This window comes from Dufourea novaeangliae, unplaced genomic scaffold (genome assembly GCF_001272555.1).
Source record: "Dufourea novaeangliae isolate 0120121106 unplaced genomic scaffold, ASM127255v1 scaffold69, whole genome shotgun sequence".
Lineage (NCBI taxonomy): Eukaryota > Metazoa > Arthropoda > Insecta > Hymenoptera > Halictidae > Dufourea > Dufourea novaeangliae.
This window is the reverse complement of record NW_015373949.1, coordinates 826,035-898,123: the sequence shown is the minus strand read 5'-3', so window position 1 is coordinate 898,123 and position 72,089 is coordinate 826,035. Positions and strand designations below refer to the sequence as shown.

The 72,089-nt window shown below is 40.5% G+C and overlaps 1 protein-coding gene across 1 annotated transcript; it reads left to right on the top strand.

Moving 5' to 3' along the window:
* Positions 1-12,430: 12,430 nt before the first annotated feature.
* On the top strand, positions 12,431-66,187 carry LOC107186136 (discoidin domain-containing receptor 2-like). Its single transcript, XM_015573948.1, has 8 exons — positions 12,431-12,506; positions 31,904-32,009; positions 41,182-41,413; positions 54,958-55,413; positions 62,262-62,469; positions 63,105-63,653; positions 63,972-64,069; positions 66,020-66,187. Exons 1-8 carry the CDS (start codon positions 12,431-12,433, stop codon positions 66,185-66,187), a joined length of 1,893 nt encoding a protein of 630 aa, XP_015429434.1.
* Positions 66,188-72,089: the final 5,902 nt, after the last annotated feature.

Genomic DNA, 72,089 nt, shown 5'->3' with positions numbered 1-72,089 from the left:
AATTTATATAATTGAAATTTTGGAAGTTAGCAGTCTAATATAGAATATAGAAATCAGTGGAAAGCACGCGGAAAGTGGTATAAAAAGAGTTATCCCCACCCCGTCAGTCAACGTTTAATTGCTCGGCGAATTTAATTAGCTGCTAAAAGAGCAATCGGCCTATCCCCAGAGTCGTTGATTAATTGAGCAAAGAACGAGAAGAAGCTGTTAATCGATATTTAATTTGCGTCAAACGCTAATGCGATGGTATTCGGTGCCTCCGGGGGGATACGGGGAAATAAAACGTCGTTCTCTATCGCGCAGGTAGGATATCACTTCGATGCCGCCTTGTCAGCAATACGCATTGTTCTGCGATATCCATTCCCAATGGAGTGTCGAGGGCTCCATCCAATTCCTGAGGCCCTCCTATTCCCGTCTGGGCCACTCACCGCCTCGACGCTGGTGGATTCACTCGGCCAATCAAGTTCTCGTTAATGCACACCGTCTCTGGAGCAGCGGCCGTTACTGAAATCTGCATGGGAAGCCTGTGTCGAGGGAAACTGCTTTCGTGCGGATCCGTTGCTCATATTTCGTGCGCGAAAGAGTAATTAGAAGTCGAATGAGGTACGGGAGAACCTTGATTTCTGAACGAGGAAGAGGAAACGGGTCGAAGTTCTTTTTAATTTTCTTACATAGGTTCACTTTAACATTCGACACTTGTAAAACGTTTCTTGACATGTGTATAATATACAGAATCAAGTTTCTAGTACGTATAATCTGTTGAGTTACGAAAAATATTATATTGACAATTTCAGAAAACTGATTATTATTTATTTCTACATCATCAACTTTGGTTAAATAGAAGTGTAAAAGACAACTTCTCAGCACGATCAACGTGAAACGTGTCATTTTCTTAGTAATGAACCTTTTCTAGTAGCATTATTTCAATTCTAGGGTTTCTAATTTAATAGATGTACATATCTTAGAGGGTCAAGTCAATCTGAACGAGATCTGAATAAAGGGTGAATATTTTTTAAGTCTCACAAGACTGACGTGAAACGCGATGGTTGAGTCATACGTGACCCATACTAGACTATATATAATATTTTATAAAAATGTTACCCTCACTTACAAGGGTTTGTAAAAAAAATAGTACATGGTATCCAATCATTCGTCAGGCATATCATCATTCCTCAAAACATCCAGGTATACTGAACGAAGTGACTCAGCTATCGTTATGCGAGGGTTAAGTATCCTTCGTAAAAACTTGGTTCCTAAAATTTATACTGTTAAGAAGGTAACTGTAAATTGTAATGATAACGATATCTATTTAGTATAATCGAGTGAAACCAATGTTTCGAAATAGGCCTTCTTAGTTATCTTCGGTTAACACGTTCCGTGCCACAGTGAAAAAGGCCGTACGTAACCAGACAATCTTTATGTCGTTCTTCAAGTCATAAATTACCGAAAATGTGTCTTTTGTTAATAGAAGTTGTTGGTCTTGTTTTAAACTACAGTTCAACATTAAGACGTTCCGTGCCATATGTACCACCGATGGTGCACGTTAAATTTTCCATTCAGGCTGCGTGTACCACCGGTGTTACATGTGGCACGGAACATGTTAAATTAGCCGTATAGCAGAAGTCAATAAGGAAAGTTGTGTACATTTGTACAAACTACTTTGTAAAACAAACACTGCGCATAATTAATCTAAAAATAAACATTTAACGTGCCTGTAACAAAATCCTGCAATGCATCTTCTATCGCCGCAAAAAAAGTTCCAAAAAATAGATGTTTAATCCTCCAACCTGGTGTTCTCCCGTGACGCTATCAGGTTGCACAAAACGCGCACGACAAAACAGCCCGATGCTCGAAATTTACGGCCGAGCCACGGAACGTCGATATCAATCCTCTCGAGCTGCCTCAGCACCAATCACGCCCTCCTCGTGCCTCGTTCACCCGGTAGGAACCACCGCGGGCAATCTGCATGAAAAGGTTGGAAACCGAAACGCTCTCGGGGAATGTCGACACGCATCCGTCGTTCGGTTATACCTCCTTCGGTTCGTCTGCGTGCAAGTAGGTACGCCTGCAAAGAAACGGCAAATCATCGATCCCCCTCTACTACCCTAAAATCAGAAATAAACGAGACGGCAAGACGAAACTGTCGGCGAGTCGGCTCTAAGGACCGAACCCACGAGAGACGTGGAAAGAAGGTAGTAGACGGGGGAAAGAGGAATAAAAAGTAGCCAAAGACGAAAAAAAGGAGGATCGTAGTAGGGGAAGGGAGCGTTTCACTTGTTCCGAACATAAACTGGAACGGTAGACATGTCGGTATGAAAATTTCAATCGGCCGGGGCCAAAGTGTCGGCATAGCCGACTGTCGAGGAGGCGGCTAGGCTGAAGGTGGAGACGTCGGAGAAATTCAGGTGGCGGTGGAGGGAACACGCCGGTGAACGTTGGGGGAAGGGTAAAGTGGCTCTGAACCGGGGCATAGGTGTGCGCCTCATCTTTCTCACTCCGACCCGTGTTACCGCCATCGAGTAACGCCGTTTCCACCGTCTCTCCTTCTCGCGGTATTCTCCTCTTCCATCGTGCGCGAGGCCCTAGCCTCCGGCGAACTGCATAATTCATGGCCCTGCTACACACCGACCGCCTCTCCCCCAACGGACCGTGTTCCAGAGGGCCGACGCCAGCGTCCCAACCCCATCTCCTGCCGGCACCTTCTCTCTGCCCCCAGCCCTCCTCCACCTGACTTTCCAGGGTCAACCTCGCGTGGTCGCGTTATTATACGTCACCCAGTCGTGTGGCGACCCATGAACGTGCAAGCGTTTGCGGAGAGTGGCTGGCTGGTCTAACTAGCCTGCGAAGAGGGCGGGTACGCCCCGGATAAAGTTGGACCACGCGTTCTATACGCGACGCCCAGAATGTAGGCGAATATTTCGGCTGAGTTATGAACGCCGCCACACCGCCCCCCCGTAGAGGTAGCGGGCGACCTAACGAGAGGAACGCCACGGGCGCTTTGACCGTTCTCGATCGTCCCAGAATACCTTGGCTGACAGCGAACAAGAGTCGAACGCCGGGGTAATGGATTTTTACGAGTCGTCTGGCGAACACGGTTCTACACGCGGGGATTCCTCTAAGCGGGAACCATTGTAACGTGCCTGTCCCCCCCTCTCGCCACTTTTTATTCGGCATTGTATTCCACGGATGCTATTTCAGCCTGTCCAGGCGGACGAATATCTTGCGAGGACACGTCTTGTTACCACTGGGGAGACAGTTACGCCCCACGAGTTATTACTCATCCCACTGTCGTCGACCCGCAAAACTTTCCAAATTTCCGTCTCTTCACCCAGAAAAGTACAAATTGCCACACTTTATCATCGCAAGTCCTAGTCTCTTAATCGCATCTGGCGTCGCCGCTTATCGCTAACTTCCGTCGCGCGATGATTTCGCGGAGTGGAGTTATTGCTGGGAGCAATCGCGAAACGTAGAAGGCGTAGCCAAGATGGTAGTACGATGGATGATCGCGGAACGTTCATGAAGAGGATAGCCGCCTGGTGGCCGTTTCGAATACGAATCTGATTTAGATACATGGATGTGTCGCCGTTAAAATCGTCGATCCTCGAAGCGAAATCGCACTCATGGCGTGATATAGGTTCTGCCTCCGCGAGTACGCGCCTCCATCGATGGAAGACAAAGTGGCACCACCCGGAGCTACGGAGAGACCGTTCGAAATTAATACGGAACCGGCTCGCGGAACGAGACACGGTGATCCTAGAGGATTTAAACCCAGCGTTTTCTCTCCGGTTCCATCAGCCGGGTGAAAGAAGCGTACCGGTTCTCGCTCTGAATAAATGGCGAAGATGCACTGCCATCTTGGGCTCACATCGGTCGCGGCACGAAGATAAATATCAGTGCCAGGAGCGGTCGAGTCACGCTAACAGCACACGGTAGTCAAAGGGAACCCTCGTAATTAGCCATGCTCGCGGCGATCTCCTCTTTTTCGCGCGCACGCTGGTAACGCCGATGCCCAGGAGAATGCTCGATTGCCGCCATTTGTGAACTGTCCGGTGAACCGATCAAAGTGCTGCGGCGCGTCGCGGAAAAACAGAGGAATTCTGTGCTCCGGAGGTATCCAACAAGCTACTGGCCAGACTTCCTGATCTCCATAGGATCTTTGCACGGTCTTTACGGTGGAAGTATACGATGGGCTGTTTTTTAAATTTCAACGTTTATGGTTCGAGAGGTCAAAGATGCCTTTCCTCCGCCTCTCGTGTGTATGCGTTGCATCGAGAACGGTTTTCATTGGCTATTTTCGATACGAAAATCGCCGGATGCGAGGAACGCCGAACCGGGACAGACTAGCGCATTGGGTTTCTGTGCAATTTTATAGATCCTGTTCGAAGGGAAACGGCATACGTTCGAGAACGGGCGATGCTGCTTCTGATTTCGCGGAAAGACCGGCCGTAAAACCTGTTTGTACGTCTCTCCGTTGGCGACATCCGCCCAACGTTCTGTGCACGCGGGGATAACGCTCGTTGCATTTCCGGCAAGATACTGTAAAGCGTAAGTGACTCGGTTGACCGCCGTCGATGCCCCTCCCCCCGTCGGTGGAAATTCTATTTGCGTTCTCGTAGGAAAATCCTGAGCAAGACAAGTCCACTTTGGCCCTAGCTCTCGTGCCGGCCAATCTGAATTTTGACGACGTCGTCAAAGGAACCGGGCGCTTCGAGAGGCACTCGCATTCGAAACGATACGCGACGGCCAATGAAATTAACAAATTGAATTGGCGCACGGGTCGAGGGCCCAGGAGGTTTTGAGCGGAGGGGTTTTCGAATGGGACATAATTTAACTTATGGATGCTGGCGAATGTAAACAAACCCTGATGTATTGAAATAGGGTGATAGTAAAATTATGTTTTAGATGTACCAATGAGTAATCTACAATTTTTTGTTTTAATTATAAGGCGATATATTTTATGTTAAACATGTCTTTGTGATTTCCATTGTGGAAAGATAGCGTATGATGGTGGAATATCTTTATAAATGTAAATTAAGTAGTATAGGTCTTTTAGTAAAATTAAGTAGTATTGGTAGACCATCAAATATTAGGAAAAAATAGCATGTTCTGAGTCGTCATTCTGCCTTCGTCTAATAATTTTTAAAGTAGGAATTTACGTCCAACTTTTGACACAATCTGAGTACGGGAAACATTGAGACCGCGTGGTCTAGGTATACGTCTATGCTTTGAAGTCTGTCTTGGGAAACACAAACAAAATTTTCACGGTTGTTGAGCAACCGGGGCACCCTGGTGCCTCAAGCGACCTATTCCGACAGACTACATGAACATAGAGAAATTTACTTTCATACTTTCCCGATACCTTTAGTTTTCCCATCCTTTAATATGTATGTAAAGAAATGGTATTTCTTCAATTTGAATTTTTTCAAAAATTTTGCACGATTCTAATAGAAGCGATAAAAGAGATCGGTTAAATATATAGTGAAGGAGTACTTGGAGAGCAATTAGAGAGGAGTGAGAGAATTGACTTTAATTGTCGTTTCTCCTTTTACAGGTGAGACATTGTTTATAAATAGTGTAAATAATACGTATACAATAAAGAAACTATAAACTCTTTTTACAGAGAAACAAATTTAGTTCTTTCTTCGGAAAATCCTTATCCATTTGGAGTAAGAGAAAAGGCTTCTTATATGTATAGGTACCAAGTACTGTTTCGAACAAATTGAGTGCAAAAGTTACTCGAAACTACAATACAATTCGATGTCTAGGATCCGTCTAATTTCCGATGTATGCGTACTATTCATGATACCCTACGACGATGATTGTTAATAATAATAATTTCGATTACTCATGTTAATATATAGAACAGTATAATTTTTTTGTAGAACTTTCATTCATAATTCATCCAATTACAACCTGTCTTATACGTATAGTTACCCATGTACCCCAGTTATCCAACAAGCATATAAATAAGTTTGAAATTCAATTTGTCAAATTTTTTGCACAAACTTCCATTTGGTAAAAGTGTCCAAAGAATGGGAGATCCGGTGAGGTTCTGCGATATCTTCGTAGGAACATACCAAATATAGAAGAAAATTTGTGTGTATAGAAACGTTTACCCAAGTACCTGATTGTACACTTAGGAGCAAACTCAGCTTCCACTAGAGGAACAAGTGACGTAGGGAAAAACCTCCTGTTATTTGGTATCGAGAATTATTGAAATATATGTCAAATTAACATTTGATTTAACATTTATTTTGGTAATTGGAATCAATTTACCAAGTGGTAGGGTGCCCTTCTTTTACGCCAATTTTTCCCCTAGCGGAAGCCGAGTTTGCTCGCGAGGGTACATACAAGGCTTAAACATGGAAATTTCAATAATTTTTGTAATTAAAGGATACTTCATTCTAATCATACTAATTCTAATCAAAGTAATTCATTCTTCTTGAGAAAGTACACATTTGGCGACGAATTATTTAGTCTCGCTGACTGTTTCAAAGCTCAGGATGGCGCTTTTAGATCCTGCTGCGGCAGATCCGTAAGTCAGATAGTGCCCACACAAGGGTTACGAGAGTCTATATCCTAGGAAAGAGTCATAGGTCTTCCAGAAACGTTTCCATCGCGAGAAGCCCCGGAATTAGTTGAAGGAGTTATTACTCGTCGGCTGGCCGAGTGCCGGATGGTAAAATCAAAGAGGTCGGTCTCGCGTGCACACGTGTTTCCACCTTCCGTGGCGTTCGAGTATTAAAGCGATGGCGGGCGCGGCAGACCCACCCGCGTCGCGAATTCCCTCCCAACCCCAGTGTCGCCATGCTAGAGAGAGAAGAGAGAGAGAAAGAGTAGGAGAGTCTACGAAAATAAGTCGCGGCGCGCCCCGGCAATTACCAGCGAGGACGACTTCGTCGAGTTTTAATTCGCCTGGGTCCCTGAAGGGGCCGCGGGTCCGCCCTCGCGCGCGTCTTTCCGCGAACCCGCGGCAGAAATTTATGCGCTCACACGATGGAAACGGCCGCTCAAAGAGCGCCACGCGCGACTAATTCTTTCCAGCGGAGTGTCGTAAATCCCTCCGGCTGGAAACCGCGCGATTTCCCGCCCGCGGATATAGGGAAACGCGAGCCGCCAACGCCGCCACCCGACGTGTGTTTTCTCGACCGAAATCAAGTATTTCGTTCCGCGGGGCGAACTTAACGATCCAGGGACCATTAGCCGCGCGAAAACTTTCGCCGTGGGATAATACATCGCTTCTCTTGCTGCCGCTTGTTTAAAGATTTCTTGATTTTCTGGCTGGTTTGGCGGGGGACGCTTTTCAATCGGGAAATTGCACGGTTCGCGGAACTCTATGAGCAATTTTGTACGAAAGCTTGAGCGCAAGTTTTGGTGACTTTATATGTGGATACTGTAATAATTACAGGCGGATGTAAAGGTGGAGGGGACTTCCATGTACAGTGATTTCTCGATGAATGCGATACGAACAACGGCGTTATTCCCACCACTAGGAGGGGGGGGGGGTGGACTCCCCTTCTGGAACATGTTACATTTTTTGTAGTAAATCCTTACATGTTTTGTAAATGATGTAGTGTTTCCATATACTTATATTAGCTGTATTCATGCGACTTGTATAAGATGGAACGTATCCCCCGTGTAATAGGTATGTCTACTGTATGTAGTTTTAGTTATCTTAATGTATGATTAGAAAATAAAATCTTTGAAGTTCTATATCGTGTTGAAAATGAGGAGTTCAAAATTTTAGATAAAACTGTGGAATTTAGTTGATTGGGTTGTTAGGGAAATAGTGGTTTGGTTAATTAAGTCAAGGACCGTAAAGTGCGGGTGTAGAAAACAGAGACCCCAACTGTTATATTCATAATTTAAAAAGTATCGGTATAGGAGTTAATATCTTTGTATGAATCATTGTGGTTACCAATAACCATTATAAATGATTAAAATTTTGTTTGGTTGTCAATAATAATTATCGATGACATTTTGTTTTGGTTGCAAATAACCATTATCAATGACCGGAATTGCTTTTGGTTGCACGTAACCATTATTGACGACGAGCATTTTCTTTTGTTAATGATGACTGGAATTTTTTTGGTAATCAATATACATGACAAAGTTTTATTTTTGTTACTTTTGACTATCGTCAATTTTTATTAATGTTATTTGTATGAACGTATCTATATTTTAATTTACAATATTATCAATTATGTTTATTGGTAACAAAAATAAAATTCTCGTCATCGATAATGGTTACATATTTCCGTGATTGTTAATGGTTATTCGCAACCAAAACGAATTTCCGTGATCGATAATTGTTATTGCTAACCAAAAATATTTTGATTATTTATAATAATTATTTGTAACCAGGATAGTTGAAAATCCATATTTTTTATTCACGTCATTCTTGGAAAAATTTATTAATATTTGATTCCCATTTAAATAAAAATTACTTTTTGCCGAATGACTTTTTTCCAAAGTATATCTAATATAACTATTATTTTTTATCTCTGGTAGAAAATCATTTGACCAGTAGAACCTGTCCGTGAACTCTCTTCTTATATGACCATACTGTGTACAATAAATCAACGATGAGTGTTCGAAGGCTCCTTGGCACAGACAATGAGAGGTCCCCAGGTGTAATGCTGACTTTTTAATGAGGTTCAGCACAGTGATAGGGCTGGGAATTCTGAAATCAATATTTGTTTCAACCGCATATGGCCATTAGTTTATGAAATATTTAGCGTTCAGTGCCGAGGAGCCTTCGAACATTCATCGATGATTTACTGTATTACTTTTATTCGTTGAAGCAGGCATACACCAGTATGGTAATGTTTAATAAAATTTTTCTTCGATAAATGTTTCTTCTCCCAAATTTCATTAGTTACACACTTATTAATATTTTCTCCTTAGTTTCGTTCCGGTAAAGTCTATGTATTAGATGTACCAATAAGTAATCCACTATTTCTTTTTAACAAACCAGTAATTTAGTTTAAATGTAAAACATTTTCCTGCCTCTTGAGGACAAATATCACTGAAACGATGTTAGCTCTTGTTTCTAAGAAAATAGAAATTAATGTCAAATTGTCTTCGAAAAAGTAATATTCATGTCAAATTGTCTTCGGAAAAGTGTCATTCATTAGAAGATTACACGTTGAGATAATGATATTTAAAAAATGTTTTCCATAAAGATTCATGAAAACAAGTATTTTCAGTTTAAAACCATCCCTCGTTTTTGAATTCGACACGAAAAATCATTGTACGGCGGATTGCCGTACTCGGTGGAAATTACGTATTGAAAAAACTTGCGGTCCCTGATTCGACGGCGCCTGGATTTATCGACGGCGAGCAGGGCTATATTTTTCACGGGAGCGAAGCTACTTGAGGGTGGAGGGAAAACTAGTTTGGATACAAATTTTTCGCCTGCGCTCGGGAGTTTCTCGACGAGCCCCCGGTTAACGATCCAGAAACGTCGGCGGTGTGGGTGGCTCGGAACGGTGTACGCTCGTTTATATGCCTGTACGCAAGTACTGTGCTTTCCAACCCCCACGGGCCTCTATTACCGGAGCGTGTCTTTTCAAGAAAATCGCGGCTCTTCTATAAAACGGCCGTGCGAACGTTCCCGAGCTCAGAAGAACTTGTTTAATTTTAATTGCATTTAAATTAGCGGGGAGCCTAGACTTATATACATTGAACCGGGCTGCCTGAAAACTTACTTAGGCTACCGGCGTCTGAATATCTTAACATGATTAAATTTGTTAACTTTCTTCGTCTGCATTGATTTTTTCTGGCGGTTGTGTCTCCGTTCGACCCTTTCAGGTAATATTCCAGTAACTGAAGAACTTCACAATCTACTTCTCAAAAGTATTAGTATTTTCTGTATATTTGACGAATTAATGAAGTAACTCAAATTAACCCCTTACGTGTGCAGTCTGTAACTATCACATGTAGGCAACAGTACGTTCACGCAGGGACATATGACCTGGTAGACGGAGCATAACATTTATTACACTTGTATTTGTTTATCTAAGTATTTATTGCTTGCTTAAAAATATATCACACACAATTAAATGTTTAGATATGTTGTAATCGAATATAACGCATATAACTCTGTTCATCTTCTCGATTTTTTCCAATGAAATATTACTGTTCACTTCTCATTATAACTTCTTTTACTCTAGAACGAACCGCCCAACTAATGTATGAAAAAGTAGGCATTCTCTGGTCAATTTTAAATATTTTTATTGGTCATGTAAGTGGTTAATCGACTCTCTAGAAATGTTCAATGTCATATTTTCTGAGACCGAAAATGCACTGAGAAAGGATTTTTCGCACGCTGCTGCGCCACTGTTCCATCACTAGGGATTATTCCAAGCAAGTTACTTATCTCGAACGATCTTCCACGTCCTGTAAGACGGTTGGAAGGACGTCAGAGGGAAGCGTCGGCCGAAGGATGAGTTATTTAAAGGGAAAGAAAAAGCGAATACCCGTGGAAATCGAGCGTCCAGAGGCCACAGCACAACGGCACATTATGTAGCCCAGGTCTCGTGGTAAATGTCGGTGGTGTGTTTCATCGGATGAAAGATGGCGGTGTGCGTATCGTGCAAGAGCTAAGAAACAAACGGGCCACTAAATCCACGTGATTTCTTCGTTCCCAGGCCGTATCGCGGGGGAGATTTACAGGAGACGTTACTTCGGCGCCAATGCTGGAAATAGCGCGAACCGTGGCCCGTTTCAACTAGCAACTATAAACTCCACCCACCCCCCGAGCAGACTCTATCGGTCTAGATATAGATCCAAGATCGAAATTTATATAGAGACGGCTCTCGGTACCCAGAGGAATTCCCCAGCCATCGTGTTACCCTCCAACCCCTCTGCGCTAAATTACGAGAAACGAAAGGAGCAACGAGAGAAATATCTCGGGGAAAAGAGAAAGTACTCTTTCCGATCGAACGTCTCGACCTAATGACTGTAAATCTAGACTCGAATGTTGGTGATCAGACATGGTTGTTATTACATGGAAATCCAACACGATCCCGAGACTAAATGATTAATCGCGCGTCAACGATGAATTCTAGTCGGTCAATGAACAACTGTACCCAGGATCTAGCCGACAACGGTCCCGTCTCTCTCCGACTCGAGTAACTCCATCCCTGGATGAACCCTATGACCTTAATTACTGTGTCGACTAATCGATCCACGGGTATTGTGATCGTGCTATGCCAGACGCCCGGCACCGACGTAACCGCTTTATGCTGAATGGTATCTTAATTGCAGCTCGGATAATCCGATTCAGCCACTTAATCGATTACGCGGTTCTATGGACCTGTCGCGCAGGCTCATTACACCGGATATCTCGATGGAATTTCCCATTTGCTGTTTAAGTAGAATGCCGTTCCTGGTAGCTGGCCGATCGCGCGATCAGGAATCCTACAGACGATCTTGCTAAAGATCCTCTCCTCGATCCTTGGACAACTTCATTAAATTACGTCCTCTTTCTTCTATCTTGGGATGGCACCGAAAAGAATCGCCCCGCGATGGTATGGAATTCCTATCAGTTCGATGGGTTTAGTTATTCGCGATAGTTCGATATAATGTACAAACACACACACACACACACGAGAAATAACGCGTCATCGAGCCACAGGTTTTTTTTCATGGCCCCGGTTGAATAACGAGCCAAGCGCAGGGGCCTAAACTTGTCAGATCCCCCCCCCCCCCCCCAGTGAACGCGCCCAGGCCTTCTTGTTTTTTTCACCGTTGTACGGGCAGCCAGGACGGCACCACCGTGAATAAAGTACAGTCCTCTTTCTCTACCAGCGGCTCTACCCTACCATCCTGCGCACATCAGCATCCGCCTGCACCAGGAAAGAGTTCGCCCCCTCGTTCGAAGAGAAGAACACAACCCAGCCTAAAAGTCCCCGCGGCGTTCTCCGTTCCTTCTTCGTCTAGCTATCTGCGCCCCGTTCTTTATCTCCCTCGCTCTTTAACTCCCGCCATACCGACCGAACTCCCGATCCTAATCTCGATAATGACGCGTAATGGCTGCTGGCGTGAATGTAGCTCTTTGTCCGTGGCTGGTGTACCGGTCGTATATCTGTCCGGCAGGAGAGCCGCGCCATTTCACCCCGGCGAAAAGCACGGGGAGGCTGAAACGGCCGTTTTTCTACCGTTCATCGTCGGCCCCCTCCCACTCCCTGTTCCCCCGTTCTTCGTATCCTCGAACCATTGCTTCCCTGGAACTTACGTTTAATTGCTTATCCCCTCCCCCTATACAGTGAACTTTGATGTTCACAGGACTTTACTATATCACTTGTACATTGTTTAAATATATCGTTTTTTATAGTCGTATGTTTGGTTACATTTTTGCAGAAGCGGTTATGAACGTTCGATGACCACTGGCTAGCGGATCCATCCCATCCATCGACGCGACACCATGGACTACCTGCAGACGTGCCTCATCTTCTGCCTTCTGATCCTCTATTCCTACGGAGGACTGTCTATAGACATATGTGAGTACCCTCGACCAGTCCCTTCAACGACCCCTCGACGTTCCCCTGTTCAAATATTCAAATGGTTCTTCACCTCGGGGAACGTCATTCTACCCTCAATTAACCGTAATTTGCCGTCAGACGGTGTTTCAAGAAAAATGAACGAGTACCGATCGGCGGGACGCTGTCGATCTCAATCTAACTGGTCCGTAAATCCCTGCGTCGCGATAAAACCCTGATTTCGAACTTCTGTTATTCCGGTGCTCGACCTTTCCGGACAGATAATCGATTCTCCGCTGTTTTCCTCGTCGAACACGCTCAGCCACAGAACGAAACCTCGTGCGTTTGTACGTACAAGGCAAAGAGGGTAGGGATACGTGTTTACAACCGAGACCATAATTCTCGCCAGCGGTAACAGGCTCTCTCCCTGTTTGGGGCTGCCCGATAAAAACAGAGAGGGGCAGAGAGGAATCCCAGTTATCCTCTGCGTTTCTTGTAGTACGTTCCCCACGCATTAAACTACGGAACGTTCTACACACGGGTTCTACTCCCCGGTCGCTTTCCATCCCATTGACTTCGGGGATACCCAAGGCAGCCCAAGGAAAGTCACCCACGTGTCAGGTAAACAGCCCCGGGAAACTTGCAAAGTATCCAAGGCAAGAGTTCTCCCCGGGCCCGGAAAGGCTTTCAGGTACTCGTTCGTGAAATCGAGCTCGAACCGACACGTCTGCGAAACGTATTTCGCACCCCGTCCCCCTCCACGCATGCAAACTCTCGCGGAACCACCCCACCCTCCCTCCCAAAAAAAAGGAAAGATGGATCGGGGTTGCGCTGTTCCGGGCTGGTTACATGTTTCGGGGTCTATGTGCCGAGCGTTATACATAACAGTTTTAGAAAGAAATAAATCTGTCCGGCGAGACGGCGCGGCGGAATGTTTAATGGACCGGGGCGGCGGGGAGGAGACTTGGAAACGTTTTTGCTTGGACGCTGATGGAGCAAGCGGCGGGAAACCGAAGCTTGAATTCAGGATTTATTGTCTTGGTTGGGTTACTGATAATTAGGCTGGGCGATAATCGGTCTGCGAGCACTAGGGTAGGAAGAGGATTGTGCGATTCTGTTCTAAAATCGATCGTGTTTTGATTTGTGCTGTTTCGATTGTTTGTATGTATTTTGTGGTTAAACCTGCTACGGTCCAGCTGTATGTTAGAAATAATGACGAGAAAGGAAACACAGGCAGATCAGTAACAATTTCTAAACCTAAGAACACTTCTGAAGAGACTATATTAACTCTGCTACCGGTCCTCAGTCGAACTATACATTCGAAATAATGACGAAGGAGAAGCACGCAGGTCAATAACAATTTATTTGCACTTTTTGCAAGCCTGAGAACATTTCTGAAGAGACAGTATTAAGATTTATTGGAAAAAGTGTATCACGTTCTAAGAGCGTTAAAGAAGCGAGAACATGATCGGGCCAAAATAGATCCGAAGATCGTAGCAGGGTTAAGATTAAGGCCAGGACTACACAGGCGTTTTATACGCCGCGTTTTCTTCGTCGAAATAGAAACCGTATGTTGTAATGCAACTGACTACACGAGCATGGAATACGCTCTGACACACCCGTGTAATCAGTTGCATTAAAACATACGGTTTCTATTTCTATTTAAAACGCCCTTCCTTGTAGTCTTGGCCTAAGTCGAAACAGTGTGTAAAGTCGTGACAACGTTAAAGAAACGAAACAATAATTGGAACGAAATAGACTCGATAACCTTACGAAGGTTAAGAAGACAGTTCAACTTGCATTTGTTGTGGTATACCAAATTGCTTTGAGGTAATTTCAATTTAGAAGAATTGTTTTGGCGGAAGGAAATGTAGGTACTTAGTATTTTAATACGAAGGTTCAACCGCAGACGATACGCTACACAATTGAAGATTACAAACACTTGTAAAAGTATGAAGATGCTCAGAAAGTATATACAAAAAACATATAGTTCTAAGTGACCAGCATGCAATGTGTAAGTATTATATATTTGACTAAGCTTCTATAAATGAAAATTAATTGCTCTATTTTAAATCTAGTAAATTCGGAAGTATTAAACTAAATAATGGTGACGAAAATCGCAACATGAATTACAATGTTCAAACCATTCCTTGAATTGGTGGTCAGAAGAATTTATTTAGTAATTCGACTTTTAAAACAACGTAATTTGATGTTTCACCAAACACACTGTCACTACATGTTTAGAACTGGTATCCAAATGAAACCCTCAATTTTATATCTTTTCAACCTTCATAGCCCCATATACATACAGTGAGTGTAAAAAGTATTCGTAGACCCTTTAAAACGGAACAACTCTTTTAAAATTGGTCCAAATGACTTAAGTTTTTTTATGAAGTTAGAGACATTAATTTACTAAATGATGTGAAAAACAAAATTTGAGAAAGTTGCAATTGGTCCGAATCGCGAAGAAAATATTAAAGGTCGTGTTTTACAACTTTTTAATCCGAGGCTATAATGAAAATTTAATAAATACATATCGAAGATTTATGTTAGTTATGTACATACTGAAACTTTCATTGAAATCGGTGAATACAGAAACGAGCGACAGACATCAAAAGATGTGAGAATTGTTAGATTTACTACAGTTGTAGATCGAAAGTCGGGAAAAACTGCGATTTTCAACATATTTAATCGTTTGTATCTCGTAGCAACGTTAACCGATTTTGATGAAATTTTCTATATCTATATAACTAACATAAATCTTCGATATGTATTTATTAAATTTTCATTATAGCCTCGGATTAAAAAGTTGTAAAACACGACCTTTAATATTTTCTTCGCGATTCGGATCAATTGCAACTTTTTCAAATTTTCTTTCACATCATTTAGTAAATTAACGTCTCTAACTTCACAAAACAATTCGAGTCATTTGGACCAATTTTAAAAAACTTGTTCCGTTTTAAAGGGTGTACGAATACTTTTTACACCCACTGTATAGGGGAAGGTTATCGAATTTGGATCATTGTCTATGTTGGATTATTACTATAACTGGTCTATGATATACAACATGTGTTGTTTATATACTAAATTCCCTAATGCAATCAACACTATCATACGCATATTGTCAATCATACGACGTAAACTGCTTACGCATGATAAGTCACAGTAGCGGTCCAACCTAGACGATGGTCCAAATTCGACAACATTCCTCTATACCGTACATCCTCCATTCTTCCTCGAAAAATCAGTCAATCTAAAGAAAAAATATTCAAGATCTCACCACTACTACAAACATTACGTTCTAAATCAAAAACAGATCGAAAACACAAGCACTTCCGATCCCAAGAGGGGTCAAAGCAAGCAACAGATTCCATCGCAGCCAGAAATCTGCAATGTCCCCTCCCCTCCCCCCCTCAACCTGTTCACCCTTAAGCCCGACCATCTCTACAAATGCATATTCAAACCCTCCAAATCCGCCCATCAACGTATCCGGACCCAACACTGCAAAAAGGCACCCTATAGCGCTATACTCCACCTAAAATCTACACAATCCCCTTTCGTTTCACAAAAACAATCTTCGATAGTCCTTACAGATCGTAAAATCGTGGCGGTCTGCGGCAAAACCGGAAACAATAATTAACATTCGACGAAAATATAAATACTGCCGAGCCGACGATAGCCTATAGAGCGATGAGGAGGGAAGGCATCAGCCCTCCTGCGGTGACTGAACTTGTGCGTCGAACCGCGTTGGTAAATTCGCGGTCGTGTTAAGCAGGCCAGCCCGGCTGTTGGCGAGAACGAGGAGCCCGGGCTGGAAGGGCTTGCGGGGCAGTTAAAGCGCGCATAAATTGCAATGTTAATGTTGCCTGCGATACATAAACATGTTGTACGTCGGTTGGATTGCGGTCTGCTCGCTCTCTGCACCGGCTCTAGGCCTCTGCTGCAGGCGTAACGCCCGGTTTGCTCGCACATACACCCGCTCCCGGAGTGCACGCACCGTTGGAGAGGGGACACGCGCGCGGGCTCAGTTTTCGCGCATCCCCCGTGTGCATACCTGTATACGTACCTATACGATATGCACCCGATGCAACGCCACGCGACCGCCTCGCGTGCACGCGCGCTACGACACGGCCGAGTCGCGATATCGTCCGGGAAAAGGAACGACATGCTCCGGATTCTTGGGCCTGGTTAGTAGTTACTACCGTGCGTGAGGATATTGAGCTCTCTTTTTTTTTGCCTTGGTGGGACTCGGTGGTAACGTTTGCGATGGGAATTCACTGGAGGGACTCCTGGAATGGGGGTATTGGAGGAATTCAGCTGTGTTACAGGCGGCACGAGACTCGATGAGATGTTCCCTTATCTTAATACCTTTCTTGCGTAAGAGTACGAGATAAGGGGGAATATATTATTGTATCACCTGTGCTAATGAGTAATCGACTATTTTTTAAATTATAAGGCGATACAGTTTGCATTGAAAATGTCTTTAGGAACTTTCGTTTAGTAAATGTGGAGTAAGATGGTGGAAAATCGATGTGAAAATAAATTAACCCTCTAACGACCGTACTCTTGTGCGTACTAGTACGCCATTTTTGGCATTATCATTTGAAATACACATTCTTTTTCGCACTTGTATAAGTTGTTTAGGAAAAACAATAATTTGACATCGATAGGTTAAAATTTTCCGTTATTACGTTTAGAAATAATCTATTTACAACTGTTTTATAGAAACACGGCGATACCAACGTGAGAAGTTTAAAATGTACGAGGTTTTAATTGTTTTGTGATTCATAGAAACGAATAGTGATTTTGTCAAGAAATAGAGGGATACTTAGTGGCACACTTAATATGATACTTTGCATTAAACTTTGTCGAAAATATGTGATATTGGCGGAAGAAGAATGAAATTAGGGCAGATAAATATGGGAGCCATAAAGGCAGGGGACAGAAGAAATCAATGTGACTGCCCCACACAATGTTCCCTACCACTTTTTTGCTCCTTCACTTAGACTGGAGCTATGGCCCGTCCTGGGTTTATGAATCACCTAGTACAGTCCGTGGGAACGAGGGAAAAAAGAGCGCGGCTATATTTTAAGAATGATGTGCTCGATACAACACTTGATTCGCTTATTTCCTCTTTGCTTCGGTGATTGATATTTAGTAACTTGAGTCGGCAGGTTCTCACGACTAAACGTTCTTAGTGACACTGCCTAAATGACAAATTTCGATTAAGGATCCTTCAAAATAATGAAGATTGAATTATTTTCTATAGTAGTATTAACTTTCTTGTAGTTTTAAGAAACTTGATATTTCTGTGAAAGGTTAGCATCTTGAAACAACAAATACACGGCGAGTCATTTAAATAGATCCCATCAAATATTTTCGAAACCATTGATGATACCGAAAAAGATTTCAGATAAAACTTGAATTTCGAGGAGTAAATTTACTCGATCTAAGTAATATCATCATAGTTCAAGCTTTTCTTTGTTAAAGGGCATCTTATATTTTGCAACGAATCATTTATTTTTCGAATTTTATTTATCATCAACAGTTCCGAATATATTACATGGGATCGATTCAAATGAGTCACCCTATACATGACATACCAGAAACAAAGTTACATTATTTTCTAGACTATTACTCGTATTCTTATAGTTGGAAGAAACTTGTGTTAAGATACTTTTACAATGGGTTAATATCTTGGCATAAAAAAAGGCACTACAGAGACGAAGTTTGGGGCAGTGGATTGGAGGTCTCCCTTTTCCTTTCGAATCCATTGTAATGAATAAGCTTAATAGTAAGTTCCAACATACATTCACATTCGAACTGATTCACAGATACGTGGTAATATTCAACTCGACGTAGATGCGCAGGCATATGCTCCATGTAATATAAAGGGACTACCGTGTATGTTGGCAAGGACGCGTCCAACTGAGGGAGAGCTAGTCCAGGGTGGAGGGCCGTTACGCGAAAACCCTCTTGCATTATGGCATTGTCATCGGTCCGTTACCTCCCTGGAACCCAGGCGACCCCTCCTTTCCAATTATCCGCAGATCCATTAGGTACGCGCATGCTGCTGATGAAATTGTCGACGTATTAACATAACCGTGGGACAATTAAAGCGTTATAGCGCGACTCGTGGCCGGCATACCTTGCTGATTTCGGGCTGCCGCGACGGAATTTCACGGTGGATGGCATCTTAGGAATGTACGGAATTCGGAGTAATTTTTAAATTGCAATGAGTCAGTGGTATTGAAACGCGCGACGAAAGCGCGTCACACGCATGGACCCGTGGCCCTCCATCAGAATTTCCTTTAAAATTCGATGCATTCCACGTAAGGGAGAACTTTTTCTGAATTCGATCATAACCATGGGATTTTATGATGAGATTCAAGAAGTCGATTATAACTTTAATGAAATCGTTTACACGAGATATCTGATGGTCATTTTTATTGTAGAGCGTTTTTGATAACTAGACTTATAATCTATACAAATTTCGAGTCTTCAGGAATATTCTATAACACTGGGAATTATTAAGAAATTTACTTGTTTTTTTTTTTAGGAATTGTAAGAGTTAACGATAAAGTAAGACAATGAAGTTCGTGAAATATTTTATTCTTCTGTATTTTGCAGAGTCGCATATGCTGCAAGTGAATGAAACCCTCAGTCTATTGATACAGTAATTTCTCGATAACTGCGACGAACTTGGGACCGCTTTGGAGCATTCGTAGGAAGGTGGAAAAGTTTTTGGTCCCTCATAAATTTGTTTTTTGCACGAAACCGAACCTCTGCTTAGCTTTTGTTTACTTTGTTTTGATTGGTTCCAGAGCGCCCTACCCCCCTCCCCAACCCCAATGGTGGGAATAACACCGTTGTTCGTGTCATATTCTTCCAGAAATCACTGTAACATGTTTGGTAATCAGTTTGAGTAAATTTTAATGTTACCTTCATCGTAATAAAACCCTTAGGAAAAAAGATAATTTGCAATATCAATGAAAGCATCGATTTACATAAATGTCTGACTACAAATCTATACTACTTACTGATCTTCATGTATGCATATGTATACAGGGTGTAAAAAAAATGTTGGAGGACCCGAAAATGGGAGACTTGTGAGGTGATTTACAAGTTTTTTCTTAGCAACAATGTTATCCGAGGCTTTGTTAACGAGATACTAACGAAAAACCCCGACCAATCAGAGCGCGAGTCTGTCAGCTAAGTGCTCGCGGTAACGTTGGCTACCAATCGGAACCCTGTATATTCTGCTAGGCTTATTTGCTATGACAGTGATTTCTCGAAGATTGGGACATGAGCAACGGCGTTATTCCCACCACTGGGGGGGGGGGGGGTCCATCTCTGGCACCAATCAAAGCAGAGTAAAAAGAAGTTAGGCAGAGGTTCGGTTTCGGGAAAAAAAAACAAATTTATGAGGGGCTGAAAACATTTCCGCCTGGCCATGAATGTTCCGAAGCGAACTCGAATACGTTGCATTCATCGAGACATTACTGTACCACCATTATTTGTTTATTCATTCAAGTCAACCTTAAAAGCTTCCAAGCAGTATCTTTCTTCGTTTATTTTACATACATCGTGCTTCTTTGTGTAATAAAAACATGTATTAACCCTCATCCGTGATTCATTTTCCCAACTTAATTTTGGAAAATCGATATAATGAAGAGATAAGTACTTAAATTTCCAAATTATTTAAAGTAAAGGTCACGGAGCATGAGCTAAATTCGCATAACAGAATCATCATGACAGAAACATCATTTCTTAGGAGCTAAAATGTGTCAAATTGCCACTAGGGACGGATGAGTAATACTACAGAATTATGAAAATAGAACTTCCAAATAAATTCATAAGATACAATCATTACCCGTTAAATAATAAAATCGGCAAATATTCATCGATCATATGTCAAAAAATTCCTTCTCTTAACAAACACCTATCCCTTTATCAAAGTCCCAAATGATCATTCCAATCATACTCGTGTACCTCGTTTAATAATTTACGCCACATTTCGCCAAAGCCTCGTTGCCCGTTCGCGACAGCCCCGTGAACAGGAATCACCCGCCATGCTAATCATCACGATTTCTCATCCCTTTGTACGTTCCCGCGGCTTCATTAACACTGGCAGCTTTACTTTCGCGGAGTTTGTTTAAACGTCGAATCACTGGCACGACAAAAGGGGGTATACCGGCGTGTGTACACGTGCGCCTCGTATGTCTCTCGTATATAAAATCCTCGCCGCGTAAACATTCCCAAGCGAGTGTCCCGACATCTGTTTCTTCCTCCGTTTACGCCTCGATCTCTCGTCTTGATCACGTGCCAGAAGGCGACGGTTTACAGACACGGGGGCCCCAGCGTCGGCGAGACGGCCGACTGTTCTCCGATCTCCCCTCACCGCCTTCTAATGATTCCGGCTAAATCGTCTCAAGTGGCGTGCAATCGACTTAACCCCTGACGCCGTTGCAGTCCGATGTATCGAGACGGAAGGGTGAATCAGGCGGGATGAGGCTTCGAGACGCGCGTCAGGCCTGACGCGCCGAAAGGACGTCAGACTGTCAGACGTCGACGTCGAGCGTAATAATCCTCGACTTTCGGGTTCGAAGGGCGGGGGGCCCGTCAATCCGTCCCGTGGATCTGTATTTTCATAAGTCTGGCCGCGAAAGCAAACACCATATCCTGGAGTCGAGTGCACCCTCCAAGGGTTGAAACCTCACTCCCTTTTGATATTCCGCTCGATCGCGATTGACGAGGAACTCGAATATCGTGGAAATCCTTTCTTAAGGGGCGGTGACGAGCTTCATTCTCGAGACGATATTAATTTTCCGTTGTTGGGAAAATGGTAGAATTATAGGACTCGGTGTACAGGGTGGTTTTAAAAGAATGTGTTTATACAGGTGAATGTTGTGCAGGATGATCCTCAATGTGTGTACTTGTAATATTTCAATTTTCTTAGGTAAACTGAAATGTATAGAATGACATTAAAATAATGAGGGAAGATTTTAGGTATTTGAATTACACTAGATACGTAGTAAAATACGACTCTTTGTGTAAAATCAGGAACGGAACGGAAGCTTATTTTCTTTAGTTAAAGGTTTTAAAGTGGCTAAAAATGAAATAAAAATCTGGTTGAATCACCATCGATACATACACTACCGTTCATAAGTATTAAGAGACCTATTCCTGTATGAAGAGAATGTCATGTTTCGTGAAAATTATCTAGTATAGCCCATATTTAATACTTCATTCTAGCATAAACATTGTCCATCGAGCTTTAATGTCCCCTGAACAATATTTCTTTCAGACCTAGCAATTATGTAATGTTTCGTGTAGGTCGTAGGTCTAGACGAGCCTTGAGACGGATGCGGCAAACGAATGCAGGATCATTTTGAACCGTAGTAAAATTTCTCTTGCACACAGGTTTCAATTTAGGTTCGTATGTTAAAGACATTTAGTACACGGCAATAGCTATAGACAGGTCAAGATAACCCTGCGTTTGCTGCAGGAGGGTTAATGAAACCATGTATAAATTGTGTTCAAATAACCCTGAGACAACCAACTTAATTTAAACAGAACAGACGTTGATAGGCACAGGTGTGACATTTTCTCAGTAACCACCATGCAGAAATAACTACTGTCAACACTCCACCATAGACTTCTAATAACTTTTTCAATTTACTCGCGCACCATCGAGTTCGCCCACGGAATCACGTCCCCGTTTTCCGAACCGTGGCTGCATGTTTAACACACGACATCAAAGTGTACGATGTCACGATTAACGAGCTCCGTGAACCGACGCGATATTCCCCGGCAATGCGAGAGGTCAGAAGCATAACTCTCGCCCCGGAGCGACATAGCCTACGCTCGCTTTTGATAAATCCAGGCCACGAAGGCGACCGTAACACATGCTCGCCACGAGGCACGTACTCCGCAAAAGGGGTTGCAATTTCGACCGCCCCCTCTCCGGAGGAATAAGCGCTGCACGCAACTCGAGACGGTGATTTCAAGACTGCGGGGATGGGTCACACGCCTAAGGGGATGTTAGGAGAGGGTCGGTTATAGGGTAGAGACGGGTGCAAAAAGACTGTGACTAGCGGCGTGGGGCGAAAGGGGATAGAGGGTAGGTAGAGAAGGTTAGGCAAAAGGGGGACGAAAGGGCCGTGTAAAAGTAGTACTTCCGTTTCTCTAGCCGTCCCGGCGCCAGAACCAACGAGCATGCGCCCTTCGCCAACGAGACGGCGTTATCTTTCCGGCCGAGCAACCGACTGTTTGTTTTCCCTGAAAGAGTCGAAAATGGCTCCCCGGTTCCAACAATACCCGGGAAAACGGTGTGTTTCGCCGTTCCATGGGCTCTTGGGGGGGGGGGGGGGGGGGGGGGTGAAAGAAACGCGAACCTACGTCTTCGTGGTCGTCACTCCTACAAACATCCATTCTAATTTCACTTGGCCTTCCCCAACCACTACCCCCTCCCGAGAGATGGGGTTACACCGAGGGAAAACACCATCCAGGTGTCCACCTGCTAATTCTGTTAAGTAAATAAAACGCGGCGTAGAGTTGTCATAATACGGCAATTACCAGAAAACGTATTATCGTCGCGGTTTCGGGATACGTTTCCAATTTCCGTTCCCATTCACTGTTTTCCTGTCTGTCGTTGACGTTTACCCGAGTAATTCCGAGTGAAGACGAACGGCTGGTTCTCTTCTTCTTTCTGGAACCAGGTTATTCGTGGCTGGATTCCGTTCGCCTCGAGATTTTCGGATTTTCGATTAGCTCTGGCCCCCAGTCCAGAGTGAAAAACGGTAATCCGTAAGTGAGTCATGATTTATACCGTAATATCGTCCCGTAATAAGGTGGAGAGGGAGGCGCTTAATATGTTTTTTGCGAAAGACCCGGGCGGCGAGTAATTAATTTACATTCACGCCCGCGGAAGGCGGAAAACAAGCCGGGGCTAGGGAACGGCTCCGTAGTGCCGGCGACCCTCGTACATCGTCATTAATAATAATTGTGGAGTTAACAAAGGCGGGCACGGGGTGGAATTATTAAATCCGGCGAGATAGAAAATCTCATTGCCGGCCGCTGTGCGCAAGCTGATCCCCCCGCTACTACACTTTCTGTTTCTTTCGCGCGCACCTGTCTGTCCCGGTTAATTCGCTTAATGTCTTTTTCTGTGGCGGGACCGGCCGAGCACGACTAATTTTTAACGAGCCCAGAATCGCGATAACTCTCGCGTATTTTCGTTTTCTCCGTTGTGAATTATTTAAATCGTCCAAATCAACTTACCCGGCCAATTTATACCTGGATCCTTTTGGGGGTAGTGAAAATTTGTCCTTGACGTTCGCGAGCATTCCGCGGTTACACCGGAAACCGAACGGTTCGGAGGAGAGAAGTCGTCCTCCGAGGAGAAAGGAGCGGTTATCAATTTGACAGTGACGTGGTTAAGAGAGGAAAAGGAATGATCAGTTTAGAGCGAAGAGGAGAAGACTCTGTGAGGAGGAGGGTTGCGGAGCGGCATTCAATTTTCCTGCTCTCGCGAACGGAGGGCGGCACACACCCTTCCGTTCGGAGCTGTCACTCCGCGAGAGTTATGGTCGCTGAATGAGTGGCTGGGGCGGGCCAAACGTCGCATAACTTACTTCTTCTTCGCCCGTTTCTCTGCTCTTTTCCAGGATGTCTATAAATACGAGGATCGAACCTGCCTACCCAGCCACCGGGCGACACGAGTTCCTTCGTTGTTCCTGGGACCTTCTTGGTTGGGGTGGACTCGGAACGCTGCTAACGATTGTCGTTCCGATCATAATTCACTGATAATACGGCTGGGATATCGACGATACATGTCGAATAGAGATGTTGTCATTGGGCTGTTATCCATCCGTGTCTTATTAATATATTTATATCATTAATGAGAATAACACGATGAGGGTCGTTTACTGATACCATATTACATGGAACACGTGTCGTATGGTCCTTTCTGTTACGTTCTTTCAAGGAGAATTGTATTTACTACTATTGAAAGGCTCAAGTTATTAACCTCCTCAGACTCAGGACACATTGCAATGTAGGGGAATGGTATCCAATACGATCCCTCGGGGTAAAATGATTCCTGGCTGCCCTGTGGCTATTAGTGGTGCTATATCGTAATGTCGTTCTACAACAGTAGTCATTTTATACACGTACATTACAAAATGGTCCTTAAGTATGCCTTCAAAGAAATGTGAATAAAAATATCAGGTAGCTAAATTTTATTTAAGTCAATGATAAAATAGATAGACTAACTTACAAAAACTACTTTACTTCTATTTAAATAATGAGCATTTGTATTTTTTATATAAATTACGCCTTAAAGGGTTCGTTTTAGACATCTTTCCCCTACCTATAACAGTTTTAACGTTCGTTATGAAGCTATTTTACGTTTTATTATCACCGGGGCCCTTTGTACATCATAGTGTATACCTTATTCATTCGTTTGCTGTTACCAGAGTTGAAACAAACAAATATTTTCCTGCTTCTTTAGTGTCCCAGATAAAAGACATCCAGAAAAAAATTATTTGTCAAAGGAAAAAAAATCAGGTTTGAAGAGGATAATACTCTAAGTTTACAGACTAACTTTAAATAGGATGCTTGTTTGTTGTACATGAAATAGTATTTTATAATTGCTAATCTGATTCTTCAAATCTCTAATCTCAGCCATGGATCGTATCTTGTATGAAAATGCAGTTTGAATAAAATAAAACATACAGCAATACATTCGCAATAATTTAGACTTTTATGTCATTCGTGAAATCTGCGAATATTCGTCAGAATGTTGACGTCCTTAAGTAGAATGGATACGTTTTTGGTCGGACAAAAAATATACCCTATTTTAAAACTAAAAACCAATAGAAGCTAGTACTTAAATAATATGCGTCTTTTTACATTAAAGATCAATTCTTTCTAAACAGTAATACCTGAACTGACTCAGAGTTTTGGATAGAAATTTTATATCTTAATACAATAATTAGACTGCGGATTTTATGCATTCATCGTACACACAATTATCTAAATCTCAGTACAGTTAAACTTTTAATAAAGTTTACCGAGGTTCTTAACTTCTATCAAATCTTGTAGGAACCTTAATGTGGCCATCTATTTGACCCCAATCTTTGTAAAGTAGTCCACAAAAATCGATATTTCTATAAACATCCATAGTCCAGTAATAATATTAGCAAAAGATTTCCACTTTTTGTACAATAAAATGAAATTTTATGAAAAGGGAGTACTTAAGTTTATGAGACTGCTCAGCAACGACGTGTTAAGGCGATGAACAAGTTCTTCTTCCGTAGTATCACCGTATTGTCGGGTTTCAGTTCTCATCTTGAACTATTTCCTCGACTAGAAGGAAACTTCCCGTATTCAAGTTCGCTTGGTGTCTGAAGAGTAGTCTTTCCTCTGTCGGAGAACAGTGGAGCATGTTATGGTTACGCTCGAGTCCCCCGGCCACAAGTGGCGCGTCCAATCTCTCTAGCTTTATTTTTCCTAACTACACTTGAATTACTAAAGCCCGAGGTGTTTGTTCGAATGCGTCTTGTAATCTCGAGTGTACGTGTTTTCTTTTCTCCTGTCGCTTACTCGCAATGTGGCTTCCCTCTACTAATCAGTCTCTTAAAACCTTTCCCCGCCGCAGCCTTCTGTCCTACTCTCCCTTTTGCTCCCCAAACAAACGAACGCCGATGTCATGTGACATTCAGCTTAAGATCTGCTCCCTTTGCGCAACGCCTGTTTGAAACTACTCTGAGCTTTGTTTATTTTCGGTTTCAGTGTTTGACTTCAGTGGCATTTAGAAATCTGACACAGACATGTCTATTAGAATTTTATTATTTCGAAACGTAATTCCAAGTTTTTACACGTTTAGGATATTACCGTTCGATTAATTTTATCACTTTCATGGTCGATTACATGCCACCACGTATTTTTGAGTTTAAGTTTGAGAACCGGTAACGGTACAATTTATAATTCGTGACAGCAGGCACAATCTTTAAATTAAGTAAATTTTTCTTATTACAATCGTTGCAGAAGTAGCTTTATTCTTTCTAAGAATTTCTAAGAATTAGTAAATATACTTTATCCTCCTCAGACTTTTTGCACATTGCAATATACAATACTTTTGACATTCGTTTCGAAGCTATTCTACGTTTCATTTTCAGACACACCTTATTCATGCATTTTCTGTCTCCAATGTTGAAAAGAAAATATTTCCCTACTTCCTTGTGGTACCGCATAAAAGAATTCCATAAAACATTTTTTCCTCACAGGAAAAATGTCAGGTCTGAGGTTAGGCGATTCTAATATGAGAACGTGCAAAATATGAAAAATCAACACCTATAATTAAATTTATTTATTACAATACTTCGTCTCTACTGCTGCCGTACTGAAATCCTCAAAAGAAGTAGATTTCCGTTTTAAATTTATTTCCCGCGAATTATTCCAAGAAAATGTGATCATCCATGAAGATCCATAATCTACTAAATTAATCGATTATTGAATCGCCTCGAAGCTCAATAATACAACAAAACGTCAGGAAACGGACGTGGTAAAAATTTAATTCATCGTTGAAAGGATTACGTTGTAGTCGCACAGTGTTAGCGTTCACTGGTATGGTCGTAGGGAAGGAGGTGGAGGAGGAACGAAAAACCAACAGGGCGAAATTTCATACAGCAAAAACGGTGTTGTACCCGCGTCGGTTCAACTCCCAGGAACAAGTGCCTCCATGTAGAGAAGTTAATTACCAGAAATAAGCGGCCGTCGAGTCGTAAAACTTGTACGAGGCCGCGACTTGTTCGGTGTACCCGTGTGTGTGTCTCGTTAAAAATTTATTTACAATGAAAGTTCGCCACACGGATTAGGACCTTAATCTCGCGGAAAAGAAAATACTTCATGCACGCATGGACGTCGAACCATTCGTCCTCTCCCCTATCCTGGTCCAAAACACACCTTAGTGTCGACGGCAACGTTGGACAGTAAATTTGTATTACGCATCTTTCAATTACACTGACACACTCAGCTTCAAAAGACTAAGTACTTGTAGAATGTGTATCACAGTATTGGTCACGGCTTTGGATCAGTTAGTGGGAGATTAGAGACAGAAAAATATATTTGAAGGTGTACAGTGTGTCTTACAATTTCTGTATAGTTAATTTATTCATAGCAACATTTCGATAGTTTCATTAGCACCAGAACTTCTAATGCTGATTAAAATGTCACGACAATACATTTTCTCAGATCTTTCAGAACATTCATTGCAATATAAAAGCGAAGAAATTAGTTAATTTATAAATTTGAATATTTTCAAAAATTTGTCATGTTTGTAGATCTGATACAAATATATACACATTTAACATCGATAGTTCTAGTGTTAAGTGAGGTAGATGTAACCCTTATCTACAGACAACTCACTTCGTACAGGGTTCTGAATTTTTATATTACTATCGCCGCTTTAGTGGAGAGTTTTGAAAGCTTTAGCGTTGGAGTACCGTCAATTAACAGTAAGTGGTACACTGTTTCCACAAGTTGAACGAAAAATAACATTCAAATGGCTATTAAACGTGTGGCAAAATACATAATCGTTGTTGGATCATTCATCTCTGGGACGAGTCGTCCGTAGTTAAGGGTTAAAGGAGAGAAGAATTTTTGTTAATGGAGTACATTTAAAAAGAAAAGAAATTTGAACTACTTGTATGAATTTAAAAGATATATGGAATGCGCCTGTACCAGACAAGACACGATCCAATATTTTGTTCCAAATTGCTCTACTCGTCGATCACGTTCAGGAAATACCAAAGTGCAAATAAAGATCGTATCGCTCATATACTAACAATTTTAAAGAGTGAACAATTGAGGAATTGAAATGGTGCCTAAATAATACAAGTACAAATAACAAATAACTTTTTTAGTGGAAAAGTATGAGAATTCTATGATGAGTACAGTAATAAACACTGTAAGTGTTGGAATAATTTATTCTATACATCCATAGGATTCAAGTGATAAACGATGTAAGTCGCAAAATCGACAGACACATAAAAATCTTCACTTCTGGCACTCACATCATTTACTATTTCAACTCCTAAATTATTCTATCATTACTGTACTATCTATGAGATAGGCAAATTCATTATCTACACTAAAAATTTCAGATAACGAATAGAAAATAAAAAAGTACTTCGTCATTTTTAGTCGTTCGAACATGGGAAACCCAAATTTTATTAGAAAATAATACTTCTTAAATGAGTAGACACTTAGCAAACAATTATAATAATTAATCGCATTAGCTGTAAATAATGATGATTTTTACAATTTTGTCGATATTTACTTGTTTACATAAATAGACTCTAAACATTATTTAAAATCTATTTATTTAAAAAAGTGAAAATCGACAAAATTGCAGTTTTCCGTTTGCACCTTGCTGTCGTCGAATAGTATTCGAATAAAATTGTGCCCAACTCTGCTATCCATCAAGTGCAATGAAAACCAGAAAAAGACCATCCCAATGTTTCGTTTTGAAGCATCGCAGGCATGTGACGAGAGATCCGCGATCCCTCTCCGATATTTACGGCGAGACTACGTTGGTTTATACGGTTCATCGAGCTTTCATTACACGTCTCGAGCGCCCCGCTTCCTCGCAACACGCAGCTCAAACAAGTCACGATTATGGCCGACGCCGTGCGGACCCCGGATGCATCGTGCGATTCTTCGTTTGGGCGTGTGTTGCGCGCCACAATAATTACGATACGGAGAAACACTTTTCGATCACGAGGCCGAGGCGCGAGGAACATTTTCGTACGCGATCCGAAATTACACGTCTGAAACGACGACGGGGCACCGTTGTACGGTCGCGGAACACGCGACCAACAGGATTCGAGCCGTCGCCACTGCGAATGAAAACGATCGTCCATGAGGAAAAAACATCAAAGCGGATGAGATCTGTTTACTGGAACGCAACTGCCGCAGCGGAATTGGATTTCCCGGGAATAGGAGAATAATATACGATCGGTTAGCGAGAAATTCTGGCGGGAACGAAAGCGTCCACGTTTCGGGAAACTCGATGAATCCGGAAGGTGAATACGCCCGGTTGGAATGGCGGTCAACGCAGCTGTTTCCTGTACCTTGCTCCGAAAGTCGTTCATGATCGTCAGCTAGCTCGTTTAAAAAGGCCCCAAAAACCAACGTGATATATTCGCAGCGGCAGCGAATATTTCGCGGCGATAGATTCGCAACAGTTTAAAATGCATGGCAACTTATGAGACTGTTCAAACCAATGCGAAAAATTTCCGGCAAAATTTATCTATAAAAAATCTATCGCTGCAAATATTTCGCGTTGGTTTATGGGAGCCTTTACGCCGCGAACTTTTTGCTAGCATATTCATGGTGGTGGAAACTTGTTAAAGTAACAGTGGAATGATTTCTTTACACGTGAAATCTTATAATTTTTTTTATATGTTTATTAGAATGTTAATGATATGATTGTGTACTCGTTATTAACACGTTTGCTACCACCGAATTACATATTTTGAAAACATTGATCGTGGACCACGTTGAGTCTCCATCATTCTATGAAGTGGCTTACTCTTACCACCTTGATTTGGTGTTAGAATGACATAAAACAGAAAGAATGGATGTTAGAAAATGTAGGCGAATATTGCAGAACACATTGTGATTGTTGTCGCGTCCGTCCGCGTGGATTTCTCTTTCGAATCCGCCTGGAGTTGTAAATTCCAGGCTCGACCGTCGTGGTACGCGTCCGGTTGCGAACTGTTGCCCGCCAAATTAATATTAGGCAACTGTTTCAATTTCTTTAGTGAGAAAAACGAATAATTGCTCGACCGTTGGAGCTGGCGAATCGTGATGCGAATGTTGTCGAATGATTGTTCGATTGCGAGTTAATGCGAATGAATTGAGTCCGTGTGACTCTAGTCGTAACGAGTATGTTTTGCGAACGAGTGTTTGCGAACGAGTGTTTTCTATTGAATGTTTTCGACTGCATGTATCTTTTCGACTGTCTGTCCGAGTTTCGTGTGACGTCGCGCTTCCTCAAAGTTTTATGAAGGCGTGACCAAAACTCGCCTCCTTATTGGTGATGCCCTGAAGGGGAAGGCAAATTTCTCGGGTTTTTCACGCGACGCGGAGGTGGAATACCTCTCCTTCAGGGCGAAGCGGACGTCAGGAAAATATCGCGCACGTGGTCGCGGTGCGAGTTGACCGCGACGAATTTTCGAGTCTCTCAACGGTAGGGTTTTATGGCTATATTGTCTGCGAGTCAGCGCGCCCCGGTAAGGCCCGGCGCGGATGGGTCCCAGGTTACCGAGCGCATGTGGCAGACTGCAGACCAAATGTTCGCTTCTTTTGTATATTATTCTCTTTGTGTTAACGAAATTAAAATTGCTTGAATAAAGGAAATGAAATAATAAAAAGTAACGGTATCGTCTGACTGTATAACCGTCGTTTCGGTCTACGACGGAACATTGTTATCTAATAAAGTATACAGACTTACAGGTCGTCGCGTCAGACATATGTGACGCTGATAGCGAACGTGTTAACCCTTTATATCCTAACGGTACTGTGTAGTATCACTTATATTACAAATGCTGCCATAGACCGATGTGCTTAGAACGCGGCTAGGACATTCAAATATTTACTACTTCCTTGAAGTCCTCTGAGATGGTATAAAATGGTGGCAGCACTCAGACACCTTATTTAGCTATTTGAATGAAATATATAAATCCCTGTATAAACAGTTTTCAAGCATTTGGAATAAATATTGCGGTAAAAAAATAACGATAACGTAATACAGGCCTTACAAAGTGTTAAATTTCATCCTGTACGATCAGTGAAACCTCTATGGAATGTCTTTGTCTAGATATTTTTACAGTAACTTAATTTTAAAGATTTCGGAAGCATATTACTTAGATTCGCTGTTTATTTTTTATACACGTGTTCTTTCCCTTAAATGAGAATGACATTATTGTGCCTTGTGAACTAATTTATGCGCACGTTAATTCAAACAATAATCATTTCCGTTAAGAAAAAAGATTCTTCCTCTTTTTTTTAACATTAAATTTTATTAAGAAATATACTTCCTTATAATGAGCCTAATTTTTAAATTATAACATATAAATATACAACGCGTGTGTGGACTCTGTGCAGAAGTATATTACCCATCGCAACGAATACAAAATAGAACGAAAAGATATTCCCGAAATAGTAGTCGCTGAATGTGAATGAAATATTACAAACTTTTTTCTATAAACCTTACGGTACGATTAGTACCAGAGTCGTATCGAACAATTGAAAAGTACGAATGATAATTACGCTCCTAGCGAGCGAAAGACTGCGGACGGAACGAATATGGACGTATATATAATCAAAGCAATTTCCTTTGTTTGCAGCACAATGCATCGCACCCCTGGGGATGGAATCTGGTGTGATTCCCGATGCAGACATCACAGCGAGCTCGAGTTTCGATAGCGGAAACGTCGGGCCACATCACGGACGGTGAGTGAATTACCGTATATTACCGTTCCCGTTTATGGAGCGCATTATGCAGATGCGATGCAATACGCTTTCGGAAATATGATAAAATTAACCCCCTCCCACCTGCCCCCTTTGTAAACCCGGCGCACGGGAACAGAGATGCAATTTCCCGAAATCAGCGCGCTTCGTTAAGCGACCTATTTGGGGGATAAATTGGAAGCTCGTTCACCGGGAAAAGACACTACTGCAAACTCTCGCCCTGACGAAAGAACAAACGAATCGTTTCGCGGATTACTAAGAACAGTATGAAACGGTCACAATTGTTTCAATTAGCTTTTGAAGTTTTTATTTCGGCTTTTCCGCTGTAGACATCCGTGGACACCTGAATGTCTCAATTTAGAACGTCGAAACTTTTCTAGCATAGTAAAGAGGAGCTTCTTTTTTTGACGGAATTTTTAAACGTGAGTTTCGTGTTATCTGCGCCAATGAGCAATTTTCAGTTTCTTTGATGAATTCAGTACAGAGAACTCTGTATAACGTCAAAATGTGATTGGTGCACTGAACCGAAAGCAGGCAAATTCGATTTTTTAGTTATTACTATTCTTATAATATTTTGTCAAGACTAAATTTAGATAAGTGATGGGGATATAATCGTATATCTTTCTTGATTTTTGGTATGTAATTATATACACTATAGACGTTTATGTTAATTCTGATTTTTATAAACAAATTTACAAAAAATTTCGTTAAAGAGAAACGTATTTTCTTTATAAAGAGTTCTATCTGGAGAATAATGTTACGAAAACGTTATTAAATCGTATAGGCATTTCTATTTTACTGTAATTTCCACATTCAGGTATACTAAAATTGTAATATCTACAGAGTGAATCGTTATATGTTTCTCCATCGTTCCGAGTATCAGACAATTTTATATTACATAACATTTTATGAAAGTTAAAAAAACTTGTAATATCTTAACACAAATCGTCGCTATACTTCAGCGAGTACCTAATTAACTTTCAAGTACGTACCTACATAACCTGTACCATAATTTCAAATTAAATAACCTACCATTTCGCAATAAAAAATTATGGTAAACCCTGTACATCAAAATACAAAAATGATTCTCCATCCATCATCTCCGCGATAACCAATGTCCAACATCGATCTGGTCGTCCAACCAAAATCCAAAATAAATCTCTCATCGGACTAAATAATATTCCCGGTCTGCTTCCTCGTAAAAAAGAAGAGACGATTTGTCAGGACGTCAACGTTCGGACGTTTTAAAAACCCGATGCAGATTGATGCTCGGGCAATTGTGCGATGGTGATCGACGACAGAAAGAAAAAAAAAGAGAGAAAGAAGAAAACCGTCGGCCGCCGGCCGGCACGATAACGTTTCTGACTCTGAATGCTTTCTACGGCTTAAACGGATGATCCTCTTCCTGTCCGTCATCCTGTCCACGGCCCCGAGATAGCCCACGGATCGGGACTCGAGCGGTCACCGTATTAATCACCGACTATTAAACTGCACGTCTAATTCGGCCTTCGAGCCCTCGCAATGAGGATTAATGACGTGCAGCGTGTCCCGCATGCGGAGCCATTTGTATCGAACCGTTTCGAACCTCTTAGGCGTCGTTAACGTGGCCTCCGCGTATTCCTTTGATTATACGTGCCAGCTAATTACCATCCCACCAACAAAGAGAGAGAGAGAAAAACGGAGAACTAGACGAACGTATATAGACGGTGTCCAAACTGCAAGATTCGAGACGGACCACCCATGGCGTTAATGAGCTGACGCTCGAGAATCGTTTAACCACGAAAAAACATTTTGCAACGTGACCCTTGAATATCCTCGATAACATTCGATTGTTTTTCGGGTAAAATAAACGGACAGGCTACATTTGGATTTACGAGCTTGGAGGTCATCCGGTATTTTTATTCTTTCTAATGGAATATTAAATGAAACCTGAATTATTTATGTCTTGGGAGCATTTTCTTCATTGTATGGATGTTGTTGTTAGCTGCAGCAACAGGTGATGAGATTTTCGGGGATTTACTGCAAATTGAGTCGCGCTCCAACTGTAACGTCGCTTCTATTCGGCTGAATTAGATTTTGTAAATGGGTGCATTTGATATGGAAGACAATGCTTCAGGAAAATAAATAAATAGTATAAAATTATAGTATTATTATTTTCGTCCGCAATTTGACTAGAACACGTATATTCGCTAAAAATACTTTAACCCTCCATGACTGATGCCGTGTCTGTTAGACTTAATAAACTACGTGAAAAGTTTGTACATCAACTCTAGAGGGTTAATCACCAATTTATGTAAATAGAACATAAATAAAAATTTACCACCACGCAATGAATAATTTTATTGGGCAAAATTGAAAACAAACTCGATGTTAAACTACGAAAAATATAACTCTTTGGTCCCTGTCTGTTATACATATATCCTACATATAACGTATATCAATATATACGTGGCATTAGTTTAAACACAAAGTTGACACGAAAATGCTCAGGATTCACGAGATTCCATTTCGAAATGATATCTTTGCCCGGAAAGATAATAGCTGACGTAATGTGTGAGAATCTGCCATGATATTTTCGTTTTGGATGCGATATAAAAGCAAGGAAAGCCTTTTGGATGCAATGCCGATATCGTCGCTTGCGAGCACTCTTCGCCAATAGACCGTCTAGACCTTCTTCAACGGCACTCTCATGGCTTCCTGATACTGCGGGCTTCCCGGTGAATACCCTATTTACCCCATACGACTCCGTTTACCCTAAAATACGCGCATCTAACTCGTATTACGTGTACGCTCTCCTCAAAATACCGTGGTCTCCATAAAAGACCCCCTTAAAGTACGAATATTTTTTATACAAAATTTTTATACAAAAATACATTTTTTATACAATACCTTTTTATACAAAATCCGTGCTTTTTAACTGATTCTTTGACTTCACTTTTTGTAATTTGCTGACTTCTTTTTAGTATTCTGTAAGTATGTATTAAATAAAGTACCCACAACGAAATGTGATTATCGATGATATGAATTGTACTCTTGTCAACACTTCACCCTCAGTGTATGATTCCTCAAAATTTTATATTCATTGTTTCTTTGTCTTTCCATCAATTTTTAATATTGAACAATCTATTCTTAGTTGTTGAAAATCATTAAGAGCTAGACAGACTCTCGCATTAAGGAACATGATTCATAAAATTTCAAACTGTATTCCGTTAATATAAAATAGTATTCTTGTCTTCCTTAGCTGCGATATAATAATCCGAGGAAATATAAAATGAAATATAAAATAAAATAATAATATAAAAACAGAGTAAATTTATGGACACTTTTAGGCTGTAATGGATTATTTTAATCATTTATTCTTACTATCTCGACATACTTTGTAGATACCTTTGCATTCTCCTATTTAACAAAATTGATGCATAAGCATCGAGAACTATTCGTTTCGAATGTTTTTTATAAAAATATTGAATTAGATAAAAAGTACTAAATATTCACCCACAAAAGAACCACGCCCACTACAAGATATACACAATATCTCTGAAAAATATCCGAATTGAGAATATACTATTTCAAATACTGATCAATGAGCTTTGAATAAACCGTATGATTTTTAGAAATATGATCACTGATTTTTCTGATGAATGCTTAAATTAATATATTGTCAATCACGTTATTTTTCAGACATACATGTAAACAATATGTATATTCCTAAATTTCCTGTCGTTCGTAAAAAAAAATGAAACAAACAAAGCATCTCCCAACACAGCGAAGATAAATTCCAGCCCCGTAAACGATTAAACCCTTGAACCCTCCCCGACAGCATCGCCCGTCTTCGCGTTCGTCCTCTCTCGCGTGTTGCTCGGTTGCTCCAACCATATCGTTCCTGTACCAATATCGCCGGGCACGTTCACGGAAGAACGTTTTCATCAAACGACACACGCCCGGCTTGCATCGGGTCAGAGAAAGAATAAAGGAGGAAGGTGTGCCGCCCTCCTGTCGTCGTAACAAATCATCCACCGAATCCGTAAGTCTGAAGTAGTTAGGAGTGACTCCCTTCGTTCGCGTACGACAAACCATTCTTCTCGATAATCGAGCCTCTTGGTCATTGCTCGGGCCAAAGCTTTCGGCGATTCCGCCGACGCGGCAGCTCGCAGGCTCAAGTCGGGTGTAATCGTCTGTTCGGAGATTTATCGCGGAGCCGGGTGACGCGCTCGCGCGCACGCGTACGGAATGTCTTTGATGCCTTGGACTGTATCAAAGTGGCAGCCAAGGCAGTTCGAGCTCTCTTAATGGGCTATGAGTTATGGTTCGCTCTGGATATCCTCCCCCTGTGTCGTGGCCACGACTCTCCGTGTTCCTATTTACCTTTACTATTGGATCCTCCTTTCTTCTTCGTTCGCCTCTTCTCCGCTCGCTTCTACCCCCTCTCCTTGTCCTTTCTTTCTCGCCAGGAACAAGATCGTGGGTTTCTTAAACGAAAGAAGCAGACCGACGCTCCGCTTTAACTACCCTCCGCAGTCAAAGCAACACTTAAAATTCTGACACCTTTGAGAAGCCGGTGGATCGTCTCTTTATTGCGGACACTTTCGGCTGTTACGTGTATAAGGTGATTCGTAAATACGTGCTAACACTGCATATGTTATAGTAACTTGAACAAGTTATGCAAGTGTAGGTTGTACATCGAATATAGTGAATCTTCATGTTATAGTGAGTTAGATCAGGGGTGACGAACTGAAAGCCTTCGGGCCATTGTGGCCCCTTCCCCTAGTTGCCTTCTCTGAAGGGCCGTTGAAGAACGATCCCCTACATACATACCTATTTGACTCCTTTGTCTTTATCTTGTTCTTGTGACGAACTGGCGACTTGTGAGCCGCACGTGGTAGAGTGACTGATGATGCGGATAATGTGGCCCTTGGCACAGGAGGTCGTCACCCCTGAGTTAGATTGGGCATCAGCTTAAGTTTAATAGTAAACTGATAGTTGCACTTTGCTTTCTATAATTTGACCGAGCGGTACTGAATCCGCGACGCGCAAGTGCAAGGAGTCACATGTCTTTCCGAGCAGGTCATTCCTTACATAACCTTATTGATGTGGACGATGACTGAATCTTATCTAGAGCCACCTGTTGGTCCTACATTCTACATAAATCCTAAATTGAGTATAGTACTTCAATTTGATTTGAATGTTTGTTCTGTTAATTTATTGCAGTAAACACATGTAACCGATATCATACTTTCGAAAGTATAACAGATTCAACTCGTGCCACAATCTTCAATAGAACACCATCCAAAAATAATTTTCATTACTCTGCATTGAAACTATCTAACAGAATCTTTATACATACAGTGAAAATATCACCATGGAAAAATATTTTGTCCGGTTACCGTTGTATGTTTCTCGATCACCCTGTGCAATTCTGCTCCGAACGAATTCGTTCAGTCTAGCCCATTACCTTCTTCACCGACTACTCCTTCTTCTTGGTTCCATTTCGTGTTCGGAAAGTGTTGCACGCTTCCGATGCCGGTTCCTTTGCGATCTTCTGGGCGGCCCAGCTCGAAAACTAATCTTGAACAGAACGGGCCGTTGTATTTTTTCCTTCTCGAAACTTAAAATTGAGTTTGGAATTGATGGTGTGAAGAGGACCTTCGATCTGACTTCTCGGGCCGTTGTATTTTTTCCTTCTCGAAACTTAAAATTGAGTTTGGAATTGATGGTGTGAAGAGAACCTTCGATCTGACTTCTCTTATCGGAAAAATTTTTAATGATAAAACTGATTGGCTGGGCTCGATGTTTAATGCATACAGCTCATTTTCCTGGCGAATTTATATATTCTCCGAAACACTTAAATTTTTAATGATAAAACTGATTGGCTGGGCTCGATGTTTAATGCATACAGATCATTTTCCTGGCGAATTTATATATTCTCCGAAACAGTTTCCACGCATCGAACGGTTTCAAGATTTATTTTGGACTGATAATTACTAGAACGGGGTTTTTAGTTTTGAAATATACAGTATGTCTTTACATTTCTACAAACAAAAATAAAATAACACAAATTACAGGATACTCCATATATTAATCATACACAAACGTACAATCGCCACGAAAAGTAAGTTAACGACCAACTGCATTTAACCCTCATTGACACGGAAGACACATATTCCGTACGCTACCGGTACGGAGAAGTCTCCTGCTTTTCTAAATTTTTTTACTCGGAACATATTTTTAATTATAAAGGAATAGTTCGTTGTATTTTTGTGTAGATATATTACATAACATATAAATAATTCACAATTACTTTTTAACCATTTGAAACCGTCTAATGTTATTTTTCATTCGTTGTCATTTGACAACTTTTTTTACTTTTATCACAGGTACATATATATAATAATTCCCACTATAATGTTATTGTATATAATAAAACCCAATTTTTCTTAAATTTAATCACTAAACCCTCCTGAGATATTTGAAAGAAATTAGATTTTTGTGAGTTTCTATTGTATTAATAAGACTAGTTAATACTTGAATCCCAACAAATGAAAAAAACAAAGGCCTAATAATATCTTCTTAAGATTCGAAGAAACTATTACACAGGGTGTAAAAAAATGTTGCCTGCCTCTGAAATGGACACGCATAAGGCGATTTGAACCAAGTTTTTTCTCAGCAAAAATGTTATGCGAGGTTTTCTTAACGAGATATTAACGAAAGACCTCAACCAATCAGTTTTTCGTTAATATCTCGTTAACAAAGCCTCGGATAACATTTTTGCTGAGGAAAAACTTGTTCCAAATCACCTCACGAGTGACCCATTTCAGGGACCTACATCACTTTTGTTACACTCTGTATACTCAGAGATATGAAAGAATACATGATACCGATATTTTATTTCGTAATTCAGAATACGTAGTCATATGGCAACGGTGGGAATGAAAGGGTTAATCTAATATTTTGCCAAAATGTTGCTAAAATAATTGCTGAACACGCTAGTGACTACAATAAATGATAAAGAGAGCACAAGAACGTCATTCGATTCAGCAAAACGACGTTCATCATTCTTTCTAAATCCAAACAATTAAAGGTACCATTAACTTACTTTCCGAGGCAACCGTACATAATAGTACGAATAGTTTCATCCCCTAGCTTCTGTCGGTAAACGCATTTTACATCAGCTTAGAACCATCTGCCTGTAAGTGAATACAACAAAATCAAATGCAGTGTGTACGTCAGAAACGTATCTACGTGATATATCTACTTGCAAAGTGGTTCGTTAATAATTCATCGTCCAGGAAGAGGTACAACGAAATCCCCGGGAATCATATACGCGCCACCCAACGCGACAGTAAAACATTTATAGAGCGAGATAACGGTTAATGAGAAACTAAAATGGTAATAAGCGACGTAGAGTAAGACGTCAAACGAGGGAACGAAGACGATTAGATTCGAGCCCTGGTACCTACGTTCTCTCCGATTCTCTTCGACAATCCGTAGAAACCGTGCCAGGATTACATTCGCGAGACGCGTTTTTCGCGGCAATCACGGTACGGTCGAGGGGAAGGAGCTGGGTAGAGCTTTTTAATGCCGTGGATGAGCTCGCGAAAGGTATGTGCGAATACAATTATTAGCCGGCTCGAAGTGGCTTCCCCCGGCGTTCTCGCGGCGCGGCGATGCCTCCTCGGCTCATCTTTAATTCATGCCATCCGGTGGCTCGACTCGATCGATAAATTATAATTTCACCCCGTATCGTCCTCGGCGCGAGGTGACGGTTATCCGTCAGCCGCGAGGAGGATCACGTATTTATACGATTTCCTTTCTGCGACGATGTAACATTTCCGATTATACCTTCTCATCCTCTTTCGCTCTCGTCTTATCGAGAGGCTTTCTTTTTTATCGGCGCGTCAATCACAATGCCTCTACACGCCGTTTAAATAAATAGACACGAGAGGTTTAGTCTGATTAGTCTAAATTTGAGGATTTGGTAATTCTATTATCTGTTACATTGGGCAGAGTGAGATGTGAGAATTGACATAATTTTTGCAAACGTTAATTTTCTTTTAATTGTCAAGATTATTATTCGATTTCTTCACGAGAACCATTTAATAAGTTGTTGCTAATAGAATCTAATCATCGTGTACATATTAATTTAAAGAGTTCAACCACTTGTTGCAAACGTAGTATAGGTTTGAACGTTGTTTAATATAAATTGGAGTAATTAATCTTTTATTATGTGTATACGTATACCTATGTACATTACAGCTTTTCAGCTTGTAGCTGAAGTTGTAATGAAAATTCAAAGAATATTCTGTCTTCAAAGTTGTATTAGTTTTAAGATCAGTGCCTTTCCTTATATTAGTAGTCTATGCATTTACATAATAAAACTTAAGAACTTGTTATCACTTTAATATAGTATTAATTGTCACAAGGATCTGACTATTCTGACTATTCTTACATAAAGACGACCTCAACTACAATACCTATTACAAATATTTATTGCAGAATTCTTTCTTTTACATAGGTAAATTGATAAAATGATTCGTATCCAATTTATTTTGCTCAAAATAGTGAGCTGCACGTTCTTGCAACAAACATCTGTTTTAATTAACTTTCCCAGTACTAATAATAACAGAGCTATAGGTGATAACGTGTTTAGTATTCAAGTCATGCAATAAATATTTCCACTACTATACGTACAATACCATAACCCTACCATGGAAACAGTAAAAAGAGATTTAATTCTTTGCACTCGATTGTCCCCTCTCAAGGGACACAATTCACGAAGAATTAGCAAATTTCGAGTGCAAATGGTTAAAATCGAACAAAGATTCCCTTGCGGATATGAGAAACAGTCTTGAAATTATATCCAAAACACTTCCAAATAAATCAATATTAATTAAGCAAATGAGTATAAATTCAAATGTAAATATAAACTTTGAATAGTATCACAGTTAACCATAACATAAAATCTATGAAGAAAGCATTTCTGTCTCCTGAGTTTGCAGCGTGTCAATTCCCAAGAAATAATTTAACGTTCCAGTTTCCCGTGGAGGCACGTTAAAAAAAGGTTTTCTCGCTAAGAGAAAGGGTCGGGGATGGAGGGGACTCCGGTTGAAGAAAAAATAAACGACGATAATCCCAGAGTAAATATTTACCCTTGCAGGCTGAGGCAAGAGAGCCACGGGGGCGCCTGGTGCCCGAAGCAGCAGATCACGACGGAACCACGCGAGTGGCTGGAAATCGATCTTCACACGGTCCACATGATCACCGCCACCGGCACTCAAGGACGTTTCGGTAACGGGCAAGGTGTCGAATACTCGGAGGCTTACATGCTGGAATATTGGAGACCGAAGCTCGGAAAATGGGTTCGATACAGGGACGTCCGGGGCGAGGAGGTGAGTTCCGTTTCAAAGACCACGCGATAATTGAAGGCGCTTTACCTACTTAAGAGGTATCAATTGCCGCTTCTTGGTAGGCTACGATAAAGTACGGTACTCGAAGCTCGGGAGGAACGAGCTCGAAGCGGGCGGAAATTATTGTCACGATAAAGAAGTAGGTGTCACCCACTTTGAGGGAATACTTAATAAACGGTTCGAGCTCGTCAGAAGTCGAGAATTATATTCTTGGCTAGCCTGGTTCTTGATCAAGGTGTGTTGCAACGATCATACCGATGTTAAGTTAAACGGAGTTTATGGCGGGTCGGTTATTGCCTGAACGCAAACAGCGGGGCAGAAGTACGACGGGAAGTTGTAAATCATCGTTGGGTGTATTTGTTGCTTCTGAAAACATAGGAAATCTTGTGTTGAGACAATGTTGTGTAGCTCGAAGGTGTTAATACGATGATGTAAACGTAACATTCCGGGAGCTTTTATGCTCCTGTGGACTGTAAAGGAATTAAGTTAATTATATAACGGTCGTTAAGGAGACTAACTGCGTTCTGAAATTCAGTTTGGTGTCTGTTACTGAGTACAAAAGTTAAAAGGATATTTAATTGTACTTACGAAAAACATAATAGTTTGAGAATTGATTTGTTTAAGTAATTAAGAGTGAACAGATAATTTTAGCAAGAATCAGCTGTTAATATTATTCCTTTCAACGTCGTGTTTCATAGTAATCGTTTGTGTTAAATATTTTCTCTTACTATATACTCTAAATTCTAAATGATCCAATTAGAAGTTATGTTCTTTGCTTGTGCCATATTTTCAGATTCAGTGGAAAGTATGAAAACTGAAGCCCAGTATGTAGAATTAAATTTTCAGTAAAAAGCCGTAGCCAGACACACTTTATTTCGTTGTTTAAGTCATAATTGCCGACAATACATACATATATGTATTTAGTTACTAAAGATTATTTTGTTTTAAATTATACTGTGATATTAATTATGCGCAAAAATTTTGTAACAGTATTTAAATAATCCAGTCTTTGTGCAATGTACGTGTCAGCCATATTTGGGTGACGTGCAGTAAAAGTGCTAAAGATGAAACTGTAGCCTACCAGGATGAATTACCTGAGAAATCGTTCATCAGAATAGATTTACCTCCCTATTAGTTCGGATAATCGATGTACTAGTGCATTTGTCCCATTGACCTCCTAAGGGGTTACATACCTTTCAGGTGTTAAATTAAGAGGAAATTAAAAAACTTCTTTGTATGTACAAAATTATTGTTTATAAAAAATTTAACAAATACATCTTGTTATATGTTATTTCCTTAGTAATTATTGAAAAAGGAGCTATATATGTATCAACAGAAGCAAATGGCTGCCATTTCATTGTAACCCGTTTCATCAAAACACCATCTGCGGTACCAAATATATCTAAGACAAGTTTTCTTAATTTTATATAAAAGTAGACAAAAGGAACTGGCACTTATAGAAGCCAATTTTAAAAATATCAATATTTTACAAAATTGCGGTTGTTTGAACTTAAACCTATATATAATTTTCGACATAAATATTCAACTACTTTTATTACTAAAAAAAGAAGAAATGCACGAATCAAAAATTCGCTTCGACAAGTACTAGATTTTAGTCTTAAGAATATTACCACAAAGTTTGATCCAAATAGGTTCAGTAGTCTTTTAAATTGTACTTCTGCTTTAAAACGCTTGTAAGTGGTAATCATTATTCTTCTGTTGATAGACATGTATTTCAATTTCTCAGAAATTACCAAAGAACTAACATATAATAATATATATGTGTTGAAATTTTAATACACAATAATTCTGCATATACAAACTGTTGGAAACCCGGCAAGTCAATAATACACTGATGACAATATAATAAATGTATTTCAGAAACTGCAAGGCTTACAACAAACGACTTGCATTTAGACACGACTAAGTACACTATACTATGGAATTGAATTGTTACTGACGATGTTGCGAGTCTCGTGTCTGAATTAGATCTGACCTCCGCATCTTTCCGGGGAGCTTATATGTATACAGTAGTATTAGGAGGGAGCCGAATGACCTTAGGCCCTTAGCAACTAAATAGGAGAAAAACCGAATTTTGTACAAAACCAGACTTTGAAATGAAAATCGAAGCGATGACGGATAACGTATTTGAGAAACGGCGGATGCACAGAAGTTATCAAGCTAGCGCTCTGTCAATTCAAGAATAACAAATGGTTAGTCATCCAACAAAACTAATTTTCCCTTTTGTTCAACAGCTCGAAGGTACGTAACCCCTTAACGTGTATGTCACCAATAAGAAACAATAATACTTATTAGACTCATTACTACACCATCGAAGGAACAATAGAAAAGTCATTCGAGATTTTGGTACTTACGACCATATTAATGTCCTAAGGGAGTGAATCTCCCGTTTATATAAGCTGGAATCGCGTATCCAACCATGTAGTCGCATAATTCAATTCAATTAACCGGTCACAACAATTCACCCGGGCGCGAAAGATCGGCGAGAGGTTACGTGTAAGCAGAATCGCCGCGGTTATATTTAGTCACGGGGGCACGGATACGCGAACACAGGGCTGAGGCTTTGGTCGCGCGCTTGCGCGGATTATCGGGAATGATTTGTAGCGGTGTCCGCAAGTCCGCGGGCCCGTAACTAAACCGTGACGTTAACAAGACGTAAATCTCTGCCGTAATATGCCCGCGGTCAAAAGTGGTCCAGGGGTCGGGCCCGCGATGCAATTTACCGGAATAGATCGGTAACCGTGAACCTACGACTTTAATTAGCAACACCTAACAATAGGGGCCGGTCGGTCCGGCGAGCGTGGTTCATTTATTTCCTACAGGAAATATATGTCTCCTACCGCGGTTACTCGCCCGAGAATCCCGCGAATTCACCACGTGTCCAGGGACTGACGTCGATGAATGAACTGTCCTTCGCCGCGCGTACTACGGGCCCAGCCACGCGTCGCACAAACTACTTCTGTCGCTTTGTGATACCTATTATCGCGGCCGCGGTTACGTTGGTACACGATGTAAATCATTTTGATTTAACGACCAACACCGCTCGTGGCCACGGGGCAGCACAGTTTCGTGTCTCGTCGCCCATAAATAGCGGCCGATGTTTCGCTCAAAGAGACTCTCCGCGATTCTTGGCGGAACGAGCAAAATGTTGGAGTGCAGAGTTCTTAGTGGTGATTCAGGGGTAAATGTGGTCTAACCGATTGAGAACAGGACTCGTATGGTTTAATATTCTTTGACTGTTACATTATCCAAATGTGTGTGATACAGTGTTTGGGTTCGAACTAGAATTTGAAATTTATAGAACACCAGATAAACCGAATGTAATTTGGGCCTATTAAATCCAGAGTTATAACTAGACTCCGGATGTTTATGCATTTGTAGCACCTCTGTACTTGGAAAATGCAATTAGATAAAGGTTTTAATAAATTTCAATACTATTTATTTGTTATTATTAACGCGGTAAAGTTTTGTTCAGAATTCGAAATTCTGCTCCATTTGAATTTTTAGACATTGGTATCGGAACTTCTAAATTTGCATAAACTTCCGCAGTCTACTTATAAGTTCCTGTTTGATTAGAAATATTAATCCGACGTTGTTAGAAATTTTAAAGGTGTATGTCTGACAATTAACGTATTAAGATGCTATACATGGTGGACAAGATATATCGAATTTGTGAAATCTTCTTTCGGTACCCTCATGGACCCTTTTCACAGAAATTTGAGAATATATTTAAAGTTTATGTTTCCATTGTATTTTGGTGTAAATCAAATATATAAGGAAGATGTCAAGAGAAATTTCGACCGAATGCAGGTCCATTGTATCCCAGAAAAACGGAAGTCAGTGTCAGAGGTTGAACATTTTTCGTTGAATCTTCAACCCCTCAACGTTTATGAAAGGTGAAACAAGAAGAAATATAAATCATCCTGCTTTAGCGAGACTGTTTTCAGTTTCGCTTTACTTTTATGATTTCCAGCGGATGAGTGAACGGCGGAAAAGCGAGCACGTAGGTGGAGCTCTAAGGAACTTCCACTATTTCGTGATATTTGCTCTGAGGAGCGACGCGGGAGCCAATATAAGTCATTTCGTTCCGCCGACAATAACATTATTTTCGAGTATTTTTATTTTATTTCTAGGGTGGGGGGGGGGGCGACGCGAAACGTTTATTCCGGGCGGAAGGATCGTGGATTCGAGAGAACAGAGAGGATAAAGAAGGAAAGAGAAACAGAGAGAAGAGGGAAGAAAAGAAGAAGGTGAACGTCCAGTGGACGAGGTGGATTTCCTTGGAAGTTAGTACGTAGAGAGAGGGTGCTTCCAGCTTATTTGTATAGGAGGGTGGATCAATAAAACGAGGGAAGGGAAAGTCGTCGCGTGCACGCGGGGTCAGACGATTTCGACTCACCTACATAGGCGTATACCTGGTCTGAATAGCCGAGGTCGTTCCGTACCTTACAACGTCGCATCCTACGAAGGTCGGATTCGACGAAATTTAACCTCCCTTCTTTGACCGCGCTTCCATTTGCATACCATCGCGAAATAACCTTCACCTCGCGAACGTTTCCTTCGGTGAAGCAACACGCACTCTCCCTTGGATATTCTCGACAATAGTTACGGAGAATGTGTCTCTAGAGGAAAGTCCGTTTCAATTATGGACATTTGAAACCTTATTCGTGACCTAGGGGCTCGGTCGTTTTGGTGATCTAAGTTTATTATTATACAAATGGAAAACGAAAAGATATACCTATAGAAAAGAAACGTTGAAAGATATAGTGGGAATAAATTGTTACTGTTATTTCGAAATATGTGTTTTTTTTTCATTTATTTCTGGGATATTTTGAAACTTAATCATACCGTGTAAATTATCTGTACTGTTACACTACTCGTGATTTTGTTTCAAACATAGTACGTATATTAGACTAGTTTCTTTTCATCTTTATTCATGTCCATATGAATTATTATGATTGATGGATTGCTAAGTCAACAGTTTCACCCTTATGTTCGCAACCGGGTATCCTAGGTACCTACCATTTATACATATATGTTTCCTAAAAGAATTTGTTATGTGTCTGTCAAAATATCGCAAAACCGCCTCAGATCCCCATTCTTTGAATATTTTTACTTCGATTTACGTTTAAAAGTCAAATTATGCGAAAAGAATGTTAAATATCAGAGCCGACAATTTTGGTTGTCGACAAAAGAGTTAAAACTACTTTGGTTATATGTTGAGGCAAATTAGATATTATTTGTAGTTTCATTATTTCATTGTTCAACTTTCTATGTTAACACGAACAATGTACATTCACTGTACATATGTATCGATGACATTTAGCAGTCGCAACTTTAAAATGTCAATCTACGAAAATTCTCGTGACATCGTCCCTCAATGGAAAGGTCTTATTAAATGCTCAATTCTAAACCTATATTCCTTAATTCTCAGATCGTATGCCTTAATCCTTTATCCTTAATTCATAACACGAAATTTAAATGTCGCTTCCTTATGAATTGCAGATCGACATTAATTATTAAATTTTGATTGCCAATCTTCAAAGTTTCTCTCATCAATATCAGAATATATATTACATCGATAAATTATAATTTAATACAACAATTCCTCACCTATCTGAATTTACCTGTGCTGTCTAAAAAGAAAGGTCAAAAACAATATTGACCGAAAAGAATTAAGAAACGAGTGACTTTTATTAATTAATACTGAAATAAGGTTCCAAATCAATGCAACCTCCCACAGACTTCCACCTCAACTTAATCACCCCCATAAAACAATCTAATTGAGTACACGAGTCGGAACGATGTCGGGTTACAAAACCGCCCGAGAGTTAAAAAGCGAAAGGAAATCGGGGTTCTCGTTAATCGATGCCGGCTCCGTTATTCCTGGAAGCGTGGCTAGGTGAAGAAAAAGAAAAAAGAACGAAATCGAAGTCGTTCACTCGGCATTGGTTGCCGCTCCACGCTCACCGGAAACCAGGTACCAGTCCGTACGAACCGGGCCACCCGAAAAAACGCCACGACTGCGTGCCACGTAGCGGATAAATCTGCAGAAATTCGTATCTCTTTCCTCCCCGCTGGGCGATCCATGCTGTTCCCCGCTTAATTACACAATGACACTCGGCTTATCCGACGTATAATCTCTCCTAATAGCTCAGACCCCGGACTGGACAACGTCGGTGGTACCATGCCGCGCGGTTGTCAACGGCCGGCGTTTGCAGTCCTCTTGGATGAAGTTCTAGAAAAAAGACGACGAAGAGAGAAGGAAACAGAATAAAAAAAAAACATTCCGCGGAACCGTCTAATATTTTCAGTCGGGCCCATATTTGGTTGGACACGACGGGGTCGGGGAGGAGGCGAGCGGGACATGAATTATACTCGATGATCCTCCCCGTTGCTGACCTCATGGTCTAGCCCGAGTTAATCGTTTCCATAAAGTGTCCGCTCGTCTAATACTTTGCTAAAATTCAAGGTTGAATACGCGTATATCGTCGACAGGAGTATTTTATACGCCTCCTGGATCGGGGAATGAAATATGTTTATTCGTGAACGCTAATTTGGAGATGTTTTATTGGTGAGATGCGTATATTAATTTACAGAAACTAGCTTTAGCTGACCACATGTAATCCTGCTTTTAGTACTTACGTAAAAATAGCTGTCCTCTTTGTCGAATCAAATATTGTTGTTTAATGAGGTAGTGGCTTTTTGTGTACACTGTACCAGATAGGCGAGCTATGTCTGTTGACAAAAGTCAATTTACTGGAAAGCTCTTGTCAATAAACGTTATTGATTAAATGAGGATTCTACGTAGCTATGATGTGATCTGGAAAAGACGTATAATATCAATTTGTATATCTGAAAAATTTGAAAATTCTGAACAATTGTGTTTAATGTTTAATACATAATAATATAGTAAATAATACATTTAACTAGTGTGAAACTAAAGAAGACATGTTTTTCACTTCTAAGTGATACATGTAATTTATTGGGTATATTTTCTTATTACCAATAATTCTACACATAATAATATCAAGTTTCGTTTTATGACTGCATATACGGGGAACTTTAAGGTTAAAATGTTTCAAAAACTTGTTGTGATGCTTATTAGTGGCTGAAGATAATAAAGCACATATTATAGATATTCAATGTTCTACAAGGACTTTGTATTCAAAATGATATGATACATTTATGAATTAATCTTTTTACTTTCTGTACATTTTAATAATATACATATAATAATATTGGTAACAACAGTTTCTAAAAAATAATAGGGAATTCTTCCCTTTCATCTAAAGAACAATTGACAGACAATATTTACACTAAAACGTAACATAATTTTGTATTTTCTGAAGACGATCAAAACCACGGAAATCGTGCATCAAGAAATTTTATATACAGGGTATCCCATTTCAACGATCCCCTCGAATATCTCCAATATTGTTCGTGTTACTGGAAAATATTTCCAACAAAAATTAAACAGTTTCGAGGAGAACATAATTTGATGTCAATAGTTTTTTTGTAGCTAGAGGTGCAGGGGATTTATAAAGGTCAATTTTTATTTTCATTTATGGAATCGTATATTTCTTAGGCATATGAATTTCGAAGATATTTGAGGGGATAAACAGAAATGTGATACTCTGCCTATTAATATTTTGCTGGCTGGAGAGTTTTTGTGTTTGCAAATGTGTATACAACTTCAGGTATTCTAAAAATATTTAGAAACTACTTATAAACTTACACTTGTCAACCTTTATATGTATATACGAAAAGCATTTTTTCCCTAGGTTTTACTATTCTAGTTTTTATCTAAGAAAGACACACTACTACTTTGTTTCTGAACAGACATACTATGTACTACATTATCCGACATGAAAGTGTTAATAACAAAAATAACTTCCAGTCTTCGTTTCTCCGAACTCCGCATGAAAATCGATGAACGACGATGACATTCGAAAACGTTGACGAACCTCTTTCGCGGGAACGCCTATGACGCATCTGGTGAAATTCGTGGGAGCTACACCCTACACCTCCGGACCACCCGTCGCGTAAATATCCGTCTAATTAAACGATCAGACGGCTTATCCGTCACGATCTTTCTCGACGACACGAGGCCATCAACGCGGCTTCTGTTTGGTAGCGGGCCGCGTCGGCCCGCCAGGCTATTCGGGACCGTCAGACGCACGGAAGCATTAACATAAAATGGGCGTTGGTGGTGGGCCACGCCCTGCTACTACGACTTCTCCTCGACTCGCGATTGGAATTTTGTCCGCAGCGAAACGCGACAAGGAAAAAGAGTATGATGGCGGGGTCCAGAATGGTTTTTAAGGGACACAGTGTGATCGTTCAGGTCGGGCGATCCGACGCTGGAAAAATCTCGACTCGGGATCACGGAGTCGTTTCGCGGCGGAACGCGTGGGCGGGAAGATAAATATCGAGATTACTTATTTTTCTTGTTGGACGAGTCGACGGCTCGTAAATGCCGTCGTATTTTCGCTCCTTTCGCCTCTGCGCCCCTCTCTTTGCCGACTGGTTGGTCCGCCTCGGCTTTTCTCGGAATAAGCTAAAAATTTGTGGAATCCTTTCGCGGATCATCAGAGGGGATTAGATGGCACGCTGTTAAACGGCGGATGTTTTGAAGTTGATTTCAATTGAGGATAGAGTTGTAGGCACATTATTTGATGGGTGAGCATCATATGTGAATCTATGGGATGGTATGCTTCGTGTGTTTTACGTAGCATCGAATTATTCATATGTGTAATAATTGTAGTTGCTGTTCTAGTACGAACGCTGTGTTTCGGTCTTGAAATCATATTCTAGTTATAATAGGTGACATTCGTCATGTTTAAGGAGTCTTGATGGTTCCACATTTATTTCGGTTCTTTCTCAGATTTCTTAGATTGAGGCAAATTTAGTGTGGTCCACTTTGCGTGTTTTATTAACTACGTTGTTAATATAATTAATAACTGCTGATTATTACACGACCTTATATTTACAGATGAAGTGATCTATATAAAAAGTAAAAGTTGTGTCATTTCGAACTATGTACAATATAACAAAGTTAACAAGTAAATTTTCTGAAAGCATCAGTGACCCACTTTACTTCATTCTATCTTGCATACTTACAAATACCATGAATACGTAACATATACAGTCTACTAATTATAGTTTTATCTTTATTGCTCCACATTTTGTAATCAGGATGCATGTATTCACTCATCAAAGTAAAACATATTTAGAGACTGAATGAACAGAGTAGGTACCCATTATTCCTATACTCATTAACTACTAACTATTCATACATAAAGATGTAGTCCTATTATTTATTCCATTAAAACTTTTTTACTCAGAATCAGTAAATAGGTCCATTTTACAAGGTGTTAATAAAAATGTGAAACACATCTTAGGGTAGATTCTACATATCAAACTAAGACGAAAATCAAGAATGACAAAATTGTGTTCAAAACAAAAATTTATTTCTAATTTTCCATGTCATAAAAATGATATTTCAATTTTAAAACATATTATTTAAATAAGCCAAACCTTCTAAATTAAAAGAAAAGTAAAATTTTCTACGTTCGACACACTCTGAACTTTGGCGCGAGCGTTGTCAATAAATAGAATTGGAGTGGGACCAGTTCTTGCAAAAATTAAGGGACTCCGGTTCTCTAGTACAGAAAAGTTAGTCACAAAAATGGAAGCGGTACTCGTACTGAAACCGAACCGCTTTCGTGCAAACGGTTCTTTTTCCATCCCTGATTATGTCAACTGTCTGTGTATTTACTGTACCTATGTCGTAACAGAACTCTCGAGCACAACTCGCGCGAGATACTCTCAATTGGACGGCTACCTTAAATACGCCTGACTTTAGTTAGATACGTAGAATCGAGCCAGCAAAACTGTCTCATATTTTTATTAACACCCTGTACAAAGATGTAATCTTATCATTTCTTCCATCAAACTATTATTCAGATATATTCTTGCCAATTTAGTATCTGGTATTATGCCATTATTATACGTTCAACATTTATGTGTTTATTTAACAAGAGTGAACAGTAGTTCTTTTTCTCTCTCGTATCCGTCTCTCGAATCATTCTATTTAGATAATAAATTTGCTCGTCTCTGTCACGATCTAACAAAATCGCTCCTGTATATACGTACCGTCCATACGTCAAACTCTTCTAATCTCCATATTCGATTCCGCTAGTACGCTGGCAATTTGCATCGCAACATATATCCCGCACCAACACGAGACCACCGTGCACCGTAATTGCAAACGTCACCGAAATTTTTCCCTACGCCGCACCGACCCGCCTCGACGATGTTTTATTTCCCTCGTACGAGCGAGGGGAGTGAGGGGCCTCTTTCAGAAACGTTCCATTCGCGGGCATATTTCAGTCTCTTAACGAGCGTTACCGTGCTGGGCCGGCGCGGATCACCGCGGCGCGCTCATTAAACACTTGTAACGAAGTAGAGAACGGAGAGAGGTAGTTGTCTACGATGGTTCGCGCGGCGCGAAGCGAAATTTCACACGTGTCGGGGCTCATTGTATTTCACCGTTCGCCCCCCCCCCCCACCACCTCTCACGTGCTCGTTTCGATGTGCTAAACATCAGGTAGCAGGCGTCGCGGCCGGAATAACGAGCGCAAATAAAACGGTGTCAGCTACTGGTCCCAATTACCGAACCGACCTGCCGCGGAACGTGCCCGACTCGCTCGCTCGGACCGCCGACGACGATCATCTTTTAATCGTGTTTCTTTGCCCGCGATCATGCCCCTCTGAGTTTTCGACGAGAAAAAAAGAAATGTGGTTACTTGTTAAACGACGAAGGACAGAATGTTACAGGGGATAGTCGGACGTTGTTTCGCGTGATCACGAGGAACTCCTGTCGTTGGTCTAATTTTAAGTGAATACTAAATCCTTTTGTGGATTATTGGATCCATTGCGCTTCCAAATGATCTTAAAATTGTTCATTTTTTTAATGTGTTTACATAGTACTCTATTCTTTAGTAAATTTAATTATTTCAGTAATAAAATGAATATTTGTTGTGTTTATGAAGTTAATACAATTGAGTAGTTGAGAGTTCCACGAGGGGAAATGCCACATGTAGGTACTTAAAGGAAAGTAAGTATTGTCAGATGTGATTAAAGAGTTTACATTGTCTTGCTTACTTGTAGTTACATCTCATTCCAATCACCTTATTGAAATTCATAATAAAAGAATTAAACTGTTTAAAAAGTAATACTCTATTTACTTATAGTAATTTATATAAAATTCAATCAGGATGGCGCAACTTGTTACTGAGTTGTTTGTTTCGGGCATAGCAAATTTTTTTATTAATGTTCACATTTACAATTTTAAATAAACATACATTTCACTATATGATTAAAAATGTTAATATAAAGTATTCATAACATAGTGTAAGCTATACAGGTTGTCCCAAAATAACTTCGACGCCCGGAAGTGAGGAGTTCCTGAGATGAATTGAAACAACTTTTTCCTTGGCAGAAATGTTATCCGAGGTTCTGTTAACGAGATATTAACGAAAAACCCCGACCAATCAGAGCGCGAGTCTGCCGGCCGAGCTTCCACGGTAGCGTTGGCTACGCATTGTGATTGGGAACTGTGTTTTTGTCTATTGCAGACTCGTGCTCTGATTGGTCGGGATTTGTCGTTAATATCTCGTTAACAAAGCCTCGAATAACATTTTTGCTAAGGAAAAAGTTGTTTCAAATCATCTTAGGAACCCCTCATTTCTGGGAGTCGAAGCTATTTTGAGACACCCTATATAATTTTTTAACGCGGACGTTGAGCCTCTGAAACCCAAGTAGAATCTTATAACTAGACTGCGGATTTTAAGCATTCATCACAAATAACAATGCACAAACCGCAATACAGTAAAAATTTTCGTAAAAATTAGCATTAATTTCACTTTTCGTTGAATTTAAAAAAAAAACAATAATAAAGACATAACATCAGTTCAATAAATTAATCCATAGAAATTTGAATTTGCTCTAAGTAGTATACGTATAAATTATCTTTAATCTACGAATGTGTTTCAATTTTGATAACTTGTCTCTAACAAAAGCTTTCACCTTAAAAAATCAAATGGTACCAAGTGTTACTTCGTAAGAAGATCGCAACATCTTTAAAAGGTGAATTTGTTGTTGTCTAACGTAAATAATAGGTTAAGATTTCAGTGCAATTAATAATTTAACCTGAATATTTAAACCGACCAAGATTTAAGGTTCCTTGGATTTCGAAGATTTCCGTCGTGCATAAAATATTTAATTATCGTTTTCTGCTCCACAAGAAGTTCCTCGTAAAGGAGGGGCATGAAATATTTTTAGGGGCATTCTTACGAGTCGTTAAGACATTTCACGGCGGCGCGATTTCTCGTTTCACACGTTTCTCAGATAGAACAACGCGCGTTCTATACTGTCGGTGGGGCGCGAGCCCCGAAGGTCGAGACGCGTGTATCGCGGAGGAGGATCGGGAATTTCTCAGACAGCGTCGTCGAGGGTCGTCCCTTTCGAAACAAAGGACCTCTTATTTCCCACTTACCGGCTTGACAACGCCTTTCGACTCCGCTACGAGATTCTCACGTATGGTCGCTTACGTGACCGTAGTTTATCGCGTTTGTGATCCCGACAGGTGTACACGCGTCCTATTCGAATCTTTATTATAGATGTACCCAGCGTCGATAATTTATCACACTTTAATGATACGTTTCGAGAACCGTATGTAGCTCTCCTTCGACAAGGTGAAAAATGGCAATTGTAGATTGCAGAATTAAATACTCGAATGAATTATCGATTCGTTCGAACATATTGCCTAAATGACTTATTCGTAGAATATTTCCACGTGCAAGAGCTCAGGCGACTTTAAGCCTACAAATAACAGAAACGCGATTGTCAGTGCAATATTACAGTATGTTATAAAATGAAGAAGATATGGATCATGTTATCCGTAATTTACATTGTATATTTCGTTTAAAGTGCTTCATTTTACGAGATTATAAATAAACGAAGATTCTACATAGGTCCTGTTTCGATGAAGCTTGATTAGTCGTGTAAAATGATACATAGTGCTATAATGTCATGTATAATGATAATGTATTATGATTCATCGTGAATTCAACGCGTTGGAATATTAGGTTACCGCAAATTAAACAGACACTAACTGATCATTATTTTAATCAATTTCTATTTCTGTTATAAAATCTAACGAAATCTTCGATACATCTCAATTTAATAAGACCTGAATCCATTGAAGTAACTGTAAAATTACCGATAGACATCTCAAATGAATAGAACTCCATAGGTAAACTAAAAATTACTCAATATACCAATCAAAGTACTAAATCCTTCAATAAAGTATATGTATTTCTTAACATAAGGATTTAACAGAATCAAAATTTATCAAAAATTAATAGAGCACGATAATACTTATAAACTGATTAATTCTATCAAGTATTTCATAAACGTTTCCATATTATCTGTCGCAGGTGATCAAAGGGAACACGAATACCTACCTGGAATCGAAGCACGAGTTGGAGCCACCGATGTGGGCGAGCAAAGTCCGTTTCTTGCCGTACAGTTACCATCGACGCACCGTTTGCATGCGAGTGGAACTGTACGGTTGCCCATGGAACGACGGTATCGTGTCGTACTCGATGCCGCAGGGGGACAAACGCGGTAACTGGGAGTTCTTTGACGCGACTTACGACGGTTACTGGGACGGCCAGCTTCTTCGTGGCTTGGGGCAGCTGACCGACGGCAAAATCGGACCGGATAACTTCAAGATGGGTTATTACGATTACGACCGGGGTCAGGGTTGGGTCGGTTGGAGGAACGACACCAGGTCCGGTCATCCCCTCGAGATTAAATTCGAGTTCGACCACGTCAGGGAGTTCTCCGCTGTACACATCTACTGCAACAATCAGTTCACTAAGGATGTACAGGTGAGTTCATGTCAAATTCACGATAGAAGATTAGGTTGAACTATGATATTAACACTGGAACTACCAAACAAGTCAAAATGTTAGTACACTTTTATTTATATTTTCTTAGATCTTTTGCAACTTTTAGTACTATATGAAAGTGAAGAAATTAGTTAATTTATAAATTTGTAAATTACTAAAAGTTTGTTATGTTTATTGTCCGATCGAAATAATAGATATGCGTTTACCATCGGTAGTTCTAGTGTTAAAAATACACATCTGGCTGTAACGTTGGAATTGCTTATCGACTTTTATATATTAGAATCACATGAAATGATGAACTGTCTTCTAGTTTTATAAGTTGATAATTTCAACTTATAAGTAACTTTTTAACGCATGCAGTTATTTAGCCTTGTTTTGTTTAACGGGAAAGATTCTATTATACTCAAATTACACAGTGATTCCAATGGTAATGACATTACTGATAATAATATATGTTTCTTGTACTAAACACTGAAATACTGTACGCGTTTAATGAAATCATAGAAAGATATGAAGTAAAAGAAGAAACGTATCTTCCTTAAAATTATACTATATTACAATTCATTATAATATAGTAAATGGTGAAATTCATCGAATCACAAGTTGGAGCATACTGAAGGGTTACTCCAAATAAACTCAGACTTCAAAGGAAACATAACAAAAAATTACATAATCAATTTAATGAATGGAAATTTAAATGAATCTTTAAATAAAATTTTCCAGAAAAAATATGTAAATACAATAGAAGTCACACAACTGAAATTTCAGTCTGTTTGTAATAGGATAACGAAACTTTGTGGTACAGACGTACACCTATGTTTGACAATATTTCAGACAGAATATAGGTATCCATAGATCTGAATATTAAATATAAGGCAACATTTCAGGAGACTATACCCATAGATCTGTATATCAAGGATATCGAAGGACATACTTTTATTGTATTAATTAAGAAAAATAATATTTAGTCATTTGTAATGTAAATCCATCAATTATTTCTTCATAGTATTTTACGCTACTTCAGTCCTCTATTCGTGCCGGTGCAGGCTAGAAAGTTTCACCTCTGATTCAGCGATTATTGGCGGGTAACGAAGTTTGGCGGGTAACCCGCAGCCAGGTCGATTTCGCGTCGTGATTTGGACGGTGGAGCAAACGGATGAGACATCGGGATGAGGAGGGGGATACGGTACGAGAAACCAGAGCCTTCCCCAACGTTCACGGGTCGTGATCTTCGTATCCCCACGAGCGAACCCTCGGGCAGATTTTTGGCCCGGGGAACAGTCACGTAACTTACATTCAACCAACATGCAGACTCGAAGTCACGCTCTACGTCTGTTACCATCCGGTAGAAATGCTCCTATTCCCTACCAATCCCTGTTATTACACCACCAATTTCACAAACTCACTCATATCATAATAAAAACAAAAACCAAAATATTTCCCCGCGTTAATTGGTACATCAAAAGCCCTGAACATTAAATATTTCATAAACTGATTGCCATTTGCGATTGAAACAAATATTATTGGCTTGAAAATTCCAAGCTCTATCACTGTGCTAAACCTCATTAAAAAGTCAGCATTACACCTGGGCACCTCTCCATGACAATGCCGAGGAGCCTTCAAACACTCATCGATCATTTACTGTACTTTCGTTTATCGATCGCTCCAATTTTAATCGAACACTTCGACTTCGTCCCCTGCCACGGATATCCAGTAAACGATAGAATTTCCCCTCTCGTAATCTTCTCTCGTCCACGCTTGGTACAGGGATCCGGCAACGCATTATTTTCAAATTTCCTCCGTGATCGTTCACCGAATCGCGGAGGATTTCATTTCACCGGGAACGCGCGGAAAAACCAAGGTGTGTATGTAGATAGACACGCGCGTCCGCAACAGGGAGGAAATTGGAAGCGCCTGCAGCGGTGAGACTTCGGCGCGAGCTGCGATACAAAAAAAAAAATAGGGTTGGTGAGGTTGGGTACGGGACAACGGGGCAGAATACAGATAAAGTGAAAAAATGCGAGACAGAGAGTCGTGGCGAAACCCCCGCGAAGAAGATTCTCGCACCAGCCTTTAATCCGCGACTAGGAGAGAAGGGCGAAAAAAAAGTGGGGAATGGGTGGGGGACGATGGTGTACGCTGTGAAATCCAGTTTCACGTCGGAGTCAAGGTTGAAACGTAGGATGGGTAACGAGGCGCAACAACGGTTAGCCCCTAGGTTCGCCTGGAACGAATGAAAAGAAAGAGATAGAAAGGGAAGAAACGAGACCTGGTTCTGGAGAAGCGCGATTTTACAGGGTGGCAACAACGGTTGCGGCCACCCTAGGGTGAATGTCAGGGCAATGGTGGGTGTTGGCCGTTTGTTGGAAAATCCCTTCTCCCCCCCCCCCCCTGCCAGCGCTTCCGGCCACGAATTTCTATATAATGGCCCCGCCACCGGTATCAAGATTTATTTCAATGGGAACCCCCTCATTACCCTCGGCCAGACCTCTGTTCCGTAATCGAGCAGCGAAAGGGGCTCAGGACAACAAACAATCCACGGGGAAACAAACGGCTTTTAAGAAATGGAATTTCTTGCCGCTCTGACCCTTCCTGCGGAATCTGAGCAACTTGGATTCTCGGTGACTTTTTTTGTTTTTTTTTCAAGAGAGCGTTTCGATGAAAAATTATGCGCTGAGGTTTCAGAAGGTACGATGTTGATGGTTAGTCTTTGGTTGTTTTTAAGTAGATTAAATTTTTTACTCTGTCTCCGCTTTTTTGAAATTCTGTTAATATTATTTTGCTGGTTTATTATTACATGCTGGAATGTTGTCGGACCTTTCTCAGTCGGTTTTTATTCTTTTTATAGATTTAGTCATTTTTATGAACTTTTTGTTTATGTGTGGGATACTGGCAAGTGTAAGTGAAATGCATAATGGAAATTTCAGTAACAAACTGTCTTTATAAGCGGATACAACAAGTATGTTAGGACTACTTCGCAAACTGACGTGAACATGTTACTGAAGAGCGATTTAGAAATACAAATATAGGAATTAAATTTGTGTTAGATAAGTTTTATTCAACGTAGTGTTATAATATTTTATAAACTAACAGTAGGAACTTTTGTATCTCTTCTTACGAACTTTGAAGGGAAGTTTCATCCTTAAATATGAAAATGGGCTAAAGTAAAGAAAAACACGTATTTGTTATACTTTTCCGTCGTCTATAGTCTATAACATTAGAAAGCCAAAGCAATCGAAGGTGAACACCTGAAATCCTTCCTTTGTTAGAGTAAGGCTTTGATTGTAGATTTTTCGTTAATTGTATGCATACAGGGTGTCTCGACTACATTGTGAACCTCGAATAATGACTTAATGGTACACTTTATGAAAATTTTGAGGCATGGAACTTAAGAGGCACATCTTATAATGTATGTACTTTTTTGTGAATGGAGGCATTTTAGAGATTTCAAGGTCACTTCGATTTTTTAAACGGAATAACCTATTTTTTGTTCCAAAAATCGATAGACTATCAAATTATGAATAAAAATGTGTTGACCTTCATACGTCTTAAACCTAACAATTAACGAGATATTTAAAAATAATTTTTGATACGTACGTACTATCTGGAAGCTATCTTGAACCAATACCCCTCAACTTCCATAGAGCGATTTCAATACAGTGATTGTTTTGTAACTTTTGCATTTTCCCTTAGACCTGAACCACTACTTGAATCAGTCACATTTACTGATTCATTTACCTTTGAGGACAGCAGCTTGGTCGCATTTATCAGTTAGGGCCTTTAGTGAGTCAGGAGGTTAGCTATCCAACTTGTATGTAAATACATTATAAATCAGATCCATGTACATTTTTATATGATATACTAAATTCAAAGTATAATTCGAATGCACATGTTTCTACATTTTCTCAAATTTTATCAATAGATTGTCTTTAGAGTTGTATGTAACGAACTATTCGTCCATTATAACTACATATTATACATATTTACATAATTCCTGCATAGTATACGCAAGATTGCAGAACAAAGTAAGTTAGGAAATTAATAAAATTTATTAACAATCCTACTGAGACTCGAATAAAATCCCGTGTCATAAACATAAGTTTCTATTTAACTTTGACTGTTGCAAATCCATCCATAATTGGAATACACAGTCGAATTATAACTTTCAAGTCCTGAAAGCGTATAAACTCTTTGAAATTATACAGTAGTCCGTAGGATCTCGAACTTTGCATTTCACATTACCAATCACCAATTCTAATATAAAACTCAACCTAACAAGCCACCCCGCAACCAGTTCGAAAAAGAAATTACCGTTGAACGAAGTAAAAAATGTGGCAATCGAAAGTCATAAGTCCACAACGTCCCTACACCCCGCATTCTTCGACCTATTCACAATGATCCGCGGGATCGCGAGGTTGGCCGTCCTCCGGCAGAAAATGGTGGATTTTCCGGGGCGACGTCGGTTGATGGGCGAATCTCTATATAATGGGCCTCGAAACACTCTCCACGCCGGTATCAAGATTTATTTGAATGGAGCGCCTCATTACCCAGCTCGGGGCTCGATTGTATGCCCCCGACCGGGCAAGATGGCGAGCCTCGGAGAGGTGGAGAACGAGAGGAGGTGGCGAATGAGGCAAGGGCAGCAGAAACGGCGCTGCATCGACTCGAGCTGGAGTAGGATGAGAAGGCTACGAAGGAAGGAAGGAAGGAAGATTCGTGGAAGACAGGAAGGGAACGTCGGGGAGCAAGAGGAACGGTCTCGGTTAGGCGGTACTTTCTCTTTCTCTAGTCAATACGCACAATGGTGGCGAGCAACGAGCCAGGAGGAGCAGATACGCCACGTATTCAAATACAATACCGACAGTCTGGCAAGTCGGCAGTCTATGGCTGAGGTATGAAGCTCCGAAGCAGAAGGGGTGAGAGACGTTGAGGTGGTAGCAGCCACCCCTAAACGTTCCCTCCTATTAACAAGCGCCCGCTCGCGCGGATAGGACACGTCTTCTGAAAGACAGCACTTCAAAGCATCGCCAGTTTCGCTCCTCGTCTCCCCGTGCATGGCCTCTCCCCACCATCGGCTTCGTGGCCGCCACTTCGTCTTCTTCGGCTTCCTCATACTCTCGACGACCGTCGTCGTCGAGGAGCTTCAGCGGGTTTCGACGTTCAACTCCCTTGAAAATCCATACACGCGTCCTCGTTGCGTTCGTCTTCGGGGGCTAAGAGAGTTAGATAATCTCAGCTTTGTAATCTCCGTTTCCAAGCTCTCCGCCTTCTTCCATCGTCTCTCTATCCCTCCTCTCTCTCTCTCTCTTTCTTCCTGTTTCTATCTGTTCCTCTTCCTCTGGCTCGCTCGAACTCGCCTTGGCGCGTCAACCTCTACCGGAGCTTTCCCACTCTTCAGGTTCCGGGCTGGTATTCTCCGCGGCGCGACTGTTTTACGCTTTCCACGGGAGTGGAATTAGCATTCCGCGCGGCCTTCGTGCCGCTGGAAACGCACCAGCCACGGGCTGGCTAGCAATTATCAAAATCGTCGATGTCAACCGTAGTGTTGCCTCTATAAAGTTGCTCGTTATATCCGTAATAAATCGCCGGTGTGTATGTATTTGTGGGATAGGAATCGCGGAGATGTATTAATATCCACGCTCGCTCCTTAGCGCAGATACCCGCGGCTCCCATGGGCTCCAACCGCGCACTCACGCCGTAAGATACTGATTTATACATATAATTAATGTTGAATATTAGCCGGTATATCATGTTTAGTCTACACAATGAGCAGCTTAATTTTACTGTCCGGAATATAACCTTCTCGTGTGCTGCGCGCGTTCACGTGGCTTCCCTGCGACGTGTTCCATGCGCATAGACATTAGAGATCCTGTTCACGAATGTTCTATCCTATAAGGGAGAGTTTTATTAATTAATGCGATTACAATGAACTATCTTGCTCGGAGGCCTGGGCCTGACTCTACGATGATCGCACGTCCTTCGTGGTTGGCACGATCTATCTTTTTTTCCGAAGATACACGCGATTAGGTCAATTGACGTTGGCTAAAGAAGCCCTTATATGAATATACATATACATAGCGTTCGCTACCAGGTGTTAAATATGTCGACACTCTAATTTCTAACAATAAATCAGCATACTTTATTTGATGAAAGCCGAATATGTTTTGTAATATTCACTTATATTTCACGTTATTCATTATCTTTGGTTTTTGTCTTTTTACTATGTGACCAAGAAGGTAAGAATATTCCACTGAAGAGAATGATGGATACCTAGAGTAGCTTGTAACGAACGTTTTCGAAATAATCCGATCGTTGCGAACGTGTTAAGCTATGTCCATACTGAAGGAACATAATCCGAGGATCGGTTGGGTTTCGTTTCACTTTTCTTGCCAGCAACAGAAACACGAAGAAACTTAGTGAAACATTCGGCAACAAGCGGTGACTTTTTCAGAAAAAATGGAACATCCACAAAAAGTTCCTCGTTGTTGCTTCACCGAGGACGCTACTTTACAGTCTCGAGAGTAAAATCATTTTTACCATTTGTCAGTCGAGTACACGCGAAAAAATGGACAAATACAGACACTTGATGGATTCGAAAGTATCGGTATAAAAATAATACGCAACTATGAAGTTCTTGTAACAGCAGTTCATCAAGATCTGAATGGTATTAAAGTGAGATGTAGCGAGATAATATAACATGATCCCAACGATAACCTGACACAGGAGTAACGTATACTGTTACCAATTGATTGTATGCTATTAGAGACATCTTTTACCTGAAACAAGGAGAAAGATAAAGAACGTGGCGTCTCTTTGCTTGTCCACAGGTGTTCTCCGAAGCGAGTATAATGTTCAGCGTCGGTGGCCGTTACTACACCGGCGACCCGATCGTGTACTCGTACATGGAGGACAGGATCTTCGAGCACTCGAGAAATATCTCCGTCAAGCTACACCATCGGATCGGGAAGTTTGTCAAGCTGAGGTTAAGCTTCGCCTCCAGATGGATCATGATCAGCGAGGTCACCTTCGACTCTGGTGAGTATTCTATTCTTTATCAATCTTGTTTGTTTGTTAACGACCCATCTATTCCTCAAGTCGTATCGTTATATAAATGGGAGTAAAGAGATTTTCAATATTAATTATTAATATATTACTGTTCACGTTTAATATTTATTCATGTAGAAAGTAAGAATCCATAATTTTTCACTGATCGCAACACCAATTTTATAAGAATTTCCGGGAAAATATATACACCGAATCTAAATTCTATTATTATCTTGTTAAAAGAATACTACTTAGATTAATCGGCAATACACTTAAAATACCAGCACTCGTGTAAAATACCAATAACTTTAAAATATTGGGTGTAGCCCTAAATAATCTACAATTTCCCAGGAATAATCCAAATATTTTATAACAAAAATATTATTCTGACGTTTGACCGAACAACTATAATGAACAATAATAAATGAAACAATATGAATCCTTGATTATCACCAATAGGAATGCTAATCTCGTCATCCAATAGAGAATTACTTATTGCTACACCTCATAGTTAATCTAAAAACGTCAAAACTTTTAACCTCGTTGTACAAAAAGTATAGCACAACCCCACCTAGAATTACAAACACGTTTCGAGATGAGGAAGGATTCGCGATTCCCTGTTGCAGACGTCGCTCACGGCAACTTCACCCCGGAAGCGCCGCCCACTACCGAAGCGCCGAGATTGCGGGATCGAATATCAGCGCGTGACAATCCACTTCAGGCGGAAGTGCCGGTCGTAAAGCAGGACGACCCGACTTACATGGCAGTGATCATCGGCGTTCTAACCGCCGTGATCCTCCTTCTGGCTGTCGCGATCTTCCTGATTGTCTCGCGACACAGGCAAAGGAAGAACTTCGCCAGCCCGTTGGGCGCGAAGAGCGCGATACCATCGGGCAATCATCAACACCTGTCCCCGGAGTCCGCGTACGGCACCACGGAGAAGGACCCGTCGTTGATGACCTACAGAGTCGAGGAACTGGACGATCGGTACGGTGGGACCAAACTGACGACCTTGCCCCGCGATCTGAACGATCGTCTGCTGGGCGACGTCAGGCTGGACGAATACCAGGAGCCGTTCCACGAGAAGTATCGGGAACCACCCCACGCAGCTTATTACGGATACAGTACTGTTGTTATAGACAATAAGGATCTTCATGACAGCGTCGAACAGTCTGGTAAGTGTGATTAATCAGACGAGATCTGGATTTTGAGTTTGGGCAATTTTTGTCTTTCCATGCAGTCGTTGAACTTTTGGAGCGAAATTCTGTATTTTGTTGTTAAGAGTATTATTGATCGGTGATTTTTTCAATAGTAGTAGGTAATAATATATTTTTTAATTGCAGTTTCTGTTGATAGAGTAAATGTAGAAAATTTTGAGATCTCCTGTTTTAAACTTCTATTTGGGGGTTTTTTTAGTCATTGCTTTGAAATGTTGATTACTTCGTTGGTTGCGGTGTGTAATTAAATAGGAAACAATGTTGTCTCGTTCGCAGATGCCACTTACGATTACGCAGTACCAATGCCTGTGCCTAGTGTAAGCAGCGACCAGGACAGCGTGTTCTCGAAGTCATCATCAAGGGGTAGCGCGAAGGTAAATGTTCGCTAACGGTAGCTACTTCTTGTTATTACATTTAGTAACTTTCATAAATACATATGAAACACCTTAAGTTTATAACACAATTGCATTTCATACGTAACTGTAGTGGGACTTTGATTGACTATTTTTATTCAATTTATGGCAGGCTGGTTGAAACGATATCCATTTCATAACAGAAATTTGAAAGGAACTGAAAATAAAGAATTGTCCATTTGCAAAGTAATTAGGTCATAACTATAACAAAATTATAGATAAATATACTTTTGTATGACACAATATACTTAGTATAAGTACGTAAAAGTTCTTGTACTATACATATAATCACGCTCTTATTCAATGTAAAACTTATTTAGCCTAAATAAACGTCATAATTAAATATGACAAAAATTAAATCGAACTACAGTAGTATCAAATAAAGTACATTTGATTTATAATAAAAATTACGTCCTTTAACACAGTAAGTTTATCATTGCTAAGAGTATTAGAAGTACGAAAGTTTTCCCTTTAAAGTGATTTTTGTTTCACGTCGATACATTTCCTTGCTGAAATATTGTCGTTTAAAGCGAAGCATAATTTTCAATGCTATTGCTTTCTCATTCGCACAGTCTAACCTCTCGGTCGCACGACTCACTGTCCGCTGACCGAAGTTTGCTACCTGCGCAAGGGTCAATGGGGAAAACTGGGTCAACGTTTTTTTTTACAATTAGGAGTACGCTTACTACTATACTGTTACACTTTTACGCGGAAGACGCGCTTACTGCACTTCCTTGTCGTCATTCATATTCTATAGTTCTATACAGTCATAAGGGAAAACTTTAGAGCCCTGTATCTGGAAAACCGATTGACGTATCGACGTGGAATAAAATGCGTTTTAAAGCTTACAATCTCCGCTATACTTGGATGGATTTTTATACAGAATTTACATATTATTTACCCTAAATTTTATCTTCAAATTTGATGATATATTCTCATTTGCTAAGAAATGTTTTACTAATTTTTATTATTTGCGTGGTGTTTTTTTTTCAATACTATTCTACTGACAGTATGTACCATAATAAATACGCAACTTGTTCGTTGTTTATGTTATTTATGTCTGATATTTACGAAGTATCAATGTGACGACAAATTTGTTCAAATTATTAATTAAAGTTAATACATTTATTCTTTAAACTCGTAATAATAAAAAAAATGAAGGTTTAATGTATAAATATCACTTGAAGTTATTGCAGTACTGTAGGTTATTGCGTCAATGTTTTAAAGTACATTGCCATAATATACATAATAGGTGCAAATTATTATACAGTCAACACGCTTTGTAAATATTTAATAAAACAATTTTTTCATGAAGTTATCATAACCAAAAATTAATCATTTCAAATGTACTGGTTATAATCATAGTCCAACCACAGTTCTGAGAACCAGAATGAACAATTTAAACTAAGAATCATTTCCCTCGTATAATTAAACTGTGGATGTCGCTACAAATTTATTCTCATAGATTAACCTACCAAAATCGCAATTAATCTTCGAAAGGTCGCAGTGTATCCGAGAAATGAAGTCAATTGAAAACTACTTATAGGCTCTCCTCTCAGTTTTAAAGTTTTATACTTCTCCATAAAAAAATACTCGATATCTCCGTTTTCAGCTTCGGTCTTGTGGCTAGAAATCTCTTGAATTTCATGAACGTAATTCAATAATATCGTTTTCATCTACACTTCCATTTTTAAACTCTCATTTTTAAAATCTGTCAGATCAAACGCGACCTCCGGACAGTTAAACAGAATTTTGTTTCCTTAAGTGGTTGTTTTGTTACATTATATAAAACTGAAAAACCAAACATTTAAACTGTATTTGTCCCTTATATTACATCGTGTCTGTAGACTCAAATGTACTATAAATGCCCAAAAGCAATACGTTTCATTCTCTTCATTTCTGTTGCGTTAGGCGTGCTTGCAGAGCTTTTTCCCTCCGCCGCCACCACCAATGTGCGCGCCGCCCCCGCGAGGATCCAGCAATCTGACGTACTCGAATCCACCGAGCCCGGAGCCAGTCTGCGAGCGTGATCGCAGGGGAAGCAAGCGTCGCGAGCACTCGTTGCACAGATACGCGTAAGGAACGTCCCCAGCATTCCATGCGGACTGCAACGCGGATCGAAGGTACGATACAGTCTCGTACACGACGTAGAGAGAGGTCACACACGACATAGATTACGACCCTTCAGCATCCATATACCCTTCGCGAATCATCTTTGCGTTCTGTACACCATTCTATCATGAACAACGAGGTCTCAGCCATCACGATAATTCCACGATTCTGTAAATATCCCAATTTAAATTGTATTAAATCTATCGAAAAAAAAACAACAGTAATTGAAGAGGGAAGATGAAGAAGACTACACGAGGATACACAACATTGAATCGACTGCACCGATCGCGATGAGAAACGCTCGACACGCGGCTCGTTCCCCGCGTTTATATTTCCACAAGCACCCAATTAGGTCGTATAGCGAAATCGATGTTCGACGCAGTTGATTCCATCGACATCTTTCCTCGAGACGAGCACTGCCATTGGTGCACTTTCCGAGGTATACTATATACATATACCTATCTAACTGCTGGTTCGGAACCTCGAGTATCGTGCTCGAAATGACTTAACCTACTTCCACCGTGTAGGTAGGCGAACGCGTGAACCGGAGTTGTAACTACAATTGGCATATCAGTTTAATGACGCCGCCGCGATAGCACTGTCCGGCTCTCTTCTGGAAATTCGGTCCAAACGGCATACAGAACGTTCGAAGGCGCCCTGTTCACGATCCTTGATGTCGTCGAACGCTCCGACCGCGACGATATCTCTCCTCTACGATTTCTATTTTCTGCCAGTTTTTTACCGAGCAAACAGGGTGTGCGCACGACCACGAACCAAGAATATTAGCCGCGATTCCGCTGGCGCGTAAAGCAATCCATCGGTTTTTTATACGTGTAGTCAAGAATAGGCGGTCTCGGAGCTTCGATCTAAAATCTAAGGGATCGAACGTGTACGGTGTCGATCATAAATATGTTCAAAAATTATTCCGAACTTCTTTCACGGAAATTTTATTTTTACTTTTTTTCGTTCTATACAGGGTGTTCTTGGAGTAAAACCATAGCGTGCAGGCTTAGGAGGCTATTCAGCCGATTGAGAGAACAAAGCTAGTAAAACAAGTACAACATCACACAGAGAATCATTTGATTAATCAGCTTGCGACTCAATTGACTAGGTGGTTTATCTAACCTTAAATAATTTTTTTTTGATACTAAGCTAGGTAGTCAGCTCCACCGCGCCCTAAACCTACTCGATGTGTTTTTATTTACCCTTTCTTTTAGGATCTTGTTTTCACACATAAAAGTATAATTTTCATTATTCGTGTGAGAAATTGAAGATAAGTTACACAATATGGGAAATATGATTATTCTAGTCATGTATGAAAGTACTTCATAGCTGTTTTCTTAACTATTCATAGGCAATGTTGGTCGTTGATGATCCAAAGGAAATTTCACTTTTTATGGACTCTCCTCTGAATTTCTATTTCCATTGCAAAAAGTTTTAAACATTTGATTTAACGAATGATTGTATAATGTAGTAGAGACTGTGATAAGTATTCCAGAATTTTCTCAGATATTTTGAGAACCTAAAACAGTAGAAAATATTAGGTTCGGGTATAAACGACCAAGTTTGTCCACCGAGGATTAAAAAAGAAGAAAAGATCATATCAGGTTCTTTCTACAAAAAATATACAGAACTTCATCAATTCTTAATGACTCCTTAAGGGGTCATGCTCAGTTAGGAGGCCGAAAAAAGAGTGTTGTTTGGGAATTTTTTTTTCAAAAACTATAACACCTTTTTCAAAAAAATGTATTTGTGTTTCAAAGATTACAGTTTCTAGATTAGAAAATAATTTTTTTTATTTAAAAATATTTATTAGCAAATAAATGGTGAGCGATCTCCCGGATGTCTCTTCACAAAAAGTGATCTGCCGTGATCACTGAAACTTCGTAACGGTTCATCTGAAATTAAAAATTCAGTAAGCTTTATGTAATGGAAGAACCAATCTTGTCCTTGAACGTGGGGTTTTTCGAAATATTGATTAGGAACAAAATGGCGGACATTTTCCTGAAAAAGTGCGATTTTTACCTAAAAAGTCACTCGTTTTTGGTCGATTAAAAAAAAATTCTTCGTTCAAGGACAAGTTTTTTTGATTTGAAATAAGACGCAAAAGGTTTCATGTAAATTGACACAGTAGTTTTCGAGAAATATTGATCACCGATTTGAAAAATGTAGTTTCGAGAAAAACGCGTTTAAAGTATCAAGTCAAGCTTACACTCATATCAAATGTTTATTTTTTACCGCCCGTAACTCTGTCATTTTTAATTGGAGTACCTTGAAACTTACCCAGAATATTCTCGAGATGTGCTTCAAGAAAATGTAGAAAGTGAAAAATTTTTTGAAAATTTCTGACTGAGCATGACCCCTTAACCATGATGGTGACGGTAATCCCTCTTATTGAGAAGCTGCAGTTTTGCTACAATAGACAAAAACGGCGATTTAGAGGAGCTTAGTGGGTACACACCAGAAACGGAATCTTCAACGCCACGCAGCTTCTCGCTAAGAAACCGAAACGGAGTCCCCTTCATAATTCGGAGTATATTACAGTTGTTAAAAATTGATCGAAAGCATCACATCTTCCACGCGAAATGAGCTTTGCACCTGATCTCGTCGACATTCATAAATACCAGATGTTAATAAAGGCGAGCACCCTGTATATATTTCTCGCAGACATTTCCCATCCGAGACGTTAAAGGAGAAGAAAAAAAAACTTATATTTCAACTCTCTCTTAAATTCCGTGCCTCGGGTGAATTACAGGCTTCTGGAGCCCGCCTTCGCCCAACCGAAAAAAAAAGAGTCATATTTTTCGTTGATACCGTACACGCACACACCGGGGCTCGCGTGCTGCCACGATACGTTTTTCCGTCTCACTGCCACAATTCTTCCCCGCGGCGCGTAACTAGCTGGCGCGCGCGACTACGCGCTGGGAACCGCGCGCAAAAACGCCTGGCCCGCGATAAGGAAACCGCGCGAACCGAACGGATTTCCAGAAGAAGCTTAATGGTTTAATGGTTTCGTCTGTTCGTCGCGCATGTGCAACCGGATCGAGCTCGCTATCGATCCGAATACCGTGGTGAAACACGATGAAAGAAACAATGGACACGCGAACCGCTTCCTTTCTGTTTTTCTTTTTGTATTATATGGTTATATTTATCCGATGACTGCACTGGATCGAATTGGTCTCGTTAATTGATCGCCGACTGATCGTACAATCGTTCGAATGGAGGTTCACGATCGCGTTCGAAGAGCCTGGAAACTTGAACCAACATGGGAATGCTCAATGATATATAATATATCAAGCGTTATTAATGATCGAATAAAAATTCGTGGGTGGTAGGGTGATACGTTAGCGAGCTTCGATCCAGCCTCACACAAGACTGACTGTCAAGTAAATAATTGAGTAACCCCGAGTAGCACGCATGTGCGCGCACGCGCGCGTGCATTCGCATTCGACGTATTATTTATTATCGCAGCATATAGGCGCCCCCGTAACGAATCTTTAATTCATATACGTATATGTATACATACACGCGTATATATGCGATATATATGTATATACATATATATATTTGTATAAGAACGAGAAGAAAAAAAAATATATATATTATAAATATATATATGTATATATATACATGAAAAGAATGGAACACAGAAGGTAATACGTATTATTATCGGCGGATTTTAAGCATATGATATAATGATATATTGTAATAAGCCCGACTTTATTTCTCTATCACTTACCGACATCGCCTTCATGCAACGAGGAGAATCGAGAGATTAGCCGACGTAAGGAATCGACAATACAGGGATGGTGACAACAATAATTAAATACATGTGTACGTAGACGCGAGCAAAATGGGGGTTGGGGGGAGAGGGATAGATGAAATGGAACGTGTTACACGCCGCGCTGGGGGGGAAATCGACCACATTGTGATATACTAAGCAAATTTAATAATAATAAAACGAAGCGACGTGGGTGGGGACGAACGGGAACCTAGCTCGATGGTCAGAGGGACAAGAAACACGCGTCGAAGGGTCGCGCGCTTGTTCAACGCGAGCTTCGACGAGAAATCATTTTTTCCGTTGAACTTGTTTTTCGACGCACGACTTATTCCCCATGTCTATTTTCGTTTTACATAGATCGTACGGTGCTTCAAGCGATTCTGATTTAAAATCTGTCGTTAAGTATATACATATATGTCTTGTATAGTGTCAAAGTATGATTTCATTTGTCGTCCATTCGAAGCTCGAAAACGCGTTCTACACGCAGGAGCTATTACACGCGGGGGTACAATGTTCCCGTTTTCTTTTTCTTAGGCGTACAGAGGAAACACCACCACGCGTAGCCATCTACAACGATCGGAAAACTTAACTACTGTATATTTAGTGTTTAATCGTCGATATCGTTGTCACGTAGACTGTTAAAAGTAAACCGTAAGAGTGACAGCTTCGAGTGCTTCGAGTGTAAATATAACCGTTAGGGACCTCGTGACACGTACACACAATACACTTCCTCTTTCAGACACACACACACACACACTAACACGTACACACTATTTCATACCTTTCAAGCGCCTTAAGTTGGGGGGCACTGTGAGCAAATAATAACTTCGTCGCAATAATAATCGTCGTTTCCTTTTTCTACAATTTTTTAATTCCTCGATTTCACGTTAACGAAACGAAAAGGAACGAGAACGAAATATCACGTGCAAACGACTATCTTTTTAAGAAATAATACAGCGGCGGACTGATGAGCGAACGGTTGCTTCAAGGTTCTTTGCCATCATTCTGAGAAGAGACTCGATGACGATTCCGGCATGTTTGTGGTCCCTATAGTCGGACGGAAGTGAATTGGACGCTCAAGGCCACTCTCCCCACCATAGTCAAAACCCCCTCTTATTAATCTGTTATACTAGTGAGTGCTGTTCACAGAACTGAAACTTTTTCATAACGTTTGACATCGAAAAATCGTTGTTGTAAGCGTTTTGTGACTGAAAGTATTCACGACTTTTAAGTGCAAACAGTATCGAATTTGAAGACATCGAAGACTTTTAAAATATTCTGGATTTTTTAATCTTTTATAGTCTTGAGGTAGTCTAAGGTAACTCTGGAATAAAAATTATTAAGTTACCTCGGTATTAGAAATACAAATTTTTAAGATTGTTCTTAAAAATTTTAAAACAAGGGTATTGAAGCTCCATCACCATTCCCGAGTTCGTAACTCAAGCTAGACACCCATTATTTGTTGAAATAACACGTTGCTGACTTTCATCAAAATATTACTCAAGGGATTTTGATCATATAGCCAACTAATTACCATGATTGTCTTGTCGAGGCGCTAAAGTAGGTCATGAACAGCTCACTGTTAACGCGTGACTGTCACAGTGAAAAAGGCCGTACGTAGCCAGACACACTTTATTTCGTTTTTTAAGTCATAAACCGTCGAAAGTATATACGTTTAGTTAATAGACGCTGTTGGTCTTGTTTCAAATTGTATTAATTTTTAGGGGTGACAGAGTAGGGGAAAGGTGTCTAAAACGATCCCTTTAAGGCGTAATTTATAAAAAAAATACAAAATCTCATTATTTAAATAGAAGTAAAGTAGCTTTGGTAAGTTAAATAAAATTTAGCTACGTGATCAATTATATTTTTTATTCACATTTCTTTGGTGGCATACTTAAGGATCAGTTTGTAATGTATGTGTATAAAATGATCCCCGGGGATCATTTTATACCTACTAATAGTAAATACGACGAACATTAAAAAGCATTTCAGTTATTACATTTTATTTAAATAAAAACAGCTTTGACGCGTTGTTTTTCTTTCATACTCTCGGGGTACTGTTGTAACTAAAACTAAAAACAATAATAT

Excerpts from the sequence above, each read along its gene's own strand:
- LOC107186136 (XM_015573948.1), top strand. The coding sequence starts at position 12,431 with ATGGACTACCTGCAGACGTGCCTCATCTTCTGCCTTCTGATCCTCTAT. Across the intron at positions 41,414-54,957 it reads GGGACGTCCGGGGCGAGGAG|GTGATCAAAGGGAACACGAA; the intron begins GTGAGTTCCGTT and ends TATCTGTCGCAG. Across the intron at positions 63,654-63,971 it reads TGACAGCGTCGAACAGTCTG|ATGCCACTTACGATTACGCA; the intron begins GTAAGTGTGATT and ends TCTCGTTCGCAG.